General features: G+C 47.3%; 1 protein-coding gene across 1 annotated transcript; it reads right to left on the reverse strand.

Moving 5' to 3' along the window:
* Positions 1-23,679: 23,679 nt before the first annotated feature.
* LOC147107683 (immunoglobulin kappa light chain-like) lies at positions 23,680-42,858 on the reverse strand. The gene is made up of 5 exons (XM_086006073.1): positions 42,849-42,858; positions 41,939-42,298; positions 38,508-38,813; positions 35,266-35,370; positions 23,680-26,596 (listed from the first exon to the last, which is right to left on the reverse strand). The coding sequence occupies exons 1-5, from the start codon at positions 42,856-42,858 to the stop codon at positions 26,457-26,459; spliced, it is 921 nt and encodes a 306-aa protein (XP_085862199.1). The 3' UTR covers positions 23,680-26,456.
* Positions 42,859-72,089: the final 29,231 nt, after the last annotated feature.

Here is a 72,089-nt window from a genome sequence, read left to right on the forward strand (position 1 = left end):
CTCTCTGTTAACCGGCAAAATTCAGGAGTAGGTTCAGGTAAGTTTTACTTCATATTAGTGGCAGTTCCTGGATCTGTGGCTGTGTAACTGGGGTTCGTGCACTTGTTGCTAAGTAACAGGGACGCTTGGTCTGTGGCCGGAGTTCCTGCACATGTTGCTAAGCAACAGAGAAGCCTGGATTTGTTGCTGTGTACGGAGCTACAGATAGCAAGAGTTTCTATAGTTATATAAAAAGAAAAAGGGTGGCTAAAGTAAATGTTGGTCTCTTAGAGGATGAGACCGGGAAATTAATGGTGGGAAACATGGAGATGGCAAAAACGCTGAACAAATATTTTGTATCAGTCTTTACAGTAGAGGACACTAAGAATATCCCAACACTGGACAAACAGGGGGCTCTAGTGGGGGAGGAGCTAAATACGATTAAAATCACTAAGGAAGTGGTACTCGGTAAAATAATGGGACTTAAGGCGGATAAATCCCCTGGACCTGATGGCTTACATCCTAGGGTCTTGAGGGAAGTGACGGTAGGGATTGTGGATGCATTGGTAATAATTTTCCAAAACTCCCTGGACTCAGCAAAGGTCCCGGCAGATTGGAAAACTGCTAATGTAACACCCTTATTTAAAAAGGGTAGTAGGCAGAAGGCTGGAAACTATAGAACAGTTAGCCTAACATCTGTGGTTGGTAAAATTTTAGAGTCCATTATTAAGGAGACAGTAATGGGACATTTGGATAAACATAATTTAATAGGACAAAGTCAGCATGGTTTTACGAAGGGGAAGCCATGTTTGACAAATTTGCTTGAGTTCTTTGAGGATGTAACATACAGGGTGGATAAAGGGGAACCAGTGGACGTAGTGTATTTAGACTTCCAAAAGGCATTTGACAAGGTGCCACATAAAAGATTATTGCTCAAGATAAAAAATCACGGGATTGGGGGTAATATTCTGGCATGGGTGGAGGATTGGCTATCTAATAGAAAGCAGAGAGTTGGGATAAATGGTTCATTCTCAGACTGGCAATCAGTAACTAGTGGTGTTCCGCAGGGGTCAGTGCTGGGACCCCAACTCTTTACAATCTATATTAACGATTTGGAGGAAGGGACTGAGTGTAACATATCAAAGTTTGGAGATGATACAAAGATGGGAGGGAAAGTAGTGAGTGAGGAGGACATAAAAAAACCTGCAAAGGGACATAGACAGGCTAAGTAAGTGGGCAGAGATTTGGCAGATGGAATATAATACTGGAAAGTGTGAGGTTATGCACTTTGGCAGGAAAAATCATAGAGCAAGTTATTATCTTAATGGCAAGACACTGGATAGTACTGCAGTACAAAGGGATCTGGGGGTCCTGGTGCACGAAACACAAAAAGTTTGTATGCAGGTGCAGCAGGTGATCAAGAAGGTCAATGGAATGTTGGCTTTTATTGCTAGGGGGATAGAATATAAAAACAGGGAGGTATTGCTGCAGTTGTACAAGGTATTGGTGAGACCACACCTGGAACACTGCATACAGTTTTGGTGTCCATACTTAAGAAAAGACATACTTGCTCTCGAGGCAGTACAAAGAAGGTTCACTCGGTTAATCCCGGGGATGAGGGGGTTGACATATGAGGAGAGGTTGAGTAGATTGGGACTCTACTCATTGGAGTTCAGAAGAATGAGAGGCGATCTTATTGAAACATATAAGATTGTGAAGGGGCTTGATCGAGTGGATGCGGTGAGGATGTTCCCAATGATGGATGAAACTAGAACTAGGGAGCATAATCTTAGAATAAGGGGCTGCTCTTTCAAAACTGAGATGAGGAGAAACTACTTCACTCAGAGGGTGGTAGGTCTGTGGAATTTGCTGCCCCAGAGAGCTGTGGAAGCTATATCATTAAATAAATTTAAAACAGAAATAGACAGTTTCCTAGAAGTAAGGGGAATTAGGGGTTACGGGGAGCGGGTAGGAAATCGGACATGAGGCTAGGTTCAGATCGGTCATGGCCCTGTCGGTAACAGGCTGCCAGCTAGGAGTCCTTGAAGAGTAAATTGGGCTTGTTCCTGGCTGGGGTGGAGATCACCTCTTACAGAAGGTAAGTACTGCAGGAAATACAGGGACAGAGTGATCTCCTGGACGAGTTTCGATCGCCTAGATGGGTCGGAGAGGAATTTCCCAGATTTTTTCTCCCAAATTGGCCATTGGGTTTTTTATCTGGTTTTTCGCCTCTCCCGGGAGATCACATGGGTTCGGGTGGGATGGAGAGTGAAAGTAGATTTGAGCTTAGGATCAGATCAGCCATGATCTTATTGAATGGCGGAGCAGGCTCGAGGGGCCAATTGGCCTACTCCTGCTGCTATTTCTTATGTTCTCTCGTACCTTTTAAACTATACCTCTCTGTAATCCGGACTTTTTGATAAACCGGCCCCATGCCGGTCCCGTTGGTGCCGGATAATAAAGAGTTTCCTGTACATGTGGAAGCTAACCTCACATCTACTGTTGATGTTGCCAAAGGGCAGCATGTAAATGAGGAAGAGGGGGATCAAGAATGGATCCTTGGGGGGCTCCTGAGATGATCATACAGGGTTGGGAAGAGAAGTCATTGGTAGAGATGCTCTGGCTACAATTGCATGTGAACTAGTGGAATCATGGGAGGGCAGTCCCACCAAAGAGAGCACGAGGAGGGATAATGCAGCATGGTCACAGTCACAGAGCATGTCATTTATGATTTTGGTTAGGGCCATTTTGTTTCTGTGGGAGGGGAGGGAAACCTGATTGGAGGAATCCAAATGGATTTATGGTAGAGATGGGCACAGATATGGGAGTTGACAATATGTTCCAGATCTTTGGAGAGGAAAGGGAGGTTGTAAATAAGAAAAGATAGTTGAGGATAGATTTTTGTGGAGGAGGTTGATGACAGAGGTTTTGAAAGGGAGGGCTTTAGTGACTGAAGAGAGGGAACCATTTACAATGTTTGCTAGCATGGGGCCATGGGTCCTAGCAAGGACACCCTCAAAGCCTCCTTGAAAAAGTGTAACATCCCCACCGACACCTGGGAATCCCTGGCCCAAGACCGCAGAAAGTGGAGGAGAAGCATCCGGGAAGGCACCGAACACCTCGAGTCTCTTCGCCGGGAGCAAGCGGAAGCCAAGCGCAAACAACGGAAGGAGCGCACGTCAACCCAAGCACCCCACCCACCCGCCCCTTCAACCACCGTCTGCCCCACCTGTGACAGAGACTGTAGGTCCTGCATTGGGCTAATCAGTCACCTGCGAACTCATTTTTAATGTGGAAGCAAGTCATCCTCGGTTCCGAGGGACTGCCTAAGAAGAAGAAGAAGATTGGGAGAAAGTTGGGTGATCAGGAGTTTACTGGGAACGGTGTTGATCGAGCAGGAGAGAGGTCTCATGGACAAGATGAGTGGGCATTGGGAAATGGGGAAGAGAAACCGGGGAGAGATGAAAGAAAAAGTAAGAAAGATTTTCATTTATATAGTGGCTTTCATGACCTCAGGATGTCCCAAAGTGCTTTACAGCTAATGAAGTATTTTCTGAAGTGCATTCAAATTAGATGGGACAGAAACTAGATATGGGGGGTTCAGTGCTTGGGAAGGGACATCTTGGGGGCGTGGGGGCATTTGGCTTTGTGGGCTGCTGAATGGATGGTCTCTAACGGTAATAAAGAAACCCAAGAACTCCTTACACATTTTGTTAGAGGTGAGGATGGACGGGGTAGAGGAATCGGTTGGTAGTATCTTTGTCTTTCAGGACAATCCTAAAATAGAGAGCGACGGACCTGGGTGAGGAGCAGCGAGCGCGGCGAGTTTAAAAGCGGCGGATTCAGCGAGGCCCGACCAGAGCGACGGACCTGGGTGAGGAGCAGCGAGCGTGGCGAGTTTAAAAGCGGCGGATTCAGCGAGGCCCGACCAGAGTGACAGACCTGGGTGAGGAGCAGCGAGCGCGGCGAGTTTAAAAGCGGCGGATTCAGCGAGACCCGACCAGAGCGACGGACCTGGGTGAGGAGCAGCGAGTGCGGCGAGTTTAAAAGCAGCGGATTCAGTGAGGTGCGACCAGAGCGACGGACCTGGGTGAGGAGCAGCGAGCGCGGCGAGTTTAAAAGCGGCGGATTCAGCGAGGCGCGACCAGAGCGACGGACCTGGGTGAGGAGCAGCGAACGCGGCGAGTTCAAAAGCATTGGATTCAGCGAGGCATACTAACTCAGCAGCGGGAGAGAGAGGTAAAAACTAATCAAAGTGTGACATCACCAGGAAGCAGGTAAGTGATTGGTTGGTGAGTATTTCTCTATTTTTAAACTTTAACACTGGTTTATAGTTGCTAAGGTCTCTCTGGTGTAGCGGGGACTGTTGGTAAACCATTTAACTGTAGTGTAATTAGTGGGATTGATTGATTTAATTTAAATTCAATTAATTAAAGGGTAAGTCATGGCAGGACAGCCCGGCCACGTAGTATGCTCCTCCTGCGATATGTGGGACCTCAGGGACACTTCCTGTGTCCCTGACAACAATATGTGCAGGGAGTGCATCCAGCTGCAGCTACTGACAGACCGCATTGCGGCGCTGGAGCTGCGATTGGATGCATACTGGAGCATTCACGATGCTCGGGACGTCATGAATAGCACATTTACAGAGTTGGACACACCGCAGGTAGAGGTTGGACAGGAAGAAAGGGAATGGGTGACCAACAGGCACAGTACTAGGCGCAGGCAGGTAGTGCAGGGGTCCCCTGTGGACATCGCCCTCTCAAATAGATACACCACTTTGAGTGCTGTTGGGGGGGATGGCTTATCAGAGGAAAGCAGCAGCAGCCAACTTCCTGGCACCAGGGGTGGCTCTGCTACACAGCACGGGAGGAAAAAGAGGAGTAGAGCTATAGTAATAGGGGATTCTATTGTGAGGGGAATAGATAGGCGTTTCTGTGGTCGCAAACGAGACTCCAGGATGGTGTGTTGCCCCCCTGGTGCAAGGGTCAAGGATGTCTCCGAGCGGCTGCAGAACATCTTGGAAGGGGAGGGTGAGCAGCCAGTTGTCGTGGTGCATATAGGCACCAACGATATAGGTAAAAAGCGGGATGAGGTCCTAAAAGCGGAATATAGGGAGTTAGGAGGTAAATTAAAAAATAGGACCTCAAAGGTAGTAATCTCAGGATTGCTACCAGTGCCACGTGCTAGTCAGAGTAGAAATAGAAGGCTATTTCAGATGAATACGTGGCTAGAGGAATGGTGCAACGGGGAGGGATTCAAGTTCCTGGGACATTGGAACCGGTTCTGGGAGAGGTGGGACCAGTTCAAACCGGACGGTTTACACCTGGGCAGGGCTGGAACCGATGTCCTAGGGGGAGTGTTTGCTAGTGCTGTGGGGGAGGGTTTAAACTAAAATGGCAGGGGGTTGGGAACCTGAGCAGGGAGACAGAGGAAAGGGAAACAAGGATAAAAGCAAAAGATAGGAAGGAGAAAAACAAAAGTGGCAGTCAGAGAAATCAATGGTTTAAATCAAACGTGGCCACAGTAAATAATAATTCTACTAGGTCTAAGAGTGTTAAAAAAACAAGCCTGAAGGTTTTGTGTCTTAATGCGAGGAGCATTCGTAATAAGGTGGATGAATTGGCTGCGCAAAATAGAGGTAAACGAATATGATTTGGTTGGGATTACGGAAACGTGGCTCAAGGATGGCCAAGGCTGGGAACTCAACATCCAGGGGTATTCGATATTCAGGAAAGATAGGCAAAAAGGAAAGGGAGATGGGGTAGCATTACTGGTTAAAGAAGGGATTAACACAATTGTAAGGAAGGATATTAGCTCTGATGATGTGGAATCTGTATGGGTAGAATTGAGAAATACTAAGGGGCAGAAAACATTAGTGGGAGTGGTGTATAGACCTCCAAACAGTAAGGCGGAGGTTGGGGCTGGCATTAAAAGGGAAATTAAAGAAGCGTGCAATAAGGGCACAGGAGTCATCATGGGTGACTTTAATCTACATATAGATTGGGCTAACCAAATTAGTAACAATACTGTGGAGGAGGAATTCCTGGAGTGTTTACGGGATGGTTTCCTGGACCAATATGTCGAGGAACCAACCAGAGATCAGGCCATCTTAGACTGGGTATTATGTAACGAGAAAGGATTAATTAGCAATCTTGTTGTACGAGGCCCCTTGGGTCAGAGCGATCATAATATGATCGAATTCTTCATTAAGATGGAGAATGAAGTAGTTGACTCGGAGACTAGGGTCCTAAATATAAATAAAGGAAACTACGATGGTATGAAGTGCGAGTTGGGTAGGATTGATTGGGGAATGTCACTCAAAGGGTTGACGGTGGATAGGCAATGGCAAACATTCAAAGTCCGAATGGATGAACTACAGAATTTGTTCATCCCAGGTTGGCATAAAAATAAAACAAAAAAGGTGACTCAACCGTGGCTAACAAGGGAAATTAAACCTGAGGATTGGGAGCAGTTTAGGATTCAACAAAGGAGGACAAAGGGATTAATTAAGAAGGGGAAAATAGAATATGAGAGGAAGCTGGCAGGGAATATAAAAACTGACTGTAAAAGCTTTTATAGATATGTGAAAAGAAAAAGATTGGTGAAGTCAAGCGTAGGTCCCTTGCAGTCAGAATCAGGGGAATTTATATTGGGGAACAAAGAAATAGCAGACCAACTAAATACATATTTTGGTTCTGTCTTCACAAAGGAGGACACAAATAACCTCCTAGAGATGCCGGGGAACATAGGGTCTGATGAAAGGGTGGAACTGAAAGAAATCAGTATTTGTAGGGAAATGGTGTTAGGAAAATTGATGGGACTGAAGGCCGATAAATCCCCAGGGCCTGATAATCTACATCCTAGGGTACTTAAGGAAGTGGCCCTAGAAATAGTAGATGCATTGCTGGTCACATTCCAGAACTCGATAGACTCTGGAACAGTACCCATGGATTGAAGGGTAGCTAATGTTACCCCACTATTCAAAAAAGGTGGTAGAGAAAAAGCAGGGAATTAAGCCTGACATCGGTGGTGGGGAAATGCTAGAGTCCATTATAAAAGATGTAATAGCAGAGCACTTGGAAAGCAGTGACAGGATCGGACAAAGCCAACATGGATTTACAAAAGGTAAATCATGCTTGACTAATCTACTGGAATTTTTTGAGGATGTAACTGGTAAAATAGATAAGGGAGAACCAGTGGATGTGGTGTATTTGGACTTTCAGGAGGCTTTCGATAAGGTCCCGCATAAGAGATTAGCGTGCAAAATTAAGGCACATGGGATTGGGGGCAAGGTATTGACTTGGATAGAGAACTGGTTGGTGGATAGAAAGCAAAGAGTTGGAATAAACGGGTCGTTTTCCGAGTGGCAGGCAGTGACTAGTGGGGTACCGCAAGGATCGGTCCTAGGACCCCAGCTGTTCACAATATATATTAATGATCTGGACGAGGGAATTGGATGTAATATCTCCAAATTTGCAGACGACACAAAGCTGGGTGGGAGGGTATGCTGTGAGGAGGATGTCGTGAAACTCCAGTACGATTTGGACAGGTTGGGTGATTGGGCAGAAACATGGCAAATGCACTATAATGTGGATAAATGTGAGGTTATCCACTTTGGTGGCAAAAACAGGAAGGCAGACTATTATTTGAATGGCAATAGATTGGGAGAAGGGGAAGTGCAAAGAGACCTGGGTGTTCTTGTGCACCAGTTGCTGAAGGTAAGCATGCAGGTGCAGCAGGCGGTTAAGAAGGCAAATGGTATGTTGGCCTTCATAGCAAGAGGGTTCGAGTACAGGAACAAGGATGTCTTGCTACAGTCAGAGGCAGCTATGGGCAGCTGTGGACTCCAACCGGCCAGGCATGCTACAATGCTGACTTATGGAATAGCACTGCAGGTCACCCTTCTCGCAACCACCTTGACATAAGAAAACTACTAGGCACTTGGTCTGAGTATTAAACAAGGCTTTAATCAACTGTTCTTCAACATGGAGATCTAGTTGTGTCCTTCACTAGTTCCTGTTAAAGAATGTCCTGAGCAAGCTGGGCCCATGCCCGAGTATTTATACTCTCCCTGGACAGTGCCACCAGCAGGCCGCCCAGTATTACTTCATAAGTCATTTCCACATGAATGACAAGATTCATGTCACACCTCATGCAGCACCACCTCTGCTTCAGAGGCTGTCAAACAGGGATGGGTACTGGGATACTTCATTACTTGTTTCTAAACTCATAGCTGAATGTTGGAATTCCTTTTTGCCAATGAAGTCGTATCTCTCTCCTTCAACTCCAGCAGTAGTTTGAGATGTCTTTTAAGCCTATCCAAAGGTTGCAAGAATTTTTGTCCTCCCTTTTTTGCAACTTCCATTTAATTATCTGCATCCTTTTAATTTTTACCTACATCACAATTTTCTGCTCTCATCGTTAGTGTGCTCCTGCATAAATCCAAATCTTTACCTAGAGCAGTGAATAATTAAGTAAATGGGCTGACCCAGGAAAATTGAGTGCTTTAGCACATTATAGACAAAATTGGGCGTTGAAGGGTCCAATATAGCGTGTGGCATGGGTGTGCTCATTCCACGCCAGTTATGCACCACATGCCATATTGGTTAGGGCACCCTGTAGTAGCCCAGGGCACCCGCCTGAAACTGGCATTAGGCATACTGTGTATGCAAATTGGGGACCTAATGTCTATTTCAAACCCCTTTATAAAATTGGATCCCGACTGACCACATCATTCACTGTGCATGCTATGGTCAATTTTCTCTGACTGAAAGCAGCAAAACCAGTGGTCTTTAAAGGGAGCACTGGAGGCTGTCAGCAAAACGGAAGTTTTTACTTAACTGAACGTGGGGACAGCAGGGCTCTTCCTGGCTTCACGTTAAAACTGTGGGCTGCTGTCAGCCACTGCTCACCACCCTGCCCCCCGCCGGACTCAACGTAGGCCCAGTACTGGTGTCCCCTCCGACAGACTTTCTTCCTCTCCAGCACCACCATACTGCCTCTTTGAGGTGTGATTAAACCCCCCAGCCCTCTGGTCATATCCAGATGACGTAAAACGACAAATTTCACATGATCCTCTAGAGGGTTCGTGCCCGAAGTCAGGCGCTGACAACTTTTAGGCTGATCATTCTGATAATATTCACACCAGTTCTTAATCAGTAAGAACCGAATTGCACCAACACATGAAAATCGAAGCCAATCTTTTTTTCAGAGACGCCCCTTTTTTAAGGAATTTTTCTCCCTTAGCTATTTTTGGTATGTGTGTATCGGGCACCTTCTGCACCCAGTAAACCAGGTGGGCGACATTGTCCAAAGGCATTGCCACTACTAATCTAAATTTAGCTGCCAGGATGTGCCCAGGGGTCTAGGGATATTTCTCACTTTGATATTTCTTTCCATTCTCTGAAGAAGCATGTGGCATCTGCTTGGTACATTTTCATACGAACAAATCTGAGGTTGGTAATTCAGTTTGTGAGGAATAATGGGCGTTATCCCGGCCGGAATTTCCTGGAGGTAGGCGGGTTGGGGGCAGGGGGGCCTCTGAGGTGGGCGGGAAACCTGGAAGGCCGGGTTTCCCGCAGGCCCTGCCGACTTTAATGGCAGAGCCTGATTTGAATGTGAGGCCTTGGATTCCCGCCCGCAGCCAGCCAGCTTGAGAAGCTGGCTGGCTACGGGCGGGTAGGCCTCAGTTGCAGAGAAGGAGCGAGGGGCCGGTCCGGGGCAGGGATCGCGGTGGGGGGGGGGGGGGGTGGGTGTAGGGGTGTCGGGGAACGGCTGCCTCGGAGATCGCAGGAGGAGGGGTCGGGGAACGACTGTCTCGGCGAACCACAGGAGGGGGGGTCGGGGCTTGACTGGAGGATTGGTGATCAGTGGGGGGGGGGGGGGAAGCTGGGGTCAAGGGTTAACCAGAGCAGCGGTGATCAGCGGGGGTGGGGGGGGAGTCAGGGATTGACTGGAGGATCGGTGATCGGCACCGGGGTGGGGGGGATGGAGGGGAGCGGTTTGGAGGATGGGAGGGTCAGCCGGGGATCAGGGGGATCCAGCAAAACCAGAAGTGGGCAGACTGGAGGTGGGATCAGATCGGGAATCCCCTTTTTAACAATTTAAATGCCCCCCCACACTCCAAACCCACCCATTTTTTGGGGGGGAAATTCCGGCCGGATGTTCCATCTCACAATTAGAAGGACCTGTTTAAATATATACCTGTTTCTAGCCTTAACAATTGGGAGAATTCCTGAGGTAATTCCTAGAGATTGTCACTAAACTATGTTGCGTTGTGAGTGCCCATGTATCTAGTGACTAGCCGAGCCATGGACATTAAGAAGATCCCAGGTTTGGAAGTTGCTGATTTCAACCAGGGTGATGGTAGGAATGCTACAATAGGTCTGTGTTTCTGGGCTCAGGAGGGGAAAATCGTTCCTTGCTCCTAATCACGCTGCAGGCTCAGGAAATTGTGTATGTGTGGACATCAGATGTGGACCCGATCAGGCTTGACACATGGTTGTCAATAGGCACACATAAATACTGGCCACCTTGACAAGATACTGGAGGGCACTCTGTGCCAGTGGAACCGTATGTGATCAAGGAGTCATGCTTTCGGAGATGAGAGGGGAAATTTGTCAAGGAAAGAGATTTAAATAAAATGTAATTTATACTGTATCACAAATCCGTTCAGTTTGGGGAGTAACATTTTAAATCACTGAATCAAAATGCAGTGCCATTAGAAAGACTCTGTCATATGAACCTGCACCTTAATTCAAAGTCCAGCACTAAAGATTAAATCACAGCACAACGTTAACATGCTTACAGATTTAGTAACATTTAGAACTAGTTTACTTACATTTTCTAGTCTTCTCTCAGTGCTCTTTATCCTGTAGTTTCTTTTACTTTTTCAGTTACGTTTCCACTGCCTACTAAAGCCTGCTAAACTCATCCGGCAACTTTGCATTTTAAAAAGTTTAAGGTGGAGTTACCACTATGTCATGGATCAAATTCCAGGAACCGACACACCTTACAGGGAAGTGAAGGTATAATTTCACGACATGGGCCACAATCAACAGGTTCTGATTTGGTGTCATGAAATACAAGAATGAATATTTGACATGTCTCTTCTAAACTTCTTGCTTATTTTAAGAACAATACTAGAGTTATTTTAACCAGTAGAGTTCTTCCAGTGTTTTTCTAAAAATTACTTCAGTAATACATTTATTTCAGTAATAAATTATTTTGTTACTATAAAGCAAAGTATTTGGGGCTGACTTTCCTGAAGTCCGCACCGGCGGAATGCCTACTTCATGGGTGCAGAACTTAGGATAAAAGGGATCCATGATAATGTCAAGTCTATGGCCTAGAAATTCATTGTAGCCACTTTTGGGGCGGTAAAGTCGGGCGGCCGCTAAAGTTTGCGCCCGGCGCAAATTCGAGGCCACTTCGCCGATATTCATTAGCTTCGCCCTAAGAGTTTGCTCGAGTGCTAAAACTGGTGATGCACGGCTCTCTTTAGGCGCTAAGCCGGCGGTGCTGAGCGATACCGCCGAGGCCGGGCGCAGCGCAGCGCAGGTGCGGCCATTTCTTGATTGACAGCAGACACCCTGGCGCCGGCCAGCTCTTAAGAGGGAAGGGTCGAGTTGGTCTGCTGCCACGCCCTGGACACTGCAGCCCTCCAGCTAGGCCTGAACACTGCTGCTGGACCCAAATAGTGCCTGAAAGGATGGAGAAGGCCCGTGAACGAGCGCAGCGCTTCTCAGAGCATGATCTGAGGGTGCTGGTTGGCGCTGTGGAGAAGAGACGCCATATTTTGTTTCCGGACAATGGGAAAAAGCCGGCGGCCCGCGTCTACCGGAAAGCCTGGAGGCATGTCGCCACCAGGGTGACATCCAACAGTGAGGTCCCCAGGAGCGCTGTACAATGCCGCAAAAAGCTAAATGACCTCGCCAGGATTGTCAGGGTGAGTACCCTTTCCAGTGTCCTCCTCATCCTTGCATGTGCACCTCACATTATGAGCAAAGGGACCTGAAAGCCCTAATGGCCAGCCCTCATCCAGCAGCTATGGGACAGTCATGAACATCAATTGCACATTGTGCACTTAACACACTGGCCAGGCTATTCCACCATGGGAGGCAGTGCACACAAGATCAGGGCTACACACTGGCCAGGCTATTCCACCATGGGAGGCAGTGCACACAAGATCAGGGCTACACACTGTACTTAGAGGCCGTCCTTTCTCTTGCAGGCCAAGCTGGCCAATAATAAGAGGAGCCGGACTGAGACTGGGGGAGGCGGACCCCAGATCCAGCCGCTCACCGAGCTGCAACAGCGCGTGGAGCGCATCATGGGTGCCCGGGTGATTGGCCCCGTTGCATCTGGAGATGCCGACCCTGTTCTGGGCACCAATGGTAAGGACATCACCTTTTGGACCTCTCTCGTCCCACTTGCGCATCAGATCTACATCCTTTGCCACTGTCCGACCAATGCGCTGAATGCCACCACTCATGCATCCCTCGCTGACGCCCTCTCCTCACTCTAAAGCTACTCTTGTGCCTTCCTGCTTTCAGATGGTGAGGAGGAGGTCCCTGAAGTTGCCAGTGACAGCCCCTCAGAAGAGGAGGAGGAGCAAGAGGAAGGCGGCCCATCAGGGGAACCCTCAGCCGCGGCAAGCCATGCCAATGTAGGGGAGACGTCTTCCCTGGAGGGGAGCCTGGGGGAAGTGTCGGAGGGGAGTGTAGCTCCTGGGACCAGCGGCCTGCAGAAACGCGGGAGGGGGGTGGAAGCTCAGCAGCCTTCTCCCCAGAGGGGGGAAGGGTCGGAGGGGAGTCCAATTGCTGGGCCCAGCGGCGTCCAGCAACGCAGGAAGGGTCGGCCAGCTCGGCGGCCTTCTCCCCAGAGGGAGAGTCCGGCCTCCAGTCCGGAGACAGTCAACGCCGAGGAGATGCGCCGCCTCGAGGACATGTCCGCGGACTCGGAGCGCTGGCACACGGAGCTCATGGGGGTAGTGGCATGGATGCCTGAGGCCATCGAGTCCCTGTCTCGGAGTGTGACTGAATTCGGGGCCTCACAGGCCACCAGTTTGGCGGAATTCGGGGCAGATCAGGCAGCGAGTCGGGCGGAATTCGGGGCAGCTCAGGCAGCGACTGGCCAGGTGATCAGTGGTGCCGTGCAGTCACTGGCTGCTCTGATGCGGTCACAGAACAGGGCAACACGGGCACTCACTGCTGCCACACTCGCTGTGTCAGCCAGGCATCGCCAGGGCACCCGCCGCGCTGCAGCAGCACAGCGGTCTGTCCCTCGGCAGATTGCTGCGCATGCTGCAATGCTGGGCCGGGTGAGTGCCAGTGTCTCAGGCGACCAGCGAGCGCCTGCCATCCGCCAGCTTGCCCCCATTCCTCCAGCCGCCACTGCCACTCCCCCAGTGGAGCTGCCACGAGCTGCTGCAGCGACTGATGCTGCCCAGCCACAGCTGCAACATTCACCAGCCGGCCCCTCGAGGGCCAGACCTCGTCTAGGCCAACCCCCAAGGGCATCTGCCATCACGACATGTGCCCCTCAGGAGCCTTCCCCCAGCCTTGCAGCAGTCACTGGCCTCACTTTGAAGAGGAGCAGCAGGGCGTGCAGGGGCCACCAAAGTTTGCAGAAGGCATCGCCCTCGCGGGCCACAAAGTAGAGGGTGTGTCCAAATGTTTTGTTTTTTGGAATGGGTGTTTTGTGAAGACCGAGGATGAAGGCCATTTTTGTTTACATCTTTTGTTAATCCTCCCCAGGTTGTGGGAGTGAGTCATGTGTGTGAGTGTTTTTTGGGGGTTTCGTGTGTTTTTGGTTTTCATGTGGGAAGGGCTCTGAGTTTGTACAATAAACCATTTTATTTATTCACATTGTCCATGTTTGATCTTTGAAGTGTTTGTTGCCTTAACCGGCTGAGGGCTTGCGGAGCGGCTGCAATCATGTTCTTTCATTGGCACAAGCCATTCCCTGACAGGGGGCCTAGAAGTGACGTTCAATAAGCCGCCGACGGGCGGCCCTTGGACCTTCTGCCTCCCTCCTGGGCTGGTACTCCTCCTCCTCCTCCTCCTCCTCATGCTCCTCCTGCTCCTCCTCCTGAGGTGGTGGTCCAACGTGAGGTGGCAGTGCCTGAGTCCTGCGGATAGCCAGGTTGTGCAGCATGCAGCAAACTATGACGAATTGGGAGACTCGCTCCTGCGAATACTGGAGGGCTCCCCCGGAGTGATCCAGACAGCGGAACCATTGCTTCAGGACGCCGATTGTTTGTTCGATGAGGTTCCTGGTCGCTTGATGGCTCTCGTTGCATGCCTCTTCAGTAGGGGTCCTGGGCGCGCGGAGCGGGGTCATGAGCCAGGTACACAAAGGATAGCCTTTGTCCCCAATAAGCCATCCTCTTGGGTGAGGCTGTGCCTGGAACATGTCAGCCACAGTTGTCTGTCGCAGGATAAAGGCATCGTGGCTGCTGCCTGGAAAGCGGGCATTGACAGCTAGGATGCGCTGCCTGTGGTCACACACCAGCTGTACGTTGAGGGAATGGTAGCCCTTCCGGTTGCGGTAATCCTCGGCATGCTCCAGAGGTGCCCGCAAAGCCACATGCGTGCAGTCAATGGCGCCCTGCACCATGGGGAAGCCCGCTATTCTTGCAAATCCCACTGCACGCTGCTGCTGCTTGTCCAGGGTCATGGGGAAGGAGATGAATTGACGTCTCCTTCTGAAAAGGGCATTGGTCACCTGGTGGGTGCAGCAATGCACGGCGAACTGGGAGATGTTAGCGATGTCCCCAGCAGCGGATTGGAAGGAGCCGGTGGCATCGAAGTTGAGAGCCACCGTCACCTTCACTGCCACCAACAGAGACGTCCTGCGCATCAGCTGTGGACGCAGATCTCTGTGAAGCAGCTGGCAGATGTCTGCAACCACCTCCCTTCTGAATCGCAGCCTCCTAACACACTGCGCGGCAGACATGTTGAGATAGGAGAACTGCTGGCGGTATACCCTGGGTGGGTAAGGCCTCACTTGGCGACGCCTGTTGCCCCCTCTGCGTCTAGCCAGGGCTGCCACTCTCTCACGGCGTCTGTAAGCCCTTCCGACATAATGCTGAAACTCAGCGTTGGCACCCAATGCAGCCCCCATAATATGCCGGCAAACACTGAGATCTCAATGAAGGCAAAGATAATTGCAAAGCTCTGGCCTGAAGCCAAAAATACCTGTCCTAGTGTTGGGCCAAAGCAGTAAGCTCTCTTCCTTGGTATCTCTCCAAAAATCCGTTGCACAAGAGTGAATGCTGCAAAATGGCTGCCCTTTATAGTGCAGGGTAAGTGCCCTTTAATTTGCGCTCCCCACGGCCCGCCTCGGCTGTGTACCGTTCCACTCAACAGTCGTTAGGGCCGCCTGGCGCACAATGGGGCGGCGCGAGTGAAGTTCCGGTTCCGGGCGCACAAAGGGCGTTGCACGACGAAATGACGTCATGATCTGCGCGCGCAGATGAGCGCGCGCAAAGACTTTGCGCCGGCGCTAAATGTCTACTGAAGTTGGGGCGAGGCGCAGATCGCGCTGCGCCCGGGCGCTAAACGCCTAGCGCTCGAGATCTGCTCCTCCTAAGGCGCTAACGGCTGGCGCAGCCAACTGAATTTCTAGGCCTATATCCCTTTATGTTGCCATGGGATTTCCAGGCCTCCACCAAAGGGACTGACGTAGGTCTGTGCCTGCAACAGAATGAAAATGAGCTGGGAGGGGCAATTCCCACCCGATGCAGGCTTTCTGGCTGCTGTTGCAACAGCGGTTGATGTTCCTGCCCCAGTTCATGACGCAAGGCCCTGCCAGGATGTGGGCTGGTGCTGAGGATGCAACCAGGCCATGAAATTTGGGCATTTCAAGACCTGGAAAGCACGACACGGTTCTAATGTGCTGTATCTGTTCATTGACCTGGCACAGGGTGCCCAAAAAATCGTGCCAACTGGAGCCAAATTTCTATAGTCATATAAATAGTAAATGGGTAGCAAGAGGAGGGGTGGGGCCGATTAGGGACCAAAATGGAGACCTACGCATGGAGGCAGAGGGTATAGCTGAGGTACTAAATGAGTACTTTGCATCTGTCTTTACCAAGGAAGAAGATGCTGCCAAAGTCATAGTGAAAGAGAAGGTAGTTGAGATGTTGGATGGGATAAAAATTGATAAAGAGTGTTGTGTCCATCAGTAATAAGACACAAGACTGCAGGAGAACGGTACAACAGGTGTTTACTCAACGTGGCTCACTCTGGAACTGAACTGTACAGATTACTACTCAGTGCTATATACAGGTGTGGTCACTGCCGGTACTGCAGTATACATGAGCTGTAAAAAGTAGTTCCCCCCTTAAAGGTATATACATTCTATATCTACATTACAATTCCTCCCCTTTTAGATTAACAGTGCCATAACATTCATTTAACAATTAAATATCAAACTAATTACAATTAACACTTTTAACATACAACATCACCTGAAAATAGTCCATTTATATATTCAGTCTTTGGGGAGGCTTCCTGATCCTTTCTGGATAACGCCTTTCCCGAGTGTCTCGCTCTTGGTGCGGAGGCGATTCTGGCACCCTGTCGTCGGTTGGGTCATCAGCTTCCGATGCTACTGTTTCTGAGGTAGATGCGACCTGTACGTCGGGTTCCTCACCAGGTACGTATGGGCGAGACATGGGGTTGACTTGTTCCTGTGACTCTAGGATCTGGTCAGCATGGCATCTCACGATGTTCTCCCCAACGTCCACTGTGTACATTAGTGGGCCCTGCCGTGTGCATATCGTTCCTGGCTGCCATTTTTCTGTTCGGTAGTCGCGGGCCAAGACTGGTTGCCCTACATTGAAGCTCCTTGTTGGCTTCTCATGGATGTGCTGGAATTGCTTACTCTCAACATCTCTTCGTACGTTTGGTCTGAGCAAATCCAGGCGAGATCTTAACCTTCGGGGCCTGGTTGGTGACTGTATGTGTCGCATTCCGGTAGGTGAACAGGAAATTGTCCACCTTATGCTGCAGCGGAATGTTGTCATTGTACATAGCCTTTATTGCCTTCTTAAAGGTTTGTACGAACCTCTCAGCCAATCCATTTGTGGCTGGATGATACGGGGTGGATGTGTAATGCCTTACCCCATTCTTCTTCATAAACCTCTGGAACTCTTCGGACACAAACTGTGGTCCGTTATCGGAGCAAATCTGTTCTGGCAAGCTGTTCCTGGCAAAAATGGTCCATAGGACTGCAATAGTTTTCTCCGTGTTGGTGGAGGACATTTTGATGACTTCAGGCCATTTCGAGTGCGCATCCACGGCTATTAAAAACATTGAGTCCATGAATGGACCAGCAAAATCAATATGCACCCGTTGCCATGGAGATGAGGGCCACTCCCATGGGTGTAGAGGGGCATGTGGTGGTGCATTTTGGACTTTCTGGCATCCTGAGCAGCTCTTGGTCAGGTCCTCGATTTGTTTATCGATTCCTGGCCACCACACATAAGCCCTGGCAAGGCTTTTCATTTTTACCCCTCCCAGATGACTGTCATGAAGCTCATTGAGCACTCTATCCCTTAACTTGGGTGAAATTACCACTCGGGATCCACACATCAAGGTCCCCTGGCACACTGACAGCTGTTCTCTTCTTGACGAGAATGCTGGCAACAGTGAGTCGCCATGTGCTGGCCATCCCTTCACCGTCAACTCATATACCTGAGACAGTGTCGGGTCATTTCGGGTCTCCTTTTCTATACGAGCGTTAGTTACCGGTAGGTATTCAACTATAGTCGAATGAAATATTTCGACAGGATCCACTGCTGGTGCTTCCTCCGCAGTAGGCAGTGGCAGGCGTGATAGCCCATCAGCATTTCCATGCTGTTTCGTGCCCTTATATTCAATCTCATAGTGGTGCGCCCCTAGAAAGAGTGACCATCTTTGTAGTCGTTGCACAGTCAACACCGGAACGCCCTTCTTCGGATTAAAAATGGAGACAAGGGGCTGGTGGTCAGTCAGCAAGGTGAACTCCTGTAACAGCCAACTTCCTGGCACCAGGGGTAGCTCTGCTGCACAGAATGGGAGGAAAAAGAGGGGTAGAGCTATAGTAATAGGGGATTCTATTGTAAGGGGAATAGATAGGCATTTCTGCGGCCGCAAACGAGACTCCAGGATGGTGTGTTGCCTCCCTGGTGCAAGGGTCAAGGATGTCTCCGAGCGGCTGCAGAACATCTTGGAAGGGGAGGGTGAACAGCCACTTGTCGTGGTGCATATAGGCACCAACAATATAGGTAAAAAGCGGGATGAGGTCCTAAAAGCGGAATATAGGGAGTTAGGAGATAAACTAAAAAACAGGGCCTCAAAGGTAGTAATCTCATGATTGCTACCAGTGCCACGTGCTAGTCAGAGTAGAAATAGAAGGATACTTCAGATGAATACGTGGCTAGAGGAATGGTGCCAGGGGGAGGGATTCAAGTTCCTGGGACATTGGAACCGGTTCTGGGGGAGGTGGGACCAGTTCAAACCGGACGGTTTGCACCTGGGCAGGGCTGGAACCGATGTCCTAGGGGGAGTGTTTGTTAGTGCTGTGGGGGAGGGTTTAAACTAAAATGGCAGGGGGTTGGGAACCTGAGCAGGGAGACAGAGGAAAGGGAAACAAGGATAAAAGCAAAAGGTAGGAAGGAGAAAAACAAAAGTGGCAGTCAGAGAAATCAACAGTTTAAATCAAACGTGACCATAGTAAATAATAATTCTAATAGGTCTAAGAGCATTAAAAAAACAAGCCTGAAGGCTTTGTGTCTTAATGCGAGGAGCATTTGTAATAAGGTGGATGAATTGGCTGCGCAAATAGAGGTAAACGAATACGATTTGGTTGGGATTACGGAAACGTGGCTCAAGGATGGGAACTCAACATCCAGGGGTATTCGATATTCAGGAAAGATAGGCAAAAAGGAAAGGGAGGTGGGGTAGCATTACTGGTTAAAGAAGGGATTAACACAATTGTAATGAAGGATATTAGCTCTGATGATGTGGAATCTGTATGGGTAGAATTGAGAAATACTAAGGGGAAAAAAACATTAGTGGGAGTGGTATATAGACCTCCAAACAGTAAGGCGGAGGTTGGGGATGGCATTAAAAGGGATATTAAAGAAGCGTGCAATAAGGGCACAGCAGTCATCATGGGTGACTTTAATCTACATATAGATTGGGCCAACCAAATTAGTAACAATGCTGTGGAGGAGGAATTCCTGGAGTGTTTAAGGGATGGTTTCCTGGACCAATATGTCGAGGAACCAACCAGAGATCAGGCCATCTTAGACTGGGTATTATGTAACCAGAAAGGATTAATTAGCAATCTTGTTGTACGAAGCCCCTTGGGTCGGAGCGATCATAATATGATCGAATTCTTCTTTAAGATGGAGAATGAAGTAGTTGACTCAGAGACTAGGGTCCTCAATTTAAATAAAGGAAACTACGATGGTCTGAGGAGCGAGTTGGGTAGGATTGATTGGGGAATGGCACTCAAAGGGCTGATGGTGGATAGGCAATGGCAAACATTCAAAGACTGAATGGATGAGCTACAGAATTTATTCATCCCAGTTTGGCATAAGAATAAAACAAAAAAGGTGACTCTGCCGTGGCTAACAAGGGAAATTAGGGATAGCATAAGGTCCAAGGAGAGGACATATAAATTGGCCAGAAAAAGCAATAATCCTGAGGATTGGGAGCAGTTTAGGATTCAACAAAGGAGGACAAAGGGAATAATTAAGAGGGGGTAAATAGAATATGAGAGTAAGCTGGCAGGGAACATAAAAACTGACTGTAAAAGCTTTTATAGATATGTGAAGAGAAAAAGATTGGTGAAGTCAAGCGTAGGTCCCTTGCAGTCAGAATCAGGGGAATTTATATTGGGGAACAAAGGAATGGCAGACCAACTAAATACATATTTTGGTTCTGTCTTCACAAAGGAGGACACAAATAATGTCCCAGAGATGCCGGGGAACATGGGGTTTGATGAAAGGGTGGAACTGAAAGAAATCAGTATTTGTAGGGAAATGGTGTTAGGAAAATTGATGGGACTGAAGGCCGATAAATCCCCAGGGCCTGATAATCTACATCCCAGGGTACTTAAGGAAGTGGCCCTAGAAATAGTAGATGCATTGCTGGTCATCTTCCAGAACTCGATAGACTCTGGAACAGTACCCATGGATTGGAGGGTAGCTAATGTTACCCCACTATTCAGAAAAGGTGGTAGAGAAAAAGCGGGGAATTATAGACCGGTAGTGGGGAAAATGCTAGAGTCCATTTTAAAAGATGTAATAGCAGAGCACTTGGAAAGCAGTGACAGGATCGGATGAAGTCAACATGGATTTACAAAAGGTAAATCATGCTTGACTAATCTACTGGAATTTTTTGAGGATGTAACTGTTAAAATAGATAAGGGAGAACCAGTGGATGTGGTGTATTTGGACTTTCAGAAGGCTTTCGATAAGGTCCCACATAAGAGATTAGCGTGCAAAATTAAGGCACATGGGATTGGGGGCAAGGTATTGACATGGATAGAGAACTGGTTGGCGGACAGAAAGCAAAGAGCTGGAATAAACGGGTCGTTTTCCGAGTGGCAGGCAGTGACTAGTTGGGTACCGCAAGGATCGGTCCTAGGACCCCAGCTGTTCACAATATATATTAATGATCTGGACGAGGGAATTGGATGTACTATCTCCAAATTTGCAGACGACACAAAGCTGGGTGGGAGGGTATGCTGTGAGGAGGATGTCGTAAACTCCAGTACGATTTGGACAGGTTGGGTGATTGGGCAGAAACATGGCAAATGCACTGTAATGTGGATAAATGTGAGGTTATTCACTTTGGTGGCAAAAACAGGAAGGCAGATTATTATTTGAATGGCAATAGATTGGGAGAAGGGGAAGTGCAAAGAGACCTGGGTGTTCTTGTGCACCAGTCACTGAAGGTAAGCATGCAGGTGCAGCAGGCGGTTAAGAAGGCAAATGGTATGTTGGCCTTCGTAGCAAGAGGGTTCGAGTACAGGAACAAGGATGTCTTGCTACAGTTGTACAGGGCCTTGGTGAGACCGCACCTTGAGTATTGTGTGCAGTTTTGGTCGCTTTACCTGAGGAAGGACGTACTTGCCATGGAGGGAGTGCAGCGAAGATTCACCAGGCTGATACCTGGGATGGCAGGAATGACATATGAGGAGAGATTGTGTCGATTGGGCTTATACTCACTGGAGTTTAGAAGATTGAGAGGGGATCTCATCGAAACCTATAAAATTCTGTCAGGCCTGGACGGACTAGATGCAGGAAGGATGTTTCTGATGGCCGGGGAGTCCAGAACCAGGGTCATAGTCTAAGGATAAGGAGTAAGCCATTTAGGACTGAAATGAGGAGGAATTTCTTCACCCAGAGAGTGGTGAATCTGTGGAATTCTCTGCCACAGAGGGGGGTGGAGGCCAGTTCATTAAATATATTCAAGAAAGAGTTGGATATATTTCTTAAGGCTAAAGGGATCAAGGGATATGGGGAGAAGGCAGAGACAGGGTACTGAATTTGGATGATCAGCCATGATCTCATTGAATGGCGGAGCAGGCTCGAAGGGCTGAATGGTCTACTCCTGCTCCTATCTTCTATGTTTCTATGTAAAAGACAATTGTGTTTGCAACCAATTTCAGCCAGAAGTGCCGAATGGATAATCCTTCTCGATCTCCTCCTGAGGTCCTCACTATCACAGATGCCAGGCAACAGGGCCTGACAATATCCCAGCAGTAGTGCTGAAGACCTGTGCTCCAGAGCTAGCTGCACCCCTAGCTAAGCTTTTCCAGTACAGCTACTTCTACCCGAGTATATGGTAAATTGTACATGTATCTCCTGTCCACAATAAGCAGGACAGATCTAACCTAAACAATTACCGACCTATCAGCCTACTTCCAATCATCAGCAAAATGATGGACGGGGTCATCAACAGAGATATCAAGTGACACTTATTCACCAATAACCTGTTCACTAATGCCCAGTTTGTGTTCCGGCAGGATCACTTGGCTCCAGGCATCATTACAACCTTGGTCCAAACATAGACAAAAGAGCTGAATTCCAGAGGTGAAATGAGAGTGACTGCCCTTGACATCAAGGCAGCATTCAAGCGATTGTGGCACCGAAGGAGCCGTAGTAAAACTGAAGTCAGTTCCTTCATTGTCGCTGGGTCAAAATCTTGGAACTCCATACCTAGCAGCATTGTAGGAGCGCCTTCATCACCTGGACTGCAGTGATTCAATAAAAAGGCCTACCACCACCTTCTCAAGGGCAACTAGGGATCGACAATAAATGACGGCCTTGCCACCGATGCCCACATCCTGAAGAATGAATAAAATAAGATGGGATCTCACAGCGCCCTGCATCCGTTTCACCCACCTCTGCCAGCTCTAATCTCAATGTCACAATTTAAAGGGGAAACATTGGCATGTAAAGCAGTTAAAAAGAACGGTCATTAAATTTAACGTAATTTTTCTCTTTGCAGTGTTGAAAAAGATCCATAAATTATACATGTTCGATAAACAATTTTCTTGTCAAGAGAAGGTAATACAAGGGTGTTAAGCATTCAGATGTGAACCATGTTGATTGGAAATTCTACCCTCTTTTCTCTTCATACAGTAAATGAGTATCTTGGTATCCTTATCAATAAAGCTGTGCCTGGCATAATGCAAGATATGATTGAGTAAAATAATATGTAAAGTTCCACGGTTAAGAAGGCAAATGTTATGTTGGCCTTCATAGCGAGAGGGTTTGAGTACAGGAACAAGGATGTCTTGCTGCAGTTGTACAGGGCCTTGGTGAGACCACATCTTGAGTATTGTGTGCAGTTTTGGTCGCCTTATTTGAGGAAGGATGTTCTTGCCATGGAAGGAGTGCAGCGAAGATTCACCAGGCTGATACCTGGGATGGCAGGAATGACGTATGAGGAGAGATTGGGTCGATTGGGCTTGTACTCGCTGGAGTTTAGAAGAATGAGAGGGGATCTCATTGAAACTTATAAAATTCTAACAGGACTAGACAGACTAGACGCAGGAAGGATGTTCACGATGGTCGGGGAGTCCAGAACCAGGGGTCACAGTCTAAGGATAAGGGGTAAGACATTTAGGACAGAGATGAGGAGGAATTTCTTCACCCAGAGAGTGGTGAACCTGTGAAATTCTCTACCACAGAAGGCAGTAGAGGCCAATTCATTAAATATATTCAAGAAGGAGTTGGATATATTTCTTAAGGCTAAAAGGATCAAGGGATATGGGGAGAAAGCAGGGACAGGGTACTGAAATTGGATGATCAGCCATGATCTCATTAAATGGCGGAGCAGGCTCGAGGGGCCGAATGGCCCACTCCTGCTCCTATCTTCTATGTTTCTATGATTCATATTTAAGAAATGCCACAACTTGTGGAAAGCTGAACATTCTTTGTGCATCATTTACAGGAAATCAGCAATGACAGGGAATACTTATCAATAAGTAACAGTAATCTAATTGTTCAATGGGTGCAAAGTCTATAGACATAGAGATGAATGTAATGATATTATAAACTGATTTAAAGGCTATCAGTACACACCTATTGACAAGTGATGTGGTGAAGTTTTAAAAGAAAGGAGATGCAAACCATTATGGCAAATCATGTGTTCACATTTTGTTATTTCATTTTAATATGAAATATTTTTAACATAGACCAGTCCTGTACATTGAAATGTAAAAAGCACCTGACAGTGAGCAACAGGTTTGAACTTTGATTTATTGTTGAACCCTAAATGCATTTCCTGTGACACATATTCAACAGTGAGATAATAAAAAGCACATTCATAATGAATCACAGAATCACAGAATCACAGAAACCCCACAGTGCAGATAGAGGCCATTTCGGCCCATCGAGCCTGCACCGACACATATCCCACCCGATCCCCATAACCCCTACACCAACACCAACACATATCCCACCCTATCCCTGTAACCCCACGTATTTAATCCCCCTAACACTAAGGGTCAATTTATCATAGCCAATCATCCTAACCTGCATATCTTTGGACTCCAAGTTATTGAAGTCTCATTGGTATTTGTTCTGCTACATTTCTAATTTAATGTCTTAAAAAGCCAACTTCCTTCCTTTAGGGACTTTTACCTCTTTAATGGGGCACGGCTTTGACTTTGAGCGATAGTGTAAAATGGCTGATAGCAAATTGGCAGCCAGTGTTACATCTCTCCTGATTTTTATTTCCATTGACTTCAGACAAACCAATCTTGCACTGGGGCCACAAACAGGCGGTAGGCCCCTTATTTGCATATGCAAAGTGCCTAACACCTATTTCAGACGATTTTTTATCATTTCCCATATGACGGGCAGCACATATATGTGTGCACTTCCTGCCCACCATATTGGGGGCTTAGTAGAACCACTTTCACCCAAAGACTGGGCGCTATATGGCCAAATTTTTAGATCAATGTGTCTGGAGCACCTGAGGGAGGTCTATTTAAAAATTATAAATTTTACTCCTTTTCATCTGTAAGACTTTGGAGGAAACAGTCTTTCATAGACCTTTCAATGTGATGCTTGCATGTGGGTGAGGTGATATTCCTGCCCCTTGTACTGAGTCTGAAAGTCAAGTCCAGAAACTGGATCTAACTAAAATACTGATTTCTGAAATTAATCACTGAACTGAAGATATTGAATATCGTCTGCAGTATATATCCCAGCTCTAAAGAAATAAGCATAGCTAATCTAATCATCAAGGATAAAGTTTCCACATTCTGGCTTATCAACAGAACAAAGAACCTGCCTCCAGTCTCACAGATAGCTGTGGTCTGGCCTCCTTCTTGTAGCTTAATAGAGAAAGATAGTTTCCATCTTAACTCTAGTTATTTCTAGAGCACATTTACCCCTGTATTTCATGTTCCATAAAGTAAGTATAGCACATAACTTTTTCTTATTTCTTGTAGGACAAAATTTCTGCTTTTATCACACAGAGCAGTACCAAGAAAGAAAAAGAAACATTTACATTTACTGTATAAGGCGCCTTTCATGACTATCGGACATCTCAAAGTGCTTTACAGCCAATGAAGTACTTTTGGAGTGTAGTAACCAAGGTGGAAAAGAGTAGAATTAAAGGTAAATTGAGAATTTGTAAAGTGACACGAAGATTGGGTTTTAAGACTAAGGGAGCTAAGACAAAGCTGTCCAAACTACAGACTGTGGCCACATGCGGTCCCCGAATCCCTTGCGATCTGGTGCTTGATGTATAATTCAGAAGAGGAGGCCACTATAACGCCCCTTTCCTCCATTTGGGTATTTACCGCCACTTCTCTGGGCCTACAGCCACCTCCATACGTCACCTCCTGGGAAGTGGCAGTAAGCGTGGCACAGAGCAGGGAAATCCATTGGAATGCTAGGCCACGCCCTCCCCCCCCATGGTGGGCAGGAAGGAGCAGGCAGTGGCAGTTCCAATGGGAGATGAGAAATTCCAGTCAGGCAGTGGAGCACCTCAATATTCTCCATCACAATCTCATTTGAATTTGGACGGATTTGTAGAGAACAATTACCTCTTTCAAGTCATAATTGTGCAAAAGTAAATGTAATGCCACAGGATTTGAAGGTATATGGCATTCAATGTCAGGTATAGTATTATCAGGAGGAAGGGATGACAGCAGATTATCAGCAATCATAATTCAGTTGTACGCATTTGAAAGACTGAAAGCACTTATGCTTTTAATTTGGAGTCTTGGGAGAGCGTAGCTCAAATGGAGACTTGTGAGCTCTGTGCACCGTCTCTCTTATTTACTGTTGCTCTTGGCGTCTCTCAAAATCATGGCCCATTAGAGGCTACTTTTAATGCTTCGTGTGTGCCCATCTCTTGACACAAGTTGTAAATCACATGTTAAAAGATTTTTTAGAAAGTTTGTACATTTCATCACTTGGATCTGGATGACTGGTTATTTTGTTTACTTGTTTAAAAGAAATATTTATTTAAACTTTTATGTCAGGAATTGGTGTAGAGCCATCTGTGTGTGACTGCGTGCTTTTATGATCACAAAAATTAGCCTTACAATATGAGGAGCTAACACCTAATTTGATGGCAGCTCAGGGTCTGTGATGCCATTGGAACTCTGAGGGTCTCCTCTTTTACGATAACAGAACTGTTCATTTGCCATCAACAATATTCTTTCAAGGTAAAATTGCCTTAAGATGGCATTCCCACAAGGTGACTATTCATTCTGTGTCAAAGCATAAAACAGCTGCCTGATAATAATTATTGAAGTAATAATTTGCTGACATCACCTGTAAGAATTTGTAAAACAGCACAAAATGTGTAAAGCGTAAAGCATTGGTTATGGTCCTACAAGGTGAGAAAGTTCAAATTTTCTCAAAGTGAAGTATAGGAGCTTCTGAACATTTCAAGTAATATGATAGACTGAGCAGACAGCCTTTGATTAAACAGATAGTCAGTTCATATATCGTAAGGGTGCTCTTGGCCAAGCAGTGAGTAGATGATATTATTATCATTGTTAGATTGCTCTCTCGCTGGGTCTCTCGCATTTTGTTCTCTTTCAGGCATGGCTGTTCTCCTTGATGATGAAACCTTTTTTTCTGCAACAAATCAAACAGGACAATTCTTAGAGGAGTTCAGTAAACAAAAGAACCCAACCCATTGCTAACGACACGAAACTAGGTGGTGTTGTGAGGAGGATGCAAAGAGGCTTCAAGGCAATTTAGACAAGTTGAGTGAATGAACAAATACATGGCAGATGCAGTATAACGTGGGTAAATGTGAAGTTATCCACTGTGGTAGGAAAAACAGAAAGGCAGAGTATTATTTTAATGGTGATAGATTGGGAAATGTTGATGTACAAAGGGACCTGGGTGTCCATGTACACCAGGTCACTGAAAGCAAACATGCAGGTGCAGCAAGCAGTTAGGTTTAAACAGTGTGCTGCGATTTGGGTGAGTCGGGGAGTTAGGTGAGGAGTGGAAGGAGGAGCTCCCTTGCTTCGCCTTTGTTTTTCCTAACTTTTCACCCTGTAGGAATTGGTTCTTACTTTACACCAAGGAAAGAGTCCGAGAGTGGGAGCAGTCAAACAACAACAACTGCGGAACCGCTAAAGTGACGTCACAACCAGGGAAGGAGCTGATTGGTAAGTAGGACCTGGTGAGTATTTCTACAGTTCAGTCGTTAAAGTAAAAGTAAGGTCTCTAGAGTAAGTAGTGTTTAAAGGGAAGTAAGGTCCCGAGTGTATTTAATATTCTTTCATTTAAAGAATGTAAAGGGAGTAAATTAAGGGTAGGACATGGCAGGGCAGCTCGGCAGTGTGGAGTGCTCCTCCTGTGCTATGTGGGAACTAACTATACAGGGGGATGGGATACGGAGTGGAGCTATAGTAGGGGGTGATGCACAGCCAAATATAGAGGAAAAAAACAAGTCAGCCTGGAAGGCAGAGCAGATATGTAATGGCACAAGAGAGTATGGCAAGGCTGGATGGCATTTATTTTAATGCAAGGAGTCTTGCGAGTAAGGCAGATGAATTGAAGGTATTGATGAACACATGGGAGTATGATATTGTTGCTATCACAGAGACATGGTTGAGGGAGGGGCAGGACTGGCAGGACTGGCAGCTCAATATTCCGGGGTATAGATTCTTCAGGCGAGACAGAGGGGGGGGGGGGTAAAAGAGGAGGGGGTGTTGCAATATTAATCAAGGAGTCAATTACTGCTGTAAGGAGGGATGATATCTTAGCAGGTTCCTCTAATGAGGCCATATGGGTAGAACTTAAAAAACAAAAAGGGGCCAAGCACTTTGCTGAGAGTGTACTATAGGCCCCCAAATAGTCAGGGGGAGATAGAGGAACAGATATGTAGGCAAATCTCAGAGAAGTGTAGAAATAATAGGGTAGTAATAGTAGGAGATTTCAACTTCCCCAATATTAACTGGAATAGTCAGAGTGTGAAAGGCTTAGAGGGTGCGGAATTCTTAAAAGGCATCCAGGAGAGCTTTTTGAGCCAGCATGTAGAAAGTCCTGCAAGAGAGGGGGCGGTACTGGACGTAATTCTAGGGAATGTAGCCGGGCAAGTGGTAGAAGTGTCAGTAGGAGAGCATTTTGGTGACAGTGACCATAATTCGGTGAGATTTAAGGTAGTCATGCAAAAGGACAAAGATGGACCAGAAATAAAAGTTCTAAATTGGGGGAAGGCCGATTTTAATATGATAAGGCAGGATCTGGCCGAAGTGGACTGGGATCAGCTACTTGTAGGAAAATCCACATCAGAGCAGTGGGAGTCTTTCAGAAAGGAAATAGAGAGAGTACAACGCCAATATGTTCCCGTAAAGGTCAAGGGTGGGACCAACAAGCCCAGGCAACCCTGGATGTCAAGGGATATACAAGAATGGATTAGGAAAAAAAGGGAGGCTTTTGGCAGATACAAAGGACTAAAAACAGTGGAAGCCTTAGAGGAGTATAGAAAGTGCAGGGGGGTACTTAAAAAAGAAATTAGGAGAGCGAAGAGGAGGCATGAGAAAACAGTGGCAGGCAAAATAAAGGAAAGTCCCAAGGTGTTTTATAAGTATATTAAGGGCAAGAGGATAACCAGGGAAAGAGTAGGGCCCATTAGGGACCAAAGTGGCAATCTGTGTGCAGAGCCAGAAGATGTAGGTGAGGTTTTAAATGAATATTTTACATCTGTGTTCACTGTGGAGAAGGACGATGCTGGCATAGAAATCAGGCAGGGGGATTGTGATATAGTTGAACAAATTAGTATCGAGAGGGAGGAGGTACTAATGGTTTTAGCGGGCTTAAAAGTGGATAAATCCCCAGACGAAATGTATCCCAGGTTGCTGTATGAGGCAAGGGAGGAGATTGCAGGAGCTCTGACACAAATTTTCAGAATCTCTCTAGCCACAGGGGAGGTGCTAGAGGACTGGAGAACAGCTAAAGTAGTACCATTATACAAGAAGGGTAGTAGGGATAAACCAGGGAATTACAGGCCAGTGAGCCTAACATTAGTGGTAGGGAGATTATTGGAAAAAATTCTGAGGGACAGAATTAGTCTCCACTTGGAGAGGCAAGGATTAATCAAGGATAGTCAGCATGGCTTTGTCAGGGGGAGATCATGTCTAACCAATTTGATTGAATTTTTCAAGGGGGTGACTAGGTGTGTGGACGAGGGTAGTGCAGTTGATGTAGTCTACATGGACTTCAGTAAGGCTTTTGACAAAGTCCCACATGGGAGACTGGTCAAGAAGGTAAGAGCCCATGGGATCCAGGGCAATTTGGCACATTGGATCCAAAATTGGCTTAGTGGCAGGAGGCAGAGGGTGGTGGTCGAAGGTTATTTTTGTGACTGGAAGCCTGTGTCCACTGGTGTACCACAGGGATCGGTGCTAGGTCCTTTGCTGTTTGTAGTGTACATTAATGATTTAGATATGAATGTAAGAGGTATGATCAGTAAGTTCGCAGACGACACGAAAATTGATGGAGTGGTAAATAGCGAGGAGGGAAGCCTTAGGCTACAGGACGATATAGATGGGTTGGTTAGATGGGCAGAACAGTGGCAAATGGAATTTAACCCTGAAAAGTGTGAGGTGATGCATTTTGGGAGGACTAACAAGGCAAGGGAATACATAATGAATGGTAGGACCATAGGAAGGACAGAGGATCAGAGGCATGGATTAGTGCCAAACAGGTAGTTAACAGGCATTTTTTAGCCTAATCCCTATCTTGGTGTGCATGTACATAGATCCCTGAAGGCAGCAGGACAGGTCGATACGGTGGTTAAAAAGGCATATGGGATACTTGCCTTCATTAGCCGAGGCATAGAATATAAGAGCAGGGAGGTTATGATGGAGCTGTACAAAACGCTAGTTAGGCCATAGCTGGAATACTGTGTGCAGTTCTGGTCACCACACTTTAGGAAGGATGTGATTGCATTGGAGAGGGTGCAGAGGAGATTTAGAAGGATGTTACCTGGGCTGGAGCGCTTCAGCTATGAAGAGAGACTGGACAGGCTGGGGTTGTTTTCCTTAGAGCAGAGAAGGCTGAGGGGGGACCTGATTGAGGTGTACAAAATTATGAGGGGCATAGATAGGGTAGATAGAAAGGAACTTTTCCCCTTAGTAGAGGGGTCAATAACCAGGGGGCATAGTTTCAAGATAAGGGGCAGGAAGTTTAGAGGGGTTTTGAGAAAAACTTTTTCACCCAGAGGGTGGTTGGAATCTTAAACTCACTGCCTGAAAGGGTGGTAGAGGCAGGAACCCTCACAACATTCAAGAAGCATTTAGATGAGCACTTGAAACGCCATAGCATACAAGGCTACAGACCAAGTGCTGGAAAATAGGATTAGATGGCCGGTGCAGACATGATGGGCCGAAGGGCCTCTTTCTGTGCTGTATAACTCTATGGGCAGGATTTTCATTGGGCCGTGGAGGTGGGATTGGAGGCGTGTGGGGGGTTAAAATCCCGAAATCGGGAGGCATGAACCCATCCCGCCCCCAACCCGCCTCCATGCCAGTTTCAAAGGAGGCGGGTACCCGACCCGTACTGGGACCTGCCTCCCCGAGGCGGGAAGGGGATTAGTGCCAATTAACTGCCTGTTAACAGGTAATTAACAGGCAGTTTTTAGCCTAGTCCCTATTTTTAATGTTGAAGTGTGGGATTCCCGACGGCTCCAAACCACGCCAAGTTAGAGGAGGCGGACCGTCGGGATGAAGGGCTTGGAGGGGTCGAGATGTCCGGTGTTCAGGTGAGTGATGGGTGCATGAGTGCAAAGGTAAGTGTGTTTGGTGTGTGTAAAGTGTTTAAAGAAGTTTTACATACCTTTACCTTTACAACCTTCCTTCCTTCAGGTCTCGGGAGTCCCTCATCTCACCGGCACAGAAAGCAGAATGGCGGCGAGCTGTCAAAAATTGCAGCATTCAGCTTTCTGTTCTGGGGAGATCTCTAAATCAGCCTGAGAGGAAGGAATTAACCTGGAGTACAGATTGTCAATGTTTGACAGCTTCAAACCGCTGTGAAACACTGATATTTCATCTGTCAAAAGGTCTTGATAGATGAAATATCAATCTGTGACATCACCTGTTGCCGGGTGGCCTTTAATTGGCCTGCTGAGCCCGCTGGGCGGGCTCAACAAGGTCAATCAAGTCAAAATCGCGTGGGTTGGCTAGAACTTGATGGAGGCGGGACTACAACCCCGAAATTTGTAGTCCCGCCTCCTACCCAACTCCTCAATGAAAATCCAGCCCTATGACTTTATGGGGGAGAAATTCAATATAGCCCCGTTTGGGGCGCTAACTTCGCCCGGAAAAATTAGCGCCCCCTCGCCGGAAATTGGTCGGTTGCGCCGCAAAGGGAAGCGGGGCGCTACTGGAGGCGCCCCACCTCCCTTTTGGGGCGCTGCGAGTGAATATCTTGGCGCGACGTGCCGCAGCGCCACACGCTGCGGCACGTCGCACTGCGGTATTGCAGGCCTTCCTCCCCTTCTTAAAGGGGAGGGGCCTTGTGCAGCGCGATCTGGGGCCCAGTTGGGCCCCTGGGGATCAGGAGTGCAGACAAAAGAGCCCGGCACCCAAGAGAAGTGCCGGGCTCTTGGAGCGCAGCCGGCACTCCACGGGGGGCGAGGGGGTTCCGGAGGCCGGGGACGGGAGCGCAGGCAGGTGCTGGCAGGTGGCCAACAACAAAAATGGCCGCCCCGCACCTCGCCTTTAATTTGCACCTCCCCGGCCGCAGGTACGCCACCCTGACCCTGTCGGACATAGCGTCCGACGGTAAATCAGGGAGCGCTCCCGAAGATTGCGGCCAGGGCGTGAGCGGGGCGCTGCGCACACCGATGACGTCATCGCCAGTGGCGCAGCGCTATTGGTTAGCACCACCACTAACCTCCCGCTGAGATTTGCTGGAGGCGTGGGCAGTGCCGCGCCCAGGCGCTAGTTGGTTTGCGCCCCGCTTAGCGCCCTCTTAAGGCACTAACGAGTGGCGCAACCAACTGAATTTTTCCCCCTATGACTCTAAGGCAAATGCTATGTTGGCCTTCATTGCAAGAGGATTTGAGTACAGGAGCAAGGATGTCTTACTACAGTTATACAGGGCCTTGGTGAGACCACACCTGGAGTACTGTGTGCAGTTTTGGTCTCCTTGCCATAGAGGGAGTGCAACAAAGGTTCACCAGACTGATTCCTGGGATGGCAGGACTGTCGTATGAGGAGAGATTGGGTTGACTAGGCCTGTATTCACTAGAGTTTAGAAGAATGAGAGGGGATCTCATTGAAACGTACAAAATTCTGACAGGGCTAGACAGTCTGGATGCAGGGAGGATGTTTCCCCTGGCTGGGGGGTCTAGAACGAGGGGTCTCAGGATACAGGGTAGGACATTTAGGACTGAGATGAGGAGAAATTTCTTCACTCAGAGGGCTAGTGAACCTGTGGAATACTCTACCACAGAAGGCTGTGGAGGCCAAGTCACTGAATATATTTAAGAAGATGGTAGGTTTCTAGACACAAAAGTCATCAAGGGGTATGGGGAGAGAGCGGGAATATGTTGTTGAGATAGAGGATCAGCCATGGTCATATTCGGCTCGAAGGGCCGAATGGCCTACTCCTGCTCCTATTTTTCTATGTTTCTAAAAGATGCAGCAGGCAAATAATGTCAACTGTGGTATGGAGAGTTTGTTTTAAAATGAAAGTTAGATCAATTCAATTGTGTAGTGTAGTGTACAAGCACAGTACTGAATAGCAAAAGAAGAAGAAAAACTGCAATAACTAGAAATCTGAAACAAAAACATGAAATGCTGTAAATATGCAGTAAGACAATCAACATCTGTAAAGAGGAAAGACAGGTTATGATGTTTCTGGTGTGCACCCTTCACCAGAAGGGCAGACTGAAAGATAACGGACAGCTTAGTACGGTTAGAAAATTCAGATGGAAAAAGAGAAAGAGGGAGAGAATCAATAAATGACACAGGGGAAGTAAATAGGTTGACTGACCTGCAAACTGCTTAATAGAAAACTATTTGAGGTGGTGACAAAACAGTCCAAGAAGGGAGTCAGAGATGGAGCATGTAACAGTGAGGAATGAGGAATTGGAATCTTGGTAAATGAAATCCTTGAGAAGGAGAGAGAGAGCAGGTAGCAGCATCGTCAAAGTCATCAATATATTGGAGGAAAAGGTCAGGAAGGGTGCCTGAGTAGGAATGGGAACAAAGAATATATTCTACAAAAAGACAGGCCTAGCTGGGATTCATGTAGATTCCCATAACATCACCATTCATCTGGAGGAGGTGAGTGGTGTTAAAAGAAAATAAAAAGCAAAAACTGTAAATTATGGAACTCTGAAAATGCTGGAATTCAGCAGGTCAGTCAGCATATATGGAGAGAAGACACAAGTTAACAATTCAGGTGAAATCTGCTAAAACAGAGGTTGCTCAAAGTGATAACAAGTTCAGCCAGGTACAGGGGGGTGGTGGTGGACAGGGACTGGTTAGCCTGTTTATCAAGGAGGAACTGGAGGGTTCAGAGACTATCTTAGTGAGGGATGTGTGGTGAAAAGTTGACCAAATAGAGATGCAAAGAACAGTGATCCCAGTTTGAATAATTGAGTATGCTGTCCATTAATAAAAGGGTCTCCTCCCACCTCACCCACCTCATTATGCATTGACTTAACTGTCTGAGCCATATATCTGGGTCTTTTGGATAGTAGGAACAATTAATGCCCTTTGAAGTGGCCTAGCGAGCCATTCAGTTGCCTTTAACATAGAAAAAATGCCCCAAGATGTTTCACAGAGACGTAAAGAAAAAATGAATGCTGAGTCAAAGAAAGAGATATTAGGAGGGGTAATCAAAAACTTATTCAAAAAGGTGAGTTATAAGGAGGGTCTTAAAGGAGGAGACAAAGATGGAGAGTGGCAGGGGTTACAGAAGAGATTCCAAACTGTGGGACCTAGGCGGCTGAAGCCACGGCTGCCAATAGTGGGGCGAAGGGAGGGGAGATGCACAACAGGCCAGAATCAGAGGAAAGGAGAGTTCAGGGAGTGGAGGGGCTGTAGAGCTGGAGGAAGCTATAGAGATAGGGAAGAGCAATGCCATAAAGGGATTTAAGTGCAAGAGATGCTCTGGCTATGATCAGATAGATAAGAGTGGAACTAAGCGAGGGTAGTCCCACTGAGCTGGGCAATGAAAGAGGATGGTGTGGGCGACTTTGTCAAAGACTGCACAGAGATCGAAGAGGATAAGGAGAAAAAAAGACTTGCATTTTTATAGTGCCTTTCACGGCCTCAGGATATCCAAAAGCACTTTATAGCCAATTAAATATTTTTCAAATGTTATAATGTGTGAAACGCGGCAGCCAATTTGTGCACAGCAAGCTCCCTCATACAGGAATGTGATAGTGACCAGATAATCTGTGTTTTAGTAATATTGGTTGAGGGATAAATATTGGCCAGTACACTGGGGAGAACTCCTGTGCTCTTCTTCGAAAAAGTGCCGTGGAAGCTTTTATGTTCACCTGAGATGGCAGTCAGGGCCTCGGTTTAACGTCTCATCCAAAAGACAGCACCTCCGACGGTGCAGCACTCTCTCAGTACTGCACTGTCGTGTCAGCCTAGATTTTGTGCTTCAAGTCTCTGGAGTGGGACTTGAACCCACAACCTTCAGACTCAGAAGCGAGAGTATTAGCATTGAGCTATGACTGACACAGGAGAGACAATGCACCACAGTCACGGTCACATAGAATATAATTTGTAGATTTTGTTAGAGCCATTTCAATGCTATGCCAGGACGCAAATCTGATTGGAGAGATTCAAACTGGGTTGTGGGAAAGATGGTCACGGATTTGGGAGGCGACAACATGTTCAAGTACTTTGGCGAGGAGAGGGAAATTGGAGATGGGGTGGTCATTTGCAAGGACAGAAGGGTAAATATTCAAATATATATTCTAGTACTCCTTATCAGAGTCAGATATTTGAGTGCTCAACTCGTTTGCCGACAATCCCAGAAAAATGCATTTGCAAATTACAAATCAGTTCATAAATGGCTTATACAATCTTCAGTCTCTGCCAGCTCTGGAGAGCCAGTGAATTCAGTTAGAAGAGTTCACAGCACTGGACTGTCTTAATCAGACAATCTGTGCCATTAGACTTGTGTGTTCCACTTCATAGCATAAACCTTGGCCATACAACTCTGAGCGTAACATAAAACTCCAAATGTGCTTACAACAAGAGGTTTTTTTTTGATTAAAAATAAAGTTACATTGAAATCTAGAAAACATGAGTACTTACTTGAAATTGAACATGTACAAAGTATTGCAACTACCAGAAACACCATCAGCACAATTAGACTGCTAGCAGTCGGTATTATCCACGATAGCTTATCACTGGCAGGACCTGTTGAGAATTATTGAGGCCATGCATTAATAGCTGTGTGGGATTACATACCACAAAGCAAGACTTAAGACTTCAAACTTTAAAAAAAATTTAACTATTAAATAAGCTCACCTGCCCACAACCATGAAGATGATGTGATCAGTTTGGCAAACATAATTTATAAGGTTCCGATGCCCTCCGCCACTTTAGCAGTTTCCAGTTTCCTGGCCCCAACCATCTCCTTTTCACTATGGACGTCCAATCCCTCTACACCTCTATCCCCCACCAGGACAGCCTGAGGGCCCTCCACTTCTTCCTTCAACAGAAGCCCAACCAGTCCCCATCCACCACCACCCTCCTCCGCCTGGCTGAACTTGTTCTCACATTGAACAACTTCTACTTTGACTCCACTCACTTCCTCCAGATTAAAGGTGTTGCTCTGGGGACCCGCATGAGCCCTAGCTATGCCTGCCTTTTCGTGGGATATGTGAAACAATCTTTGTTCCAGTCCTATTCAGGTCCCCTCCCTCACCTCTTTTTCCAGTACATCGATGACTGTATCGGTGCCGTTTCCTGCTCTTGCCCAGAACTAGAAAATTTCATATACTTTGCTTCCAATTTCCACCCTTCCCTCACCTTCACATAATCCATCTCCAACTCTTCCCTTCACTTCCTTGATTTCTCTGTCTCCATTTCTGGGGATAGGCTATCGACAAACTTCCACTATAAGCCCACTGACTCCCACAGCTACCGGGACTGCACTTCCTCCCACCCCGCTCCCTGTAAGGACTCTATTCCATTCTCCCAGTTTCTCCATCTCCGCCACATCTGTTCTGACGATGCCACCTTCCATACTAGTGCCTCCAATATGTCTTCCTTTCTCCTCAACTGAGGATTCCCCTCTACTGTGGTTAACATGACCCTCGACCGTGTCCGTTCCATTTCCCGCACTTCTGCTCTTACCCCGTCCCCTCCCTCCCAGACCATGATAGGGTTCCCCTTGTCCTCACCTTTCACCCCACCAGCCTCCACATTCAATAGATCATCCTCCACCATTTCTGCTACGTCCAGCGTGATCCCACTACTAAACACATCTTCCCCTCCCCCCCCTTCAGCATTCTGAAGGGACTGCTCCCTCCGCAACACCCTGGTCCACTCCTCTATCACCCCCAACACCCCTTCCCCTTCCCACGGCGCCTTCCCATGCAAACGCAGGTGATGCAACACATGCCCTTTCACTTCCTCCTTTCCCACTGTCCAGGACTCCAAACATTCCTTCCAGGTGAAACAGCGATTCACTTGTACTTCTTACAATTTAATATACTGTATTCGCTGCTCACAATGCGGTCTCCTCTACACTGGGGAGACTAAACGCAGATTGGGTGACCACTTTGCGGGACACCTCCGTTCAGTCCGTTAGTGTGACCCTGGGCTTCCGGTTGCCTGTCACTTTAATTCTCCGCTCCACTCCCACTCTGACCTCTCCATCCTTGGCCTCTTACACTGTTCCAATGAAGTTCAACGTAAGCTCAAGGAACAGCACCTCATCTTTCGATTAGGCACTTTACAGCCTTCTGGACTCAACATCGAATTCAACAATTTCAGACTATAACCTCGGCCCCCATGTTTTCTTTTCTCTCTCACATGGCAGCTGTTGATGATTCTGCCATTGTCATTTACAACTCATCCTGAGTCATCTTTTGTTTCTTAACTTGTCCCATTACCATCTCCTTTTGCCTTGCACTATCATCCCTTTTGTCATTTAATCTCTCTTGCCCTCCACCCTATCACAGGCCTTTCCTTTTTGTTCTTTCCTCCCTCCCCCCCTTTCCCTGCCCTGTTTGGACGGCGCATGACTTTCTTTATTGCTCTGCCGGTAGCGCCCCACTCTCTGAGGTTAGTGCCCTAAGTTAGGAGTGTGGCGCTTGATTTAGTGCTCTACTTCTCTCTTGGAGCACTAAATCAAGCGCTACACTCCTAACTTAGGGCGCTGTGGTTCAGTTAGTAGCGCACTTGCCTCTGAGTCAGAAGGTTGTGGGTTCAAGTTCCACTCCAGGGACTTGAACACATAAAGCTAGGCTGACACTCCAGTGCAGTGCCGAGGGAGCGCTGCACTGTCAGAGGTGCTGTCTTTTGGATGAGACATTAAACCGAGGCCCTGTCTGCCCTCTCAGGTAGACGTAAAAGATTCCATGGCACTATTTTGAAAAGTAGGGGAGTTATCCCCGGTGTCCTGGCAAATATTTATCCCTCAACCAACATAACAAAAACAGATCATCTGGTCATTATCACATTGCTGTTTGTGGGAGCTTGCTGTGTGCAAATTGGCTGTCGCGTTTCCCACATTGCAACAGTGACTTCACTTCAAAAAGTACTTCATTAACTGTAAAGCGCTTTGAAACGTCCGGTGGTCATGAAAGGTGCTATATAAATGCAAGTCTTTCTTTTTTCATCTCGGTCATTAATATAGATTATAAATAGCTGAGGCCCAAGCACTGATCCTTGTGGCACTCCACTAGTTACAGCCTGCCAACCGGAAAATGACCGGTTTATCCCTACTCTCTGTTTTCTGTCCATTAACCAATCCTCTATCCATGCTAATATATTACCCCCAACCCGTGAGCCCTTATCTTGTGTAGAAACCTTTTACCTTATCAAATGCCTTTTGGAAATCCAAATATACTACATCCACTGGTTCCCCTTTATCTACCTTATTAGTTACATTCTCAAAAACTCTAATAAATTTGTTAAACACGATTTGTTGATGCTGTCTAATCATATTATAATTTTCTAAGTGCCCTGTTACCACCTCCTTAATAATGGATTCCACCATTTTCCCAACGACTGACGTCAGGCTAACTGGCCTGTTGTTTCCTGTTTTCTCTCCCCCTCCTTTCTTGAATAGCGGGGTTACATTTGCAGGTCACAGAGAGCGTGTGCTTGCCTATGCCAGCTGTGTATTGTGATAAGCATGAGCATGCCTGAATTGTAAAGTCTCAACTTTGCTTGTGAAAATGTCTTCCAAACTAATCATGGCACCAGCGCAACATTCATATAGATATTTTATTCAAATCGTAAAAAGGCAATCATACAACTTAAACCACTTCAGGTCTGCAGAGTCCAAAGATTTGTATAACAAAAGGCACGGGCATTCTTACCTTGGTTACTAACAGAAATCCGTTCAGTGATGGGTGCAGACAGTGTCGAGTGGTTCACCTGACAGGAATAATTTCCACCTGTATTCCAGTCAAATACAGAAAGATTCAAGAAACTTGTGATGGAGAATGAGCCGTCTCTGTTGGAGTAAAGGGTCCCATTCTCAGTCCCATTGGTGATTAACTGTCCATCTTTAAACCAGGACACTTGAATGCTAGCAGGATAGAACTCCAGTGATGAGCAGACTAGCTGTACACCTTCATTAGGGTAAGGCAGAGTCTCTGCTCTTAACTGGACTGTTGGATGAGCTGAAAATCAATTATAACATATTATTAGACCTCTACTGTTCAGGCTGCCTGTCATTTTGTATTGAATACTCCCAAGAGCTTGATCAGGACACACAGGGGACGATTCTCAACTGCCGACCATCTGTATCTCACCTAAAAAAACAGGTGGCTAGCAATTGAAAATCAGGGAGGGGGCCTCTAAAGAGGCGAGCTGCCCACCTGTCTGAAACAGGCAAGAGGCGCCTTAAACATGCAAATCATGGTCCCTATGGCAGTTGTAGAACCCCGAGTGCAATTTTAAGGTACAATTGGACGGAGATTGCATTGTGAACACTTCTCCCAGTTATACCAGGCACTGAGCAGCCTAATCAGTGGCACTTAAAGGGTGGGAGGACAGGAAGAGCAGGAGTGCTCCGGCCTCACTTTGCACAGTTTGGGTGCTACTTGAAAATCGCCCCCACACTCAAACTCCTGCACCAAATACATATACATTTTGTGACCATAGTATTTTGCTTTTGTATTTTCTCTCTCCACAGATGCTGCCTGACCTGCTGAGTATTTCCAGCATTTTCAGTTTTTACAGACTGATACCTGGGATCTTAGGAATGACGTATGAAGAGAAATTGGGTCGATTAGGCTTATATTTGCTAGAATTTAGAAGAATGAGAGGGGATCTCATTGAAACTTATAAAATTCTAACAGGACTAGACAAACTAGATGCAGGAAGGATGTTCCCGATGGCGGGGGCGTCCAGAACCAGGGGTCACAGTCTAAGGATAAGGGGTAAGCCATTTAGGACTGAGATGAGGAGGAATTTCTTCACCCAGAGAGTGGTGAACCTGTGGAATTCTCTACCACAGAAGGCAGTTGAGGCCAACTTATTAAATATATTCAAGAAGGAGTTAGATATATTTCTTAAGGCTAAACGGATCAAGGGATATGGAGAGAAAGCAGGGACAGGGTACTGAATTTGGATGATCAGCCATGATCTCATTAAATGGCGGAACAGGCTCGAGGGGCCGAATGGCCTACTCCTGCTCCTATCTTCTATGTTTCGACGTTTCTATGTTTCTATTTCAGATTTCCAGAATCCGCAGTATTTTGCTTTTGTATTCACTGTTCCAATGAAGCTCAACGTAAGCTCGAGGAACAGCACCTCATCTTTCGATTAGGCACTTTACAGCCTTCTGGACTCCACATCGAGTTCAACAATTTCAGACCATAACCTCTGCCCCTATCTTTTTTTTTTCATTTTTTTTCTCTCTCTCACATGGCAGCTGTCGATCATTCTACCATTATCATTTACACTTCATCTAGAGCCAGCTTTTGTTTCTTAACTTGTCCCATTACCATCTCCTTTTGCCTTGCACCATCCCTTTTGTCTCTTAATCTCTCCTGCCTTCCATCCTATCACAGACCTTCCCTTTTGTTCTTTCCTCCCCTCTCCCCATTCCCTGCCCCTACACTTGCTTAAAAACCGGTTCCATCTCCAGCTTTTTCCAGTTCTAACGATGGGTCATCGACCTGAAACATTAACTCGGTTTCTCTCTCCACAGATGCTGCCTGACCTGCTGAGTATTTCCAGCATTTTCTGTTTTTATTTCAGATTTCCAGCACCTGCAGTATTTTGCTTTTGTGATACAACTCTCTTTGTTACTAGGCCTGACCATTTACACTTGAGTTAAAGATCATAAACACTCATAAAACAAATAAAACAAGCTGTTCTTAAATGTTGCACAATTATTTCTAAACACGTTAAACAACTTAAGCCATCTTTTGTTTCTTAACTTTTCCCATTACCATCTCCTTTTGCCTTGCACCATCATCCCTTTTGTCTCTTAATCTCTCCTGCCTTCCATCCTATCACAGATCCTCCCTTTTGTTCTTTCCGCCCCTCCCCCCTTTCCCTGCCCCTGCACTTGCTTAAAAACCTGTTCCATCTCCAGCTTTTTCCAGTTCTGATGAAGGGTCATCGACCTGAAACGTTAACTCGGTTTCTCTCTCTACAGATGCTGCCTGACCTGCTGAGTATCTCCAGCATTTTCTGTTTTTATTTAAGCTATTACTATATGGCTGTCCCTCAGTAGAGTGTGCTCTTTCACAACACCATGTCAAATACATTCTTTGTGATTTGCTCCCAAAATTTGTGGTTTTTCAGCTGTTTTCAACTTTTAAAAGATCAGCAAAAGTTCATGCAGTTGAACAGTTAAATGGATTAATAATGCTAAACAGAGCATTTTGCACATTGGGATGGAATTTTCTGTCTATTTGTCCTGGAAAAATACTGCAATCGAAGTGCAATACCCACTTCTGCTGTAAAAGATTGTTAAATTCAGACATAAGTAACTTACGCCCGTTCTTACACTATGGCCGAACTTCCTCACTCTTTTATACCCGTCTATCGATCCTTGCACCCGAACGCATCTCAACTCATTATAATGGCTCCACCCACAAGCTAAAGTCAGAGACATGAATTTCTTGCAATTACACTGCTTCAAAATGGGTGTAGAATTAAGCCCAGAATTCTAAGTGCAGCAAGAAAGTCATTTTTCTCATGCTTTATTAAGCAATTATTTTTATCCCCACTGAGACCAGCTCTGTATTTTTTGTTTCTTTGAATGCATTTTTATGGTATCCGTATAAGTCACATTAAGAATTGAACGCTTCTACGATTGCACGTACTTAAACATGGCGCGCCTAATGTGAATGAATGATGGCTAGATGGCTTGAAACTTTAAACCTACTTAAAGAAGGAATATATGGTGTGAGTTTGACACTTTTCTTGGATCCCGATTGTTTATGTTGATTGACCCCCTCATCTCTGGAATTAACCTAGTGAATCGTCTCTGAACTGCCTCCAATGCAAGTATATCCTTCCTTAAATAAGGAGACCAAAACTGTACGCAGTACTTATGTGACTCGGTGTCAAATTTTGTTTGAAAGAGCTCCTGTGAAGGGCCTTGGGACGTTTTACTATGTTAAAGGCACTATATAACTGCAAGTTGTTGTTGTTATTATTATTATTTCTTAATTCTCTACTTTCTGTTCTGCAATATATTGAGAAATGCTGGTTGTGAAGTATAAACTATTAAAATCAGAAGAGTGATAAATACATGGTGCTTTTGAGTTGTAGATGTAAAACTCACCTTCCACTGTTAGGTGCGTGCCTTTACCGACTGCTGTTTGTGAAGGGGGAGGTATTTCAATAGAAGCCCAACAGAAGTAAATGTCGGAGTCATGTACATGCAGATTGTAGAGTATTAAAGATGCAGAGTTTGTTGAGAGGTTCAGTGTAATGTCAGCACGTTCTGTACAACTCCCGATAGAAGTAAAATTAACTTTATTTTCCATATGTTGACACAACGGTTGTACACTGGTGTTTCTTGTCCATGTAATCCTCAACTGTTCTTCTGTATAACTGTATGAGCAGTTTATTTGTGCTTTGTCCCCCTTCAATACTCTGAGCTCTGATGGTGTCTGGGAGACAGTTAGATTTTTGCTTTTCACTGGAGAAAACATAGAAAGGATTAACAATTTACAATATACAATCACCCATCAGCAATGAATATATTCTGTGCTGAATGTAAAGCTCCGTTAATAGTTTGTAGTTCAGTGGGAATCAGGGGATTAATTGGGTCGGTAAAAAAGACCAATCTGAATCTTTTCCTCTGAAAAGAAGTAAAACTGTCTGGATACATTGATGGTTTAACACCTCGCAGCACCAATCTGTTAAATGAAATCTGTGCAAACCCATTTCTAAAATTGTAAAATTTAATAACCTCCTTTCTTCAAATCATGGCTTACCCTTGCGTAGTTTTTTTGATTCTTGTTCTCAGCTCATTGTTTTGTGCCGTATAATAGAGCCTGTCTTTCTTTGCGGCCTCTGCTGTCTTCCCTGTATCTGCTCGCTCCTTATCTATGTCTCCATGCACTCAATATGATACGGAATAAAAATGGGCTTTGCTATAAGTGTCACTGGTAGACAATGTAAAAAAATACCTCCACATGTACAAAACTGGATGTAAAAGTGCAGATGGAGCAAAATATAGGATTTACCTTGGCACATATTTGGTAAAATTTGAACAATGCGTAGCTATGATTTCATATATTTCACAAGTTCAAAAATCCCTCTCAGGAACAACTACTTGCACTTTTATACCATCGTTATAATGCAATAAAACATCCCAAAGCCCATCACAGAGATAAAAATAACCAGACGCTGAGCAGTCTGTTAAATGATTCTCGGGAATGCAGCAAGAGCCAAGTCCGTGGCACTACGAGTAAATGGCAGGGCAGCTCGGCTGCATGGAGTGCTCCTCCAGTACTATGTGGGAAGTCAGGGACACTTTAGGTGTCCAGGGCGAACACATGTGCAGGAAGTGTCTCCAGCTGCAGTTACTCGAAATCCGTGTTTCGGAGCTGGAGCTGCGGCTGGAGTCACCGTGGAGCATCTGCGAAGCTGAGACCTTCGTGGATAACACGTTTAACGAGGTGGTCACACCGCAGGTCAAGAGTGCACAGGCAGACAGGAAATGGGTGACCGCCAGACAGAGTAAAAGAACTAGGAAGGTAGTGCAGGAGTCCCCTGGGTCCATCTCCCTCTCCGACAGATTTTCCGTTTTGGATACTGCTGGGGGAGATGGTTTCTCAGGGGAATGCAGCAAGAGCCAAGTCCGTGACACGACGAGTGGCTCAGCTGCACAGGAGGGGAGAAAAAAAGAGTGGGAGAGCAATAGTGATAGGGGATTCTATTGTAAGGGGAACAGATAGATGTTTCTGTGGCCCCAGACGTGACTCAAGGATGGTATGTTGCCTCCCTGCTGCCAGGGTCAAGGATGTCACTGAACGGCTGCAGGGCATTCTGAAGGGGAAGGGCGAACAGTCAGAGGTCGTGGTTCACATTGGTACCAACGACATGGGTAGAAAGAGGGATGAGGTCCTGCAACAAGAATTTAGGGAGCTAGGTAGCAGATCAAAAAGCAGCACCTCAAAGGTTGTAATCTCTGGATTACTCCCGGTGCCACGTGCTAGTGAGTATAGGAATAGGAGGATAGAGCAGATGAATGCATGGCTAAAGAGTTGGTGCAGGAGGGAGGGCTTTAGTTTCCTGGATCACTGGGTCTGCTTCTGGGGAAGGTGGGACCTGTACAAGTCGGACGGGTTGCACCTGAACCAGAACGGGACCAACATCCTTGCGGGGAGGTTTGCTAGTACTGTTCGGGAGGGCGGGGGGGGGAGGTTTAAATAACTATACAGGGGGATGGGATACGGAGTGGAGCTATAGTAGGGGGTGATGCACAGCTAAATATAGAGGAAAAAAACAAGTCAGCCTGGTGTTAAATCCGTGATTCTTAAAGTATGATGTTTTCCAATAACTACACGGTGGCTGTAACTTAACAATCAACAGATGTTTACTGGAGGAGGGTAGTCTAAAGACTGACAGTACAGAGGCATGCTCAAGGCTTATATACAGGTGTGGTCACTGCCGGTACTACAGTATACAGGAGCTGTAAAAGTAGTTCTCTCTTAAAGGTACATACACTACAATTCCTCCCCTTTTAGATTAGCAGTACCCATAATGTTCAAATAACAATTAACACTTCAACATGCACATTAAACTGAAATAGTCCATTTATAGATTCAGTCTTTGGGGCGGCTTCCTGATCCTTTCTGGATAGCGCCTTTCCTGAGGTTCTTGTTCTTGGTGCGGAGGCGATTCTGGCCCCTTTTCGTCGGTTATTTCATCAGTTTCCACTGCTACTGTTTCTGAGGTAGATGCTACCGGTATGTCGGGTTCATCCCCAGGGACGCGAGACATGGGGTTGACTCATTCCTGTGACGCTAAGATCTGGTCGACGTGGCATCTCACAATGTTCTCCCCGACATCCACTGTGTACATTAATGGCCCCTGCCGTGTGCATATCGTTCCGGGTTGCCATTTCTCTGTTCAGTAGTCACGGGCCAAGACTGGTTGTCCTACATTGAAGCTCCTTGTCGGCTTCTCATTGATGTGCTGGAATTGTTTATCCTCAACATTTCTTCGCACATTTGGTCTGAGCAAATCCAGACGAGATCTCAACCTTCGGTTAAAGAACATCATGGCCGGGGTCTGGATGGTAACTGCATGTGTCGCATTTCTGTAGGCTAACAGGAAATTGTCCACCTTATGCTGTAGTGGAATTTCATCATCGCACATGGCCTTTATCGCCTTTTTAAAGGTTTCTACGAACCTCTCAGCCAATCCATTTGTGGCTGGATGATACGGGGCGGATGTGTAATGCCGTACCCCATTCCTTCTCATAAATTTCCGAAACTCTTCGGACACAAACTGTGGTCCATTATCAGAGCAAATCTGCTCTGGCAAGCCGTTCCTGGCAAATATGGTCCGTAGGACTGCAATCGTTTTCTCTGTAGTGGTTGAGGACATTTTTATCACCTCAGGCCATTTCGAGTGAGCATCCACTGCTATTAAGAACATTGAGTCCATGAATGGACCAGCAAAATCAATATGCACCCGTTGCCATGGAGAGGAGGGCCACTCCCATGGGTGTAGAGGGGCATGTGGTGGTGCATTTTGGACCTTCTGGCATCCTGAGCAGCTCTTGGTTAGGTCCTCGATTTGTTGATCGATCCCCGGCCACCACACATAAGCCCTAGCAAGGCTTTTCATTTTCACCCCTCCCAGATGACCTTCGTGAAGCTCATTGAGCACTCTCTCCCTTAACTTGGGTGGAATTACCACTTGGGATCCACACATCACTGTCCCCTGGCATACTGACAGCTGTTCTCTTCTGGATGAGAATGCTGGCAACAGTGAGTCGCCATGTGTTGGCCATCCCCTCACCGTCAAATCATATACCCGAGAGAGTGTCGGATCATTGCGGGTCTCCTTCTCTATATCCGCGTTAGTTACTGGCAATCGTTCAATTATTGACGAATAAAATATCTCGATAGGGTCCACTGCTGGTGCTTCCTCCACAGTAGGCAGTGGCAGGTGTGATAGCCCATCAGCGTTTCCATGCTGTTTCGTGCCTTTATATTCTATTTCATATTGGTTCGCCCCTAGAAAAAGGGACCATCTTTGTAACCGTTGTGCAGTCATCACCAGAACGCCCTTCTTTGGATTGAAGATGGAGACAAGTGGTTGGTGGTCAGTCAGCAAGGTGAACTTCTGCCCATGCAGATAGTGGTTGAATTTTTTTACTCCCCATACTAGGCTGAGGGTCTCCCTGTCAATCTGGGTGTAGTTGCGCTCGGCTGAGGTTAGTGACCGAGACGCAAAGGCTACTGGCCTCTCCAACCTGTCTGGGAATTTGTGCGACAGCACCGCTCCAATGCCATAGGGTGATGCATCACATGCCAACCGAATTGGTAGTGCTGGGTTGAAATGGACCAACACCTCTTTTGATGTGATCAATTCTTTTCACTTCTGGAAAGCTCGTTTACATTCGTCATTCCACTTCCATGGTAACCCGTTTGCAGTAGGGTGTTCAGTGGGTGTAATACTGTAGACAAATTTGGTAAGAACTTATGGTAGTAGTTTACCAGCCCGAGGAACGACCTCAGTTGTGACACATTTTCCGGTGCTGGAGCCTTGACTACTGCCTCAATCTTTTCAGGGGACTTATGTAACCCCTCTTCATCAATAACGTGGCCACAATACGAGATCTGCTTCTGGAAAAACTCACACTTGTGGCGATTAGCTTGTAGCCCATATTCCTTTAATCTAGTGAGCACCTTCTCCAGGTTGACGAGGTGATCACTGTCATTTTCGCCCTTGACCAGGATGTTGTCCAAATAACACTGGGTCCCTGGAATCCCTTACAGGACTTGATCCATTGCCCTTTGCCAAATAGCCAGAGCCGATGCTACCCCGAACACCAGCCGGTTGTATTGGTAGAGACCTTTATGAGTGTTGATCGTGAGGTATTGTTTCGAGGCTTCTTCTACGTCCATTTGCAAGTACGCCTGGGCCAGATCAATTTTGGTGAAGCGTTTACCTCCAGATAGCGAGGCGAAAATATCCTCAATCCGTGGAAGCGGATATTGTACCGTGTGAAGGACTGGGTTCACTGTCACCTTAAAATCCCCACAGATGCGGACCTTCTTTGGTTCCCCAGGCGTATTACTCAACGACCTCTTCATTACAGGAATGATGGGTGTAGCCCACTCGCTCCAGTCTACTTTGGACAGTACTCCTGAACGTTCCAACCCTTCCAGCTCTGCTTCGACGGCTGGTCGGATCGCATAAGGCACTGGTCTGACCTTAAAAAACTTTGGGCTTGCATTTTCCTCTATTTTAATTGTTGCTGTTATGCCTTTTAGTGTTCCGAGTCCCTCCTGGAACACTTCTTGTGCGTCAGTTAGCATTTTTGACAGTCGTCCAGGTGTGACGTCGTCATCCTTTTTGGCCTCAACCGTCAGTGCCTGTATGGAATGCCAATCTAATTGTATCTTCCGGATCCATTCACATCCTAGTGGTGGTGGTCCTCCATCTGGCAATACATATAGGTCCATTTTAGGTATTTCCTGGCCTTTGTATGTCACTTTCACCCTTATTTTTCCTTTGGGGTAGTCTTTTTGCCCCGTGTACGTCTTCAAGACAATCTCTGTAGCTTTCAAGGGTATATGTGAAAATAGCCGCTTGTAGTCCCTTTGGTTTATGACTGTTAAGGCTGATCCTGTGTCCAATTCCATTTTCACTTGGACTCCGTCTATCTTGAGTGTGACCCAGATAGTCTGGTGATCCTCCATTTTGGTTACCTTATGTAGTTTCAGACAACCCAGCTCCTTGCTTCCGGAGTCTGTATCACTTTTCTGTTCATCTGAACTACTGTCCATCACCTTATGTACCTTTTTGTACTTCTCCTGTGGAGATTTCTTGCTGTTCGTTTTTTTCCCTGACCTGCAGACTCTTGCTATGTGTCCTGCTTTTCCACACTGTCTGCACACTTGGTCCTTGAACCAACAATCCTTCTGGTCGTGTGTTGTTCTGCCACAGCGATAACACTTCCCTGCTCCATATGACATTTCATTGGTGCCATATTCTTGCGGTCTCCATTGTATCTCTGCAGCACCCCGTGCGGCTGCTTCGTGTGATACTGCCATGCTGAAAGCCTTGTCCAACTTAAGATCCTTTTCTGATAGAAGCCGTTTCTGGGTTCCTTCACTTTGAAGCCCACACACAAACTTGTCCCTTAACGTATCTGCTAGTCCCACTCCAAACTGGCAGTGTTTCGATAGCTTGCGCAGTTCCGTTAAGTACTCAGCATTACTTTCGTCTTTATGCTGGTTCCTTTTGTGGAACTTAAATCTTTCTGCTATCAGCAGCAGTGTGGGGTTTAAGTGGTCCTGTAGGATTTCTACTATGCTTTCGAAATTCTTATCCACGGGCTTCTCTGGGGTTATTAGGTTTCGCAGTAAGCCATAAGTTTTTGCACCCATGGAATTTAACAAAACCAGTGCTTTCCTAGCATCTGGCACTTCATTCGCCCTGCAGTATGTTAAGTCTGTGTGTTATAGTGAGAATTACTACACAGACCACAAGAGTAAATTTTAACAGGTCTTTACTAGTCGAAGGTCAGGGCTGAACTGCCCAATAAATCATTACACAGCACTTATATACCGGCGTGGTCACCACCGGTATTACAGTATACAGCAGCCAAGATAAAGTAGTGCAACTCTTAAAATAGTTCTCTTAAAGGTGGAACGGTTACATACACCACAATCCTCCCCTTTTAGCTTAACAGTATATATTCCCCATTAACATAACATAATAACATATATACACAACTTCACGTAAAAACAGTTCACAGATTCAGTCTCTCTGGAGGCTTCCTGACTCGGTCCGGATAACGCCTCGGTGGTGTAGTAGTTTTCGGTGGTGTAGTAGGTTCTTTTGGCAAGGTCGATTCGGCTTGAATGCCAGTGTTGGGTTCATCTGATTCCAGTATCACCGGATCGGAGGTAGATACTATGGGTATCTCTGCTTCATCATTAGGCGTATAGAGTTGTGGAGTAGGTTGTCCCTTTTCGGATGACTCTATGATCTGGTCAACATGGCACCATATTATGCTTTCACCAATGTCCACGGTATACATCAGCGGTCCTAGTCGTGTGCAAATAGTTCCAGGCTGCCATTTCTTGGTACGGTAGTCCCGGGCCAAAACTTGTTGACCTACCTGGAAGGTTCCAGTTGGCCTTTCATTCATGCCTTGAAATTGCCGGTTCTCTACGTCCCTTCTGATGTTTGGCTTGATCAAATCCAGCCGGCATCTTAGTCTTCTATTGAAAAACATCATGGCGGGAGTTTGGTTTGTAACCACATGTGTTGCATTCCTGTACGCCAACAAGAAGTTATCTACCTTATGTTGTAGATTTATGTCTTCATTACCCATGGCCTTTATGGCCTTCTTGAAGGTCTGGACAAACCTTTCAGCTAATCCATTGGTGGCGGGATGGTATGGGGCGGACGTGTAGTGCTTAACCCCATTGTTTTTTAAGAACTTCCTGAATTCTTCGGACACAAATTGCGGTCCATTATCAGAACAGATCTGTTCCGGCAGCCCATTCCTGGCAAATATGGTCCTTAATACTGTGATGGTTTTTTCCGTGGTGGTGGAGGACATCTTTATTACCTCCAGCCACTTGGAGTGTGCATCCACCGCGATTAAGAACATTGAGTCCATAAATGGACCAGCAAAGTCGATATGTACCCTTTGCCATGGAGATGAGGGCCACTCCCATGGATGTAGAGGGGCTTGTGGTGGGGCGTTTTGGACCTTCTGGCATCCTAGACAGCTCTTGGTCATTTCTTCGATGTCTCCATCGATACCTGGCCACCACACAAACGCTCTGGCTAGGTTCTTCATTTTCACTCCACCCAGATGCCCCTCGTGAAGCTCCTTTAGCACTTTATGCTGGAGTTTGGGTGGAATCACCACTCTGGATCCACACATCAAAGTTCCTCTGCACACTGACAGCTGCTCTCTTCTTTGCGAGAATGCTGGCAACAGTGGTTCGCCATGTGCTGGCCATCCCTTCACCGTTAAATCGTAGACTCATGAGAGAGTCGGGTCATTTCTCGTTTCCTTTTCGATGGTAGAATTTGTTACTGGTAGACATTCCACTATGGTTGAGTGGAACATCTCCACTGGGTCCACTGTAGGCGCCTCTTCTACCGTTGGCAACGGTAGGCGCGATAAACCGTCAGCATTCCCATGCTGTTTTGATCCTTTGTATTCTATGTCATATTGGTGTGCCCCTAGGAAAAGGGACCACCTCTGTAGCCTTTGCGCTGTCATAATGGAAACGCCCTTTTTAGGGTTGAATATGGATACCAACGGCTGGTGGTCTGCCAGCAGTGTAAACTTCTGGCCCTGCAGGTAATGATTAAACTTCTTTACTCCCCACACCAGGCTGAGAGCCTCCCTACCTATCTGAGCATAGTTGCGCTCAGCGGAGGTCAATGATCTGGATGCAAATGCGACTGGCCTTTCCAAGCCATTTGGCAACTTGTGTGAGAGTACTGCTCCAATACCATAAGGAGAAGCGTCACAAGCTAAACGAATAGGTAGCATTGGGTTGAAATGAGCCAACACTTCCTCTGAGGTGATCAATGCCTTGCTTTTGCGAAAGGCCTTCTTACAGTCCTCGCTCCACTTCCATGGTACTTCTTTCTGCAAAAGAGCATTCAGCGGGTGCAGCACCGTGGATAGATTTGGCAGAAACTTATGGTAATAGTTAATCAACCCTAGGAACGACCTCAACTGGGATACATTTTCCGGAGCGGGAGCCTTCACAACAGCTTCGATCTTGTCAGGTGACTTGTGCAGCCCCTCCTGGTCAATGACATGACCACAGTACGAGATCCGTTTCTGAAAGAACTCACATTTCTGGCGATTAACTCGAAGTCCATATTCCTTCAATCTGGTGAGCACCAGTTTCAAATTTGCAAGGTGTTCCTCATCGTCATCTCCTGTAATCAGGATATCGTCCAAGTAACATTGAGTGTTTGGAATTCCCTGTAATACCTGCTCCATGGCCCTCTGCCAAATTGCTGGAGCCGAAGCCACTCCAAAAACCAGTCTATTATATCGATACAAGCCTCTGTGCGTGTTGATTGTGAGATACTGGCGCGACTCTTCCTCAACTTCCATCTGTAAGTACGCTTGCGCCAGGTCTATCTTGGTGAAGTGTTTCCCGCCAGACAATGAAGCAAAGATATCCTCAATCCGCGGAAGCGGATATTGCACCGTGTGAAGCACCGGATTAACTGTGATCTTGAAGTCTCCACAGATGCGGACCTTCCCCGGTTCCCCTGGCTTGTTACTCGATGAACGCTTCATGACGGGAACAATGGGCGTGGCCCACTCACTCCAGTCCACCTTAGACAGTACTCCTGAACGTTCTAGCCCTTCCAGCTCAGCTTCCACAGCAGGTCGTATCGCATAAGGTACCGGTCTGGCTTTGAAAAATTTTGGGTTTGCATGTTCTGCAATCTTGATTTTTGCCTTAATTCCTCTTAGTGTTCCCAGTCCCTGTTGGAACACCTCTTTAGCCTCATCCAATATTCTGGACAATCATTCAGGTTTGACATTTTTTTTTCCGGAATCTACCGTCATTGCTTTTAGGGAGTGCCAGTCCATATTTATTTTCCTGATCCATTCCCGTCCCAGAAGTGGTGGACCTCCCTCAGGTAGTACATATAATTCCATTCCTTGGTGTTCTTTGCCCTTGTGTATCACCTTGACTTTTATCTTTCCGATGGGGTATACTCTTTGCCCCGTGTATGTCTGCAATACTATCTCCGTATCCTGTAGGGGAATATGTGTGAATAACCTCTTGTAATCTTGCTTATTCATGACCGTCAACGCCGATCCGGTGTCCAATTCCATCTTCACTTGGACTCCTGCTATCTGCAGTGTGACCCAGATAGTTTGTAGGTCAGCTTCCTTACTCACATTGTGAATTCTCAGACTACCCAGTTCCTTGCTGTTGGAGTCTGAATCCGAATTCTGTTCATCCGAACTCTTCTCAGCCACCTTATGTACCTTTCTGCACTTTTCCTGCGGTGACTTTTTGTTGCTGGTCTTCTTTCCTGACCGGCATACTTTAGCTATGTGACCAAGCTTGCCACATTTTCTACATTCCTGGTTTTTAAACCAGCATTGGTTCTGATCGTGTGTTGTCTTTCCACAATGATAACATTTCGTTGTACCCAAAGCCATTTGATCTACGCTGAGTACCGCTGCCTTCAGCTGCATTTCCGCAGTGCCTCTCGCTGCGGCTTCGTGCGATGCTGCAATAGTGACAGCCTTATCAAGTGTAAGATCATTCTCTTCAAGCAGCCGCTTTTGTGTTCCTTCTTTTGACAATCCACACACGAATTTGTCTCTCAGTGCCTCTGTCAGACTTTCCCCAAACTGACAGTATTTCGCTAGCTTACGCAGTTCAATTAAATACTCCGCGTTGCTTTCCTCTTTCAGTTGCGTTCTCGCATAAAATTTAAATCGTTCCGCTAACATCAGTGGTGTGGGGTTCAAATGATTTTTCAGGACAGCAACAATTTTAGCGAAAGTCTGATCCGCCGGTTTAGCTGGTGATAGAAGATGCTTCAATAGCCCGTATGTCTTCGCACCCATTGAGTTTAGTAAGGTTAGTGCTTTATCTTCATCTGATATTTTATTTGCCTTACAATATATCTCTATGCGTTCTACATACGTGGCCCAATCTTCAACATCGGGATCGAAATCGTTGATGTTACCACGCTTAGGCATCCTCGCAATCTTCTTGAGAAACAAAAAGACATTTTTCTTTTCTTTTTTTTTCAAAATGGCGGTTTCCCGCGCTTGTCTTCTTCCCCCGCCTACGAAAATGGCGGCTTCCCGCGTTTGCCTTTCTCCCCCGCTGGCTGTAATGGCGATTGCCGTATTGCTGCGTTCGCCCTCCCCAGCGGTTTTCAAATCGTGCCTCCCAGCCCCTCTTGCAGTCCGGTCCTTTCCCCCGGCTGCGGCTGAGTTCTCCGCGGTTTTTTTAAATTTTCTCCCACGCCTTACGCTGACCCGGCCGCTGCGCCTCGCGGCCTCGGTAGCTGCCCGGCCTTTTTCACCGGTCGCGGTCGAGCTCTCTCTCGACGCTGTTGCGTCTCCCAGCCCGCTTGCAGCCCGGTCTTTTACACCGGCTGCGTTTGCATTCACCGCGGCTCCCGTGCCTTACGCTGCCCCAGTCTCAGCGCCTCTGGCCCCGACTTCTGTCCGGCTCTTTTCCCCGGCCGTGGTCGAGTTCTCCGCCCTTATATCCTCCGTTTTTCCCTCCCCTACTTCACAGCCAACGTGGCCGACTTGCTGCTCGTCGCTGATCGGCTTACCCACCACCGTGATAGAAGGGATGATCACTGCCTGTTGCTGATGGAAGACTTCGTGTCAGGATTCTTCCTTTGCTCTTCAGGCCTGCGTCTTTTCTTGGCAGGATGATGAGGGCGGCTGCCTCCTCTCAACGCCCATCAACTGCCTTGGATGTATCTCTGCCGCAGGGTAAGATCGTACTCGTCGCCACTGTTAAGTCTGTGTGTTATAGTGAGAATTACTACACAGACCACAAGAGTAAATTTTAACAGGTCTTTACTAGTCGAAGGTCAGGGCTGAACTGCCCAATAAATCATTACACAGCACTTATATACCGGTGTGGTCACCACCGGTATTACAGTATACAGCAGCCAAGATAAAGTAGTGCAACTCTTAAAATAGTTCTCTTAAAGGTGGAACGGTTACATACACCACACAGTACACCTCAATGCGTTCCACATATGTCGCCCAATCTTCGACTTCATTGTCGAACGCAGTGATACTGCCACTCTTCGGCATCCCTGGGTGTGGTTTAACTGTCTAAAATGGCGTCTCCCGCGCTCTCCCTTCTTCTCCGCTGGCACAAAATGGCATCTCCCGCGCTTTCCTTTCTTCCCGCGCTCGCCCTTCTTCTCCGCTGCGGCTTCTAAAATGGCGTCTCCCGCGCTCTCCCTTCTTCTCCGCGGCTCAATGGCGTCTCCCGCGCTCTCCCTTCTTCTCCCTGCGGACGCGGTTCAGCCCTTGAGTCCTGGCTGTGCTCTGCGCGTTCTCCTGTGCGCCTTTCCCGTTGCTGCCGCTCGGTCCTGAACCCGGCTGCTGCTTTACCCTCTCTCTCTCTGTTTTGTTTTTCCTCGACGCCGCTCGGTTTTCAACCCCCGGCTGAGCCCTGTGTGCTTCACCCTCTCTCTTACCCCGTTGATGCTGCTCGGCTTTTTCTCTGCCGTCGGTCGGCTCCAGCCGCCGCTGTCCGGGAAGGGTCTGCGCTGTACCTGTTGCCAGTCTGTTGCTGGATCGTCATGGCTGGGGAACCAAGCCCGGCTCTCAACAGCTTCCCCTGCGATGTTCACTCTCTGCTGGATGACTGGGTGGTTGCTCGTGGTCGACGCCCATGCTTCTGGCCTCGACTTTCTTCCACCGCCCTCCCGGAGCGAATCATTGAAGGGAAATGCAGAGTTGCAGGTAGATTTGAATCGACCTCGTCGCCACTGTTGAATCCGTGATTCTTAAAATATGATGTTTTCCAATAACTACACGGAGGCTGTAACTTAACAATCAACAGGTGTTTACTGGAGGAGGGTAGTCTAAAGACTGACAGTACAGAGGCATGCTCAAGGCTTATATACAGGTGTGGTCACTGCCGGTACTACAGTATACAGGAGGTGTAAAAGTAGTTCTCTCTTAAAGGTACATACACTACACCTGGAAGGCAGAGCAAATATGTAACGGCACAAGGGAGTATGGCAAGACTGGATGGCATTTATTTTACTGCAAGGAGTCTTGCGAGTAAGGCAGATGAATTGAAGGTGTTGATGAACACATGGGAGTAGGATATTGTTGCTATCACAGAGACATGGTTGAGGGAGGGGCAGGACTGGCAGCTCAATATGCCGGGGTATAGAATCTTCAGGCGAGACAGAGGGGGGTGTAAAAGAGGAGGGGGTGTCGCAATATTAATCAAGGAGTCAATTACTGCTGTAAGGAGAGATGATATCTTAGCAGGTTCCTCTAATGAGGCCATATGGGTAGAACTTAAAAACAAAAAGGGGGCAAGCACTTTGCTGAGAGTGTACTATAGGCCCCCAAACAATCAGGGGGAGATAGAGGAACAGATATGTAGGCAAATCTCAGAGGAGTGTAGAAATAATAGGGTAATATAAGTAGGGGATTTCAACTTCTCCAATATTAACTGGGATAATCAGAGTGTGAAAGGCTTAGAGGGTGCAAAATTCCTAAAGGCATCCAGGAGAGCTTTTTGAGCCAGCATGTAGAAAGTCCTACAAGAGAGGGGGCGGTACTAGACCTAATTCTAGGGAATGTACCCGGGCAAGTGGTAGAAGTGTCAGTCGGACCATAATTCGGTGAGATTTATGGAAAAGGACAAAGATGGACTGGAAATAAAGGTTCTAAATTGGGGGACGGCTGATTTTAATATGATAAGGCACGATCTGGCCAAAGTGGACTGGGATCGGTTACTTGTAGGAAAATCTACATCAGAGCAGTGGGAGTCTTTCAGAAAGAAAAGAGAGAGAGTACAACGCCGACATGTTCCCGTAAAGGTCAAGGGTGGAACCAACAAGCCCAGGCAACCCTGGATGTCAAGGGATATACAAGAATAGATTAGGAAAAAATGGGAGGCTATTGGCAGATACAAAGGACTAAAAACAGTGGAAGCCCTAGAGGAGTATAGAAAGTGCAGGAGGGTACTTAAAAAAGAAATTAGGAGAGTGAAGAGGGGGCATGAAAAAACACTGGCAGGCAAAATAAAAAAATCCCAAGGTGTTTTATAAGTATATTAAGGGCAAGAGGATAACCAGGGAAAGAGTAGGGCCCATTAGGGACCAAAGTGGCAATCTTTGTGTAGAGCCGGAAGATGTAGGTGAGGTTTTAAATGAATAATTTGCATCTGTGTTCACTATGGAGAAGGACGATGTAGGCATAGAAATCAGACAGGGGGATTGTGATATACTTGAACAAATTAGTATTGAGAGGGAGGAGGTACTAGCGGTTTTAGCGGGCTTAAAAGTGGATAAATCCCCAGGCCCTGATGAGATGTATCCCAGGCTGCTGTGTGAGGCAAGAAGGAGATTGCAGGGGCTCTGACACAAATTTTCAGAACCTCTCTGGCCACAGGGGAGGTGCCAGAGGACCGGAGGACAGCTAATGTAGTACCATTGTTCAAGAAGGGTAGTAGGGATAAACCAGGGAATTACAGGCCAGTGAGCCTAACATCAGTGGTAGGGAAATTATTGGAAAAAATTCTGAGGGGTAGAATTAGTCTCCACTTGGAGAGGCAAGGATTAATCAAGAATAGTCAGCATGGCTTTGTCAGTGGGAGATCATGTCTAACCAATTTGATTGAATTTTTCAAGGGAGTGACTAGGTGTGTGGATGAGGGTAGTGCCGTTGATGTAGTCTACATGGACTTCAGTAAAGCTTTTGACAAAGTTCCACATGGGAGACTGGTCAAGAAGGTAAGAGGCCATGGGATCCAGGGCAATTTGGCACATTGGATTCAAAATTGGCTTAGTGGAAGGAGGCAGAGGGTGATGGTCGAAGGTTGTTTTTGTGACTGGAAGTCTGTGTCTGTGTACCGCAGGGATCGGTGCTGGGTGCTTTGCTGTTTGTAGTGTACATTAATGATTTAGATATGAATGTAGGTGATATGATCAGTAAGTTCGCAGATGACATGAAAATTGGTGGAGTGGTAAATAGCGAGGATTGAAGCCTCAGGCTACAGGACAATATAGATGGGTTGGTTAGATGGGCAGAACAGTGTCAAATGGAATTTAACCCTGAAAAGTGTGAGGTGATGCATTTTGGGAGGACTAACAAGGCAAGGGAGTACACAATGTATAGTAGGACACTAGGAAGGACAGAGGATCAGAGGGACCTTGGTGTACATAGATCCCTGAAGGCAGCAGGACAGGTAGATAAGGTGATTAAAAAGGCATATGGGATACTTGCCTTCATTAGCCGAGGCATAGAATATAAGAGCAGGGAGGTTATGATGGAGCTGTACAAAATGCTAGTTAGGCCACAGCTGGAATACTGTGTGCAGTTCTGGTTGCCAGACTATAGGAAGGATGTAATTGCATTGGAGAGGGTGCAGAGGAGATTCTCCAGGGTGTTACCTGGGCTGGAGCATTTCGGCTATGAGGAGAGACTGGACAGGCTGGGGTTGTTTTCCTTAGAGCAGAGAAGGCTGAGGGGAGACCTGATTGAGGTGTACAAAATTATGAGGGGCATAGATAGGGGAGATAGAAAGGAACTTTTCCCCTTAGTAGAGAGGTCAATAACCAGGGGGCATAGTTTCAAGATAAGGGGCAGGAGGTTTAATGGGGATTTGAGGAAAAACTTTTTCACCCAGAGGGTGGTTGCAATCTGGAACTCACTACCTGAAAGGGTGGTAGAGGCAGGAACCCTCACCACATTCAAGAAGCATTTAGATGAGCACTTGAAACACCATAGCATACAAGACTACGGACCAAGTGCTGGAAAATGGGATTCGAATAGACAGGGCTTGATGGCCAGTGTGGACACGATGGGCAGAAGGGCCTCTTTCTGTGCTGTATAACTCTATGACTCTATGACAGTGGTTGGAGGAGGATTAGGGCTGGCAACCAAGGCATGGCCAAAGAGGTCGGTTTTGAGGAGGCTACATGCACTAGACAAGAAAGAAAGAGAGAAGGAAAGAAAGAAAGAGAGAAAGATAGAAAGAAAGAGAAAGAAAGAGTGAAAGAGAGAAAGAACTTGCAATTATATAGACATGAATAATATGGAAATTTTGGACACTTTTTTTAACATTATTTGTGACTAATACCTGTGGTAGAACCCGTTTCTATGCAGTGATTTGTAAAGTTAAAGCACAGCATATTTCTGTTTGCCAGTAAACCAAAACAACATTTTTCTTTTCTTTGTCTTCCTAATGGAATTAATAGTGACTGCAGTTACTCTGGTATGTTGTTAGATTTGAATTAGTCATACCTGCAAATAGAAAGAAGTGAAGCAAAACACAAAGTCTGATCACGTGTGTTCCCAGAAGTATCATTTCATTTGTCTCATCCTGAGGATAGAATAGAAATCAGTAACTTTGATAAAAGAGGAAATACTTTGTTAGTACGTTAGGACAGTATCATTTACAACAACTGCTTACACCCATAACGTAAAGAAATGTTCCAAGGCGCTTCAGAGGTACAGAGCTGTTCTGAGGCCAGGTGCTTCCAACCTGCAGCCCCAGGCCACGACTGTTGGCCATGCAGCCCTCAAAACTCATTTAAATGTTGTGGGATGGAGGTTTGAAAAGGGTTGTATTTGGCACTCTTCAGTGAATAAATCTAAAAACACCAGGATTTGTTCAGACTTGCAGCTTGAGGAACATGCAAATAAATGAGAATGGATTCAAATTTTATGGAGCACATTTTCCTTTTCAGCACCTGGGCATAATAGTTTGGTGGGGGCGGATATATTTATTTGACATATTTGCATTTCATTCTACCTTGACGCTGCCACACCCAAGGAAACATCAGGCTCGCGAGAGTTCACTTTAGCTCAGCAGTTTGCCACATGGTATAGTGTACAGGGATACAAATTCTGCTCCTGTAATTCCTGGTGTACACCAACAGCGCATATTAAAAAATTACATAACCCCAGACCACGATTTTCTGTCCATCTGAAACATTTATATCATGGAAACGATATTAAAACATGCCAGTTTCTCTGTACTTCTTTTGACAGATAAGGAATTCCAGTTCTGACGAAGGGTCATCGACCTGAAACGTTAACTCTGTTTCTCTCTCCACAGGTGCTGCCTGACCTGCTGAGTATTTCCAGCATTTTCTGTTTTTATTTCAAATTTCCAGCCTCCACAGTATTTTGCTTTTGTATTAAGGAATTCCAGGTACATTTTACAGAAACCAGATTTCCTGGTTAAACAGGATTTTAAATTTGGGTTTCTGACTATCTACATTCCTGGATTTAAGGTGGAGATTTAAATAAGTTTCGGTTTCTTCTGAGCACACACACAAGCAACGTGAGTTAACACTATAGTAGAATCTAAGTTAAATAATGTGGGGGTACAAGTTAACTGATAAACTGAAGTATCCTCAACTGTATCCTTGTATCGTTCTCCTCCCACATCCCCTTTCCCCCTCCCAACCCCACTTCTGTGTCCGCTACTGGAAAAAACTCTTCAAATTCACTTACAGCTGCACTTTCAAAATCCCAGCTGTCTATCCTTTGGCCCTCTGTTCACCACAACATTTCTGCAGCTACTGATCTGCTCAACCACATCCTCACCTCCAGCTTTGATGCCCTAGCCCCCATTTAAACCATTACTCTCTCTCACCCTGGCCATTCCCCCGTACGGCCCTCATCTTCACTCCCTTAAGTCCAAGGGACGCAGACTTGAACGTTTATGGCGGACAACTCATTTAACCATTCACCACCAGATCTGGCTGGACCACATAAGCACTATGGAGTCCTGCTCTCCGCAGCCAAAGCGGCTCATTATTCCAGGATTATCCTGGAATGCAAAGCTAAACCCCGGCTTCTTTTCTCTACTATAAACCGCCTTCTTAAAACCTTCCCCCCGTTTCCTCCACCCTCACCTCCAACAACAAGTGCGAGGAGCTCATGGACTTCTTTGTCGCTAAAATTGAGATCATCCGATCAACTGTCTCTGCTGCTTCCCTACTTCCCCCTAGATCATCGAGCCAAACTACCTCTAAGGTTCCCCCCTGCCTCACATCTTTCTCTAGTTCCTCTCCGATCTCCCCTCATGCCCGCTCCGAGTTCATCTTGTCCATGAGACCCACCTCCTGCTCTCTCGAACTTATTCGCACTAAACTGCTGACCATCAAATTTCCCTTCCTGGTTCCCATGTTAGCTGATATTATTAACGGTTCTCTCTCCTCAGATATTGTCCCCCTCTCCTCAAAATACAAACACTTGACCCCTCCGTCCTTGCAAACTACTGCCCCATCTCCAACCTCCCTTTCCTCTCCAAAGTCCTTTAACATGTTGTCACCTCCCAAATCCGTGCCCATCTTTCCCGGAACTCCATGTTTGAATCCCTCCAATCAGGTTTCTGCTGCTTCCACAGTACAGAAACGGCACTTATCAAAGTCACAAACAACATCCTATGTGACTGTGACAAAGGTAAGCTATCCTTCCTCATCCTTCTCGACCTGTCTGCAGCCTTTGACATGGTCGATCACTCTATCCTTCTCCATGCCTCGCCACTGTTGTCCAGCTGGGTGGGACTGCACTCGCCTGGTTCCATTCTTATCTATCTAATCATAGCCAGAGAATCACCTGCAATGGCTTCTCTTCCCGCTCCTGCTCCGTTACCTCTTGTGTCCCCCAAGGATCTACCCTTGGCCCCTTCCTATTTCTCATCTACATGCTGCCCCTCGCAGCATCATCCGAAAACACAGCGTCAGTTTCCACCTGTACGCCGACGACACCCAGCTCTACCTCACCACCACCTCTCTCAACCCCTCCAATATCTCTAAATTGTCAGACTACTTGTCCGACATCCAGTACTGAATGAGCAGAAATATCCTCCAACTAAATATTGGGAAGACCGAAGCCATTGTCTTCAGTTCCTACCACAAACTCCATTCCCTAGCCACCAACTCCATCTCTCTCCCTGGCATTTGTCTGAGGCTGAACCAGACTGTTCACAAACTTGGTGTCATATTTGACCCCGAAATAAGCTTCTGACCACATATCTGCAACATCACTAAGATCACCTATTTCCACTTCCGTAACATCGCCCAGCTCCGCCCCGTCACAGCTCTTCCGCTGCTGAAACCCTCATCGATGCCTTTGTTACCTCTAGACTTGACAATTCCAATGCATTCCGGGCCGGCCTCCCAGCTTCCTTCCATAAACCTAAGCTCATCCAAAACTGCCCATGTCCTAACTTGCACCAAATCCCGTTCACCCATCACCCCTGTGCTCACTGACCTCCATTGGCTCTGGGTTAAGCGACAACTTGATCTTCAAATTCTCCTCCTTGTTTTCAAATTCCTCCGTGGCCTCGCCCCTCCCTATCTCTGTAACCTCCTCCAGCCCTACAACCCTCCGAGACATCTGCGCTCCTCCAATTCTGACCTCTTGAGCATCCCCGATTTTTTGCTCCACCATTGGCGGCCGTACCTTCAGCTGCCAAGGCCCTATGCTCTGGAATTCCTTCCCTAAACCTCTCTGCTTCCCTACTAATGCTCCCTTTAAGCTGTGCAGGCATGCAGCTGTCTAGAGCTCCCGTGCAGCAGGTTCAATGTCTTTTAGATGCAAAAACCGCACGTGCGTGGATTTTAAAATGGGCTGTGCAACCCCTTAAAGGGGCCGCGTGGCCCAAACAAAATTAGCGGGGACATTGTTCTCTACCTCTCTTTCCTTCTTTAAGACGTTCCTTAAAAGCTACCTCTCATCTGCCCTAATATTTCCTTATGTGGCTCGTTGTCAAATTTCATTTGATAACGCTCCTGTGAAACAGTTTGGGATGTTTTACTACATTAAAGACGCTATATAAATACAAGTTGTTGTTGTTATGGGACCATGCATGATAATAAGCAAATATTTAAATGTGGTAAATGTGGCCTGATTTATCTCAATTTGACATTGGCACGTCCCTATATATTTTTTTTTTAAAGCTGCACTTGTCATGCTTGTTGGCGTTTTCTCGGTTGTAACATGATCCTCCCTGCTGCCATGACAAAGAAGCCACAATAAAAGTTGGGTGAATTTTGCAAGGCTCTGCCGCCGGTGTGAAACCTCACTCAACAGGATCATTGATTCACAGTGCTCCCAATTTTCCTATGATTAGTTTTACATTACCTCCATGTCCGATTCTCCAATCCTCACTCTGGGAGTGCAGCCTTTTAAATTTTGACCCTGTAGTTTCTAGTGACCAACCTTCTTGGAGTGAGGTAAGTGGATTTCATTCAGTCAAATTCACTCCAAGGTGATGCAGTAGGAGATCACAACCAAATCAATCATGTGGTAATCTGATATCTGATCTGTAGTAGACTAGGGCACTTGTCTTAAAATACTCCTGGGCAGCACCTTGGGACGTTTTACTACGTTAAAGGCGCTATATAAATACAAGTTGTTGTTGTTGTTTTTATTGCATGCCTAGCCACCAGGACCTAGAGCGATTAGACCTATCACTAGGAGCTGGGACTCCTCCCACTCAGCTCCAGATAATCCTGTAAGGCAATACCCTAATGGGTAAGTGATCCACTGTATTGTGATTTGAGGTGAAAGCACTGATCCCTGTTGGTTTACTACGATTCTGCCATTGATCGATATAGTGGGAAGGGGATGCATCCATGTTCCTTGTTGGTTTGGGTGATTCCTTTATCAACCAGTCAGACCAGAGCCAGACCTGGCCAATATTTATCCCTCATTCAACACCTAAAACAGATTATCTGGTCATTATCACATTGCTGTTTGTGGAAGCTTGCTGTGCACAAATTGGCTGCCGCATTTCCTATGTTACAACAGTGACTATACATCAAAAGTACATAATTGGCTGTAAAGCGCTTTGGGACGTCCTGAGGTAATGAAAGGCGCTATATTAATGCAAGTCTTTCTTTCTTTTCTTCAGAATTGGTTTCACCAACTCTGAGAATATTGACAAAACTGAGAAAACCACATTTGCTCATACTTATAATGTGATTCTGCTCCTATAACAAAACTCATTGGCAAAAAGCATAATAAGCCTGTCACCTAGTGGTTGGTACTATAGCAATATTACCTCTGGTGTTAAAGAACATTGGGCTAGAAATTAATCTACTTACCGCTACTCCTTAGTGCCATGAAATGGCAATAGAATTGTGACCACTGCTCTTTCGTCAGCTGGTGGCGGGTCCCGCGGCAGCCACCATATTCCTCTCCCCCTTTGCACTGCCAGTAACTGGTAGCGCCCTGAAAGAGAAAATGGTGGCTTGGTGACGTCAATCGGTGTGCAACGCCGACTTAACGTCACCAATGCAAACTTCGACCCTAGCGCTGAATTCAGCGCTGGGTCTTAAGCACGCCAGGTTAACCTGGCATACAAGCAGGCTGACAGTGGCGATGTCTGCACCTCTTAAAGGGACACACACATCGTTAGGTAAGTTTGAATGTAAGGTTTTTGACTGTTTTTTAAAATTTTATTGAAGTGGTACCTTGCTGCAATAGATGTGAAACATTTTTAAAGTGTATAGGGAGTGCTGCTGGATGCTTTCAAGAGCTTGGATGGTAAATGAAGGCCTTTGAGAATACAGAACATGCTGCGAATACTCAGCAGGTAACGTAACATTCGTGGAGAGAGTTCACGTCTTAGGTCGAGATGCTGCCTGACCAGCTGAGTATGTCCAGCATTTTATGCTGTCATTTCACATTTACAGCATCTGCTTGTAGAGGGAAGAGGAAGACACATAAGAAGAGGAAGCGAAGAGGAGGAAGCAGAAGAGGAGGAATCAGATGGAAGGATGCATCCCAGACAGCCCCTTTGTGGCCAGGATATCCGGAATGGAATCATCTGCCTCCGGTCCCAGTGACCATAACGCCAATTTTCCTTTCAACATTAGTCCCACACCTTCCCTTCCCTCTGTTACTGACCATCAGAATGTCCTCTTGGCCACGATGCTGAAATAAAAGCCACCACAAAGCAAAGTTTCCAATCCACCTATATATGTCTATCCATCCAATGTGACATCAAGAAATCAACTCATCACCCGTATACATTCTCTTGGTAGCTGTATTGTGTGTGCCTTTGCCTATTCTACTGATGTCATGCAGTGCTACCCCAGTGGCTGCAGCATAGCTGGTGGAAGGCTGCTGACTTTCAGTGGGGGACTTTGCAAATGTCCTTGCTGGTTGACCTTGAGGAGCCGGTGGCTGGGAGTGTCAAATCAATCTTCTTCTGTTCTTGTTCTTCTTCACTCTCATCTCCCTCTTCTTGGTCACCCATTGGCTGGGTGTGTGAAATGAGGAAAGCACAAGGGTGAAGTTGTGGTGATGGGAGGTTAGGAAAGCATGAGGTGCATGCCAGAAGGAGGATAATGTATGAGGATACCAGCATCTTGTATCCTTTCAGCCCCGCTGCTGGCCAAGGGCTCAGTCATGCCCCTGCCAAGAATGGCCAGCACCGTCTCCTCCAAAGGGGTGAGGCGAGGCTAGGAATGGCAGATGTGCCTCGTGATTGGTGCAGATTGTTGGTAGGCGAGTGATTGGGGGTCGTGCATTGAGCAGTGTGTGACGCTAGTGGTGCAGCTGGTAGAAGATGACTTTTGAAGATGCATTCACTGACCTTGGTCAGTGGTCTGAGGTCATGAGACTTCTTTGGGCACTGGAGCCAGATGGTGGGGGCGACACTGCTGGCAGTGACAGCCACGGTGATGTACTCCCACATCTTTCTTTCTGGAGGGCCTCCTGGCCCTTGTGGGTAGAGGGCCTTTCTTGCAGTGTTGACCCCCTGCACAAAGCTGGAGTGCTGCACGTGAGACCCTGGGTGCTCCTTCCCTGGCTTGCTGAGCCATTTGTGTTAGTGCTGAGGCATTTTTCCGATTTGTTAAGGTTAGGAAGGTAATTCAGCTTTAAGAGCTGAATATTCACATTTGGGACTTCTTTTTAATGTTAAATATTTTTTAAAAGGCAGAAAGGGCTGACAACTGCATTTTTTCACTTCATTTTAATTTGTATTGCTTCAGTGTGTATGGCCCCATTAATTTGCAGACATCTTCATTACCCACAATTTCTTGTGAGCTCCACAGCCTCGATTCTAGAGGCTGTTCGAAGCTTGAATGCCATACCTGGACAGGAACTTTGCCTCAGATGCTTCCAGCAATGTCACCAGGACGGCGCTGCACGGAAAGTAAGTGCTGCGTCACCAATCTCCAAGCCCCCCAGACCAATTTTGCCCCGTTAGCGTTGCGGCCATTTTCAGCGGTTGTTAACTCCAGTTTCCGGTGACACCAGCATTTTTGCTGGCGAACACAAATTTCTCCCTCATTGATTTCCTGAGTGTGATGAAATATTCATCAGACTCTGTAGTTAACTGTATATATTGTATTGCCTGCTCCGGTGTTTGTACCTTGTATTGTGTATAGGGCACCGCCCCCTTTGTGTGTCGGCTCCGCCCATACCTGGCCCTACTTAAGACAAGTCCAGGCTTGTCCTGCAGTAGAACAGCAGCACACCAGGTGAAGCTAGGTGCAGCCACCGGCATCTTTTCTTTGCTAATAAAAGCCTTGTTTTATTCTGCTAACTTCGAGTCTTGAAGTTATTGAGGCACGTCAATTTTATTAGCAAAATTTTAACGATGGATCAACTTTTGAAACCAGAACGCTTGGATTTGGACCCGCATGCTTCGGATGCATCGGCACGGTTTGGACACTAGTTCCAGTGCTTGGAATTCTTTATGGCCAACTCCGAAGCCGTCACAGCCTCTACAGCCACCGGAGATGTGAAACTCGGGATCCTACAGAATCGGGTAAGCCACCGGGTTTTTCCACTCATACAAGACGCCGCCAGCTACCCGGATGCCTGCAACATCCTAAAGGCCCACTATCAGCGGCCTACCAACGAAGTGTACGCCAGGCACCTGCTTGCTACCTGCACACAGCGACCCGGAGAGTCGCTAGAGGACTTTCTAGTCACCCTAAAAGTGCTTGGCAAAGACTGCAAATGCAAAGACGTGAAAGCCACGGTATACACAGACGAGCTTATTCGGGATGCCTTTATCGCAGGCCTTAGCTCTAATTACATCCGGCAGAGACTGCTAGAGAAAACGGGCCTAGATCTGACACAGGCTGTGGACACAGCGCGATCGTTGGATGTGGCTCAGAAGAACTCTGACTCCTACTCGGCAGGCCGCGTGGCCCACGCCGCCTCTGTTTCCCAGCCCGGTAGTCCAACACCATCGGGGCCCTGCTCTCCCCCCAGAAGCCCTACGACCGCCGCGACGCATCGGGGCCCCAAATGCTACTTCTGCGGGCAGCCGAAGCACACCAGGAACCTGTGCCCGGCGAAAGGCACCACCTGCTTTAAGTGCGGTAAGAAGGGGCACTTTGGGAAGGTGTGCAGAGGGAACCCCGCAGGCAAAACCGCCACCGCCGCGTGCGCGCCGTGGGAGCGGCCATCTTGGACGCCATCTTGTCCGACCTCGTGGGGTCTGCCATCTCGCGAGCAGACAGCGTGGACGCCATCTTACCCGGCCTCGTGTGGCCCACCATCTTGTCCCGATCAGGGCCCTACAGTGGCGTCGATCACAGTGGACCAGTCCAGACCGCACCCACTATCCAAATCGATGGTGGACATTGAGGTAAATGGGTGCAAGGTTAAATGTTTAATTGACAGCGGGAGCACAGAGAGCTTCATTCACCCTGATCTGGTACAACGACTCTCTCTAACTATAGTCCCTACTCAGGGCAGGATCTCTATGGCCGACAAAACCCAGATATCGACTATTGCGGGTTACTGCGCGGTACGATTGTCCGTTAAAGACACTGGCCTAGAAATTGGGTTTTGGCTTAGCCAGGGCTTTAGCGCCGGAAATTAGTGCCGGCGCTAAGTCCCCTGCGCGCGCCAAAAATTCAGTGGCGCCGCGCCCAAACGGCTGCCGGCGCTACTGAAGGGTCTTAGCGCCTGGAAAAGGGCGCTAACTGCCGTTTCGCGCCGCAATTCCGGCGCTGCGGCACCCGATGCGGTGCGGCAGGCTGGGGAAGTGCAGGCCTCCTCCTTCCGTTAAGGAGGAGCTGCCTGCACCCGGCCGCGGCCCGCGCAAATCTCCTCAAAAATGAGCCCGGCACCTCGGACAAGTGCCGGGCTTGCATCTGTTCCGGGGGGGGGGGGGGGGGGAGAAGTCCGGGGAGGGAGCTGCGGGCAGGCGGCCGGCGGGAAAGCGGCCGGCCGCCGCGCCTCCTTAAAGCGCCGGCGCAGACTCCGGCAGCACTCGTTTGCCGGAGTCTTAGTTGCGGCTGCCACTGGCGAGGCGGCCGCAACTGAATTTCGGCTTGGGGCCGGGTTACCATGGCAACCGGGACGCTGCGCACACCGATGACGTCATCGGTGCCGGCGCAGCGCTACCGGTCTACCGCCGCGGAAGGGCCCCAGGCAATTTAGGAACCGGCGCCAATTGCAGCGCTAGGCCCTCTAGCGCTGCAAAATCGGTGCTAAGGGCACTGAATTTCTAGGCCACTGTATATAATAATTTAAAACTGTTAATTATGAAAGATTTATGTGTGAGCGTGATCTTGGGCCTGGATTTTCAGTGCCACCACCAAAGCATCACGCTCAATTTCGGTGGGACCCAGCCGCCCCTCACAGTGTGCGGTCTGGCTACCCTGAAGGTAAAGCCGCCTTCGCTATTCGCGAACCTTACCCCTAACTGCCGGCCAATAGCGACCAAAAGCAGGAGGTACAGCTGGGAGGACAGGCGGTTTATCGCGACCGAGGTAGACAGGCTCCTGAAGGAGCGCATTATTGAACGCAGCAACAGCCCGTGGCGCGCCCAAGTGGTGGTGGTGAGGGGTAGCAAGAAGAAGCGGATGGTGATTGACTATAGTCAAACAGTCAACACCTATACCCAACTAGATGCCTACCCACTACCCTGCATATCCAAGATGGTGAACCAAATCGCCCAATACCGGGTGTTCTCCACCATCGACCTCAAGTCAGCGTACCACCAGCTCCCTATCAGACCAGAGGACCGTTCGTACACCGCCTTCGAGGCAAACGGACGCCTCTACCAGTTCCTCAGAGTCCCCTTTGGGGTGACGAATGGGGTCTCGGTCTTTCAGAGGGAGATGGACCGCATGGTCGATGACCACCACTTGCAGGCAACCTTCCCCTATCTCGACAACGTCACCATCTGCGGCCACAACCAACAGGACCACGACTCAAACCTCGCGAGGTTTCTGAAAACCGCACAAAAACTCAACCTCACCTATAACGAGGACAAGTGCGTTTTCAACACCACGCGCCTTTGCATACTAGGCAGCGTGGTGCAGAATGGGGAAATCGGACCAGACCCCGACCGATTGCGCCCCCTACGGGAGCTGCCCCTGCCAACACTCCCAAAGCCCTGAAAAGGTGCCTGGGGTTATTCTCATATTATGCCCAATGGGTCCCTAACTACTCCGATAAAGCCCGTCCCCTCTTGAAAGCATCCTCTTTCCCGCTCTCTGCTGAGGCCTATGCTGCCTTCAAAAGCATTAAGCAGGATATTGAGCGGGCCACGCTACAGGCAGTGGACGAGAACACTCCCTTTCAAGTGGAAAGTGATGCGTCTGACTTTGCCTTGGCGGCCACCCTCAACCAGGCAGGGCGGCCCGTAGCTTTCTTCTCGAGGACCCTCTAGGGGCCCGAGATCAGACACTCCTCCGTGGAAAAGGGGGCCCAAGCCATCGTGGAGGCAGTGCGCCACTGGCGGCACTACCTAGCCGGCAAACGCTTCACCCTACTTACCGACCAGTGGTCGGTAGCGTTTATGTTCAATAATAAACAGAGGGGGAAGATTAAAAATGATAAGATTCTTAGGTGGCGGATCGAGCTCTCCACCTTCGAGTACAACATCATATACCGGCCGGGGGCCCTTAACGAATCCCCCGACGCCCTCTCACGAGGGATGTGTGCCAACGCCACCGGAGATCGGCTACAGACCCTCCACAACGACCTCTGCCACCCAGGGGTCACACGGCTGTTCCACTTCATAAAGTCCCGCAACTTACCCTACTCGATTGAGGAAGTTTGGTCTCTGACCAGGAACTGCCGCACTTGCGCTGAGTGCAAGCCTCGGTTCTACCGCCCTGATAGAGCCCACCTAATCAAAGCTACACGGCCCTTTGAGCGGCTTAGCTTAGATTTCAAGGGCCCCCTCCCGTCCGTCGACCGCAATGTTTACTTCCTGAACATTGTGGACGAATACTCCTGTTTCCCATTCGCCTTCCCCTGCCCAGACATGACCAGCGCCACGGTCATTAAATGCCTCAACAGCCTGTTCTGCCCGTTCGGTATGCCAAGCTATATCCACACGGATAGGGGGGCGGCCTTCATGAGTGAAGAGCTACGCCAGTACATGCTGTCCTAGGGGATTGCCATGAGCCGTACCATCAGCTACAACCCCCGGGGTAACGGTCAGGTGGAGCGAGAGAACGGGACAGTATGGAGGGCAGTCACCCTAACTCTAAGGACCAAGGGCTTCCCTATCTCCCGCTGGCAGGAAGTCCTCCCAGATGTGCTCCACTCAATACGGTCACTATTGTGTACCGCCACTAATGCCACGCCTCATGAGCTAATGTTTGTGTTTCCCCGGAAATCCACCTCAGGCGTATCCATACCGTCATGGCTCTCCACCCCAGGTCCGGTACTCCTGCGGAAGCATGTGAGGGGCCACAAGACGGACCCCCTCGTGGAGCCAGTGCACCTGCTCCACGCCAACCCACAATATGCGTATGTCCGGCACGCCGACGGACGGGAGGACACTGTGTCCATAAAAGACCTCGCCCCAGCCGGTAACAACAGCAACAACGACAACGACTTCAACAACAACAACAACAACCACAACAACTATTACCCACCCACTAATTTTTCATCACCCCCGGAAGAACACCAGCCAACGGTACACCCACCACCTACTCCCCCACCACCTACTCCGTCAACAACCCCGGTGGCGCCCCCGGCAGAGACCCAGGAGACCACCCGGGACACCCAGCCGGCACCCGCGGCACCGCAACCGTTACGTCGGTCACAGAGGACTATCACACCCCCGGACAGACTAAATCTGTAGAAGGGGTGAATGTGATGAAATATGTCATTCATCAGACTCTGTAGTTAACTGTATATATTGTATTGCCTGCTCCGGTGTTTGTACCTTGTATTGTGTATAGGGCACCGCCCCCTTTGTGTGTCGGCTCCGCCCATACCTGGCCCTACTTAAGACAAGTCCAGGCTTGTCCTGCAGTAGAACAGCAGCACGCCAGGTGAAGCTAGGTGCAGCCACCGGCATCTTTTCTTTGCTAATAAAAGTCTTGTTTTATTCTGCTAACTTCGAGTCTTGAAGTTATTGAGGCACGTCACTGAGTACATCATAAGTCATTGGGGGTTAAGGGGATAGGAGCAAGAAAGAATGAAAACTCATGGATTACTTTGCAGGTCCTAAAAATAGATTTGCAGACAATGAAAATAGCTTGTGATGATCTTTCTCACTAGGTTATATCTCACCATTTGTCAACTCAACATGTAACACTGGATTTGAGAGTGCCCCCTGCCAAATATATCTGAGGCCTATTTTCATCTGCCTAATGCTCTATGTGCACTAATTACTGGGAGAAACGAGGAGTGAAGACCCACATCACTGGGTCTCTGCCCTTTTTATATTTGATGCACATTTCCCTGGACCTATAGGGTGGAGCTCTGAGTATTTAAATGGCAGGCAACTGCCCTACATAGACTCCAATTCACCTTGAACTCTGCCGCTTGCAATCTTTCTTCCACAAATTCCCATTCATTTATTACCCCTAAATTGCCGACTTCGATTGGCTCCCCATTCCTCAGCACACTGACTTCAAGATTCTCATCCTCATTTACAAATCCCTCCATAGTCTTGCTCCTCCCAACCTGTGCAACATCGACCACCCTACATCCCTGCTCACACACTCTGCCTTACTGTAGCCTACCACACATTGCCTCCCCTCCCTCTACAATTGGTGGCAGCATTTTCCTGCCCAACAGGCTGGAACTCTCTTGCTAAATCCCTGTGCTTTGCTACATTGTTCCCCACTTTCAAAAGCCTGCTTTACACAAAAGCCTGCCATTTGATAGCGCCTTTGGCCAACTCCCCTAATTCTCTCCTACTCCTGCTCACCTCTGACCTACAACTGTGAAGTGTCTTGGGACACTTTTGCAATATTAAATGCACTATATAAATGTAATCTGTTGTTATTGGGTCTCAAACCCTCCTGTTATGATTGAGCTGCTCTGCGAATATTTTATCTCATGTCCATTGAAAGTGATTGCTTTCACAGGCAAACCAACACTTCCGATGAACCAAAGTGTGACCCCGTGCACAAAGTAATCTAGGATGTAGGGTGCATGGGATGAAAAATAACCCCATTTACCATCAATATGTATGCTAGACACAGAAACTCCAGATCTATCCGACTGATGGACAAATAACACTCTGACTAGCCAAATGTCACAGGCTAGAAATTATTGCCCTGATTTTCCATGTTTTTTTTTCCATCCATTTCTGGGTCGTATTTCGGTGGGCGGGTGTGGGAAATGCAGCTGGGAGCTCTTCAGCAAGCTCCCTAACTTCCACCACCATCTCTGGGATTTCCCCACCAGACGTGATGGTGGATGGTGAAGACCATATTTGGATGGGCATATTAATATTAAATGTTAATGATGGAAATACATCATCCTTTCATATTTTCTGTTATTAATACCTGGTGTCCAGTGTTTCTAAGGCAGGAGCATTTAAAATTGAAAGGGTAACAAAGGCCATTGCAATTGATTGCAGAGTGATCAACTGAAGTGTACCAATTAACTTTGTTGCCTCGGCATTGTTGGCACTGCCAGGCACACTACACTGCAGCAAGTGTTGCAGGGATTTCCTGCCCCTCTATCCCATGGGACCTGAAGTACTATTGTAAGGGCACCACAATTATTATAATTAGAAGATTAGATGGGGTCAGGGTAGAGTGAGACAGATGGTGCTTAGCCTGACCTGCAACTGATCCGACAGGATTCCCACTTGAATGGAAAATTCAGGCCTATGAACTAGGTTTATTAAGAAGATTAAACAGAAGCAAAAACACACATTCATTTAACTAGATTAAAGGATACATTTTGTGAGCTTCCATGGAGATCGCAATATTTCAGGGGCACTGCATTAAATCAATAGATTAGAGTTAGGCCATTAAGGAGTGAAATCAGGAAACACTTTTTCACACTAAAAGCAAACTTTCAGACAGAGCCTCCATGATTTTGCGATCCCTGCCAACTGTGTGCAAGGCCCCACTAGCAACAAAGGATCTCAGAATTTACCTGTCAGCTAGGAACAGTTGGTAACCCTCTCGCCTCTGAGTCAGAAGGTTGTAGGTTCAAACCCCACTCCAGAACTTGAGTACATAATCTAGGCTGACACTTCAGTGCTGTACTGAGGGAGTGCTCCACTGTTAAAGATGCCATCTTTCAGATGAAATGTTAAACCAAGGCCCCATCTGCCTGCTCAAGT

The sequence above is a fragment of the Somniosus microcephalus genome, chromosome 14, assembly GCF_052327205.1.
Source record: "Somniosus microcephalus isolate GS21.2 chromosome 14, FLI_Smic_1.0, whole genome shotgun sequence".
Taxonomy (NCBI): Eukaryota; Metazoa; Chordata; class Chondrichthyes; order Squaliformes; family Somniosidae; genus Somniosus; species Somniosus microcephalus.

Excerpts from the sequence above, each read along its gene's own strand:
- LOC147107683 (XM_086006073.1), bottom strand. Across the intron at positions 35,371-38,507 it reads GATTTCTGTTAGTAACCAAG|GTCCTGCCAGTGATAAGCTA; the intron begins GTAAGAATGCCC and ends AATTCTCAACAG. Across the intron at positions 26,597-35,265 it reads TTGTACATGTTCAATTTCAA|AAAAAAAGGTTTCATCATCA; the intron begins GTAAGTACTCAT and ends GATTTGTTGCAG.